The sequence below is a fragment of the Mytilus edulis genome, chromosome 10 (genome assembly GCF_963676685.1).
Source record: "Mytilus edulis chromosome 10, xbMytEdul2.2, whole genome shotgun sequence".
In the NCBI taxonomy this organism is placed as follows: Eukaryota; Metazoa; Mollusca; class Bivalvia; order Mytilida; family Mytilidae; genus Mytilus; species Mytilus edulis.
Window position 1 is genome coordinate 50,956,520 of NC_092353.1, and position 72,089 is coordinate 51,028,608.

Here is a 72,089-nt window from a genome sequence, read left to right on the forward strand (position 1 = left end):
CATCTGCACCATGAGCGCATGATACGCCCGTCAAATTTGCAAAGAATAATGTTCAATTACTTCTCAATGGCATACTTGAAATTTCTGAAAATCAAAAGGGAGTTCACATAAATAGATATAAACAATTTACAATTTCATGACAATTACTTAAATCATTTTTGTCAAGCCTTTGACTTTTGTCGAAAAAAGCGATTCTACATTCCATCGGGTGCATCAAGGGCGTCCACAAATATTCAATCAGTGGTTAAAGTTTTTAAAATTTTAATAACTTTCTTTAACTTTCCTGGATTTCTAAGGTACCAAACTTGGACAGAAGCTTATTTATGATTAATAGCTATAGTATGCAGAAGGAAATTTTGTAAAAATATATATATTTCCAGTTTTTCTATATATTCTTGCCTGACTTTCCCATGTATGTACCGGTAACCATTGTAACCTGATTCTCCATGCATGTAACCATTGTAACCTGATTTTTTCATGTATGTAACCATTGTAACCTGACTTTCCCATGTATGTAACCATTGTAACCTGATTCTCCATGCATGTAACCATTGTAACCTGATTCTCCATGCATGTAACCATTGTAACCTGATTTTTTCATATAGGTAACCATTGTAACCTGACTTTCCCATGCATGTAACCATTGTAACCTGATTCTCCATGCGTGTAACCATTGTAACCTGATTCTCCATGCGTGTAACCATTGTAACCTGATTTCCCATGTATGTAACCATTGTAACCTGATTCTCCATGCATGTTACCATTGTAACCTGACTTTCCCATGCGTGTAACCATTGTAACCTGATTCTCCATGCATGTAACCATTGTAACCTGATTCTCCATGCATGTAACCATTGTAACCTGATTCTCCATGCATGTAACCATTGTAACCTGATTCTCCATGCATGTAACCATTGTAACCTGATTCTCCATGCATGTAACCATTGTAACCTGACTTTCCCATGCATGTAACCATTGTAACCTGATTCTCCATGCATGTAACCATTGTAACCTGATTCTCCATGCGTGTAACCATTGTAACCTGATTCTCCATGCATGTAACCATTGTAACCTGATTCTCCATGCGTGTAACCATTGTAACCTGATTTTTTCATGTATGTAACCATTGTAACCTGACTTTCCCATGTATGTAACCATTGTAACCTGACTTTCCCATGTATGTAACCATTGTAACCTGACTTTCCCATGTATGTAACCATTGTAACCTGATTCTCCATGCATGTAACCATTGTACATGTAACCTGACTTTCCCATGTATGTTACCATTGTAACCTGATTCTCCATGCATGTTACCATTGTAACCTGACTTTCCCATGCATGTAACCATTGTAACCTGATTCTCCATGCGTGTAACCATTGTAACCTGATTCTCCATGCGTTTAACCATTGTAACCTGATTCTCCATGCATGTAACCATTGTAACCTGATTCTCCATGCATGTAACCATTGTAACCTGATTTCCCATGCATGTAACCATTGTAACCTGATTCTCCATGCATGTAACCATTGTAACCTGACTTTCCCATGCATGTAACCATTGTAACCTGATTCTCCATGCGTGTAACCATTGTAACCTGATTCTCCATGCATGTAACCATTGTAACCTGACTTTCCCATGTATGTAACCATTGTAACCCGACTTTCCCAGGCTTGTTACAAATTTTTACTGGATTTCCCATGGACAGCCATGCATGTACAGTTTGCAAAAGATAAAGTCACTATTGCATATCATTTACTTAAGGTCCATGTGTGTAACCAATGTAACCAATGTAACTGTTCCAGACCATACGAGTATTTGGACTGTACGCGTACGGTCCGGACCGTATACGTATACTCGTACGGTCCGACCATACGCGTACGGTCGGACCGTATGAGTATACGCGTACGGTCCAGCTGACCATACATGTTTTGGGATCATATGGGTTAAATGTTAAGAAACATTTATCAAAATCTTTACTTTTAGTTATACAAATTGTTATTATTACAATTAGATGGATAAAGTGAATAAGCGAACAATAAAAATTAAATATTAAATTTTGTTTAATTTTATATCCGTGAATCCTATTTTGTTACTCTGGCCCAAGATGACACTTGCTTCCACAAGGAACGTCATATATTTTTAACATTAACATGTTTTGTTTATGCATGTTCCTTTGCATATGCATTTTTTGTAAAGTTCCTAAATATTCTAAAAACAATTGTCCTCCCACATTATGTTTACTTCCGATAACTTCAATTTCAATGAGCATACTGGGCTGTAATTAATGAATTACTGACATGCTAAGTACAGGAGATTAACAGATTAAATAAGCCTGATTTTTTACAAATAGTTAAAATATTAAGTTTTTATTTCAATAACTATTCAACTTTTCATGTTAATTTGAGATATAAGTTATGTTGATCTGTTATATACATTTGTATCTAATAAACTTGACCAAATTCTTAATATTAGTCAGACCGTACGCGTACGGTCCGACCGTATGCGTATATTGAAAAAGTACGCATACGGTCCAGACCGTACGCGTACGGTCCAAATACTCATACGGTCTGGAACATAACCATTGCTTCAATGGGGGTAACAAAACAAGATACCTATATTCGGGTGCACATTTTGTGCCATATCTAACATTTCCATGTAACCGTAGCCAGTGCCTAATTTCAAATCCTGTTTTAATCCTTTTGTGTAGGTTATCATTATAAACGGTCCGAGTTAACTCATTATTCGGTACGAGTTGTCTACGGCAGTGGCGGATCCAGGGGGGGGGGGTTCCGGGGGTGCGCACCCCCCTTTATTTTTGCAGATCAATGCATTTGTATCGGGACATATGTTTTGCACCCCCCTTTGCCCTGGGTGCCCTGGGTTAGCACCCCCTTTCGAAAATTCCTGCATCCGCCCCTGGTCTACGGGTTTAGTTGTGTAGCATTCATATTTAGACAGTAATGGTCTTATATCTTTTTTTAAATACTGTTGGTAAAACCACATACCAAAATACCATAATCTTTAAAACTCTTTTAGAAAGTGTCACCAAGAAAACAAAATTTAAGCAAATAATTGACCCTGAGGAAATGGAAAAACCAAAAAATATCAGTTCATCTTCTGTACGTAGAAAGACATTTTAAACTGATTTGATAATTAATGGGATTGAATATGAGGCAGGTGATTCCTGTGAAAGCGCACTATGAAGTCCATAAAAATATACTGGTTTTGTCAAATTAGAATTACAGTGCTTACAAATGGCTTTATACACTTATACATCAACTTCATTTTGATTGATGATTTGTATCGAATTGGCAATCATTCAACAACTGCTTATTTTAATAGAAGACAGCAATACTCGAGGAAACTATCTTAGTCCTATCCCCTGTATTTATCCAACTGTCCAAGGCAGAGCTCCTCCTTAATCATCGATCTTATGGCCTTATGGCACAACTGTTCTCATGGGCACATTTAGCACTATGTGGATCTTCCTGCATGTAATTTCCTTCATGTACTTAATTTTGTTTTTGCTGTTACAATTGAGTCTGTGCATTGTTGAGGATATTCTGGTAAGTCATGTACATGATGTAGGTCAAAACGTCTTGTTTTTGCAATATAGTCCTTACATTCAGGAATCTCCATGGCCTGTTTAACGATGGCGCCCCGCCATCGTTCAAATGTCTTGCGCCATCGTCAAATGACTCGTGCCATCGTTAAATTGTCTTGCGCCATCGTTCAAAACTTCATCGTTTTTTGTAGCCCGACGCCATTTTTTTATCAATTATCAAATGCATGTAATTGCATAAGCGTTAGGCTTTTTATGTTATAATCCAATACAGTTCTAACACCTGAGGGATATCCGGATTAAGATCGCTAATCACTTGTACCTGAGCTTGTACAGGTAGATCAACAAACCAGACAGGAGAATACTATCTGAGGATAGACAATCCATTTGTCGAATTAACCAACTAAGTTTCAGCAAATGATTATGATAATTTAGATTAAATAAACAAATTCATAATCCAGTTACAAAGAAAACAATTTAACAAGTCGAACACGTGCTTTATTTTGACTTACGCAATCAGCATCCCCCTTTTTTAAGAAGTACAAAATAAGACGCAAAACAGTAAATATTATTTCATCGCAAATAACTCGAGTACTGCTGTAACGATAATTTAGAATTTCTTTAAAAGTTTAAAAGTAAAAACTTAAATATTTCCTGTAAAGAAATATCGTATCGTAATTCCGAATTCATTTCGTATATTACAATCAAATTGATACATCCGCGTTTCCGGTTTCTATTCAGACTCGAAAGTTGCATGTTGCACAGCATCAATTTGCCAGATAAAGTCATTAAAAACCTTTTCATTTGTCAACGTTCGATTTACAAATCTCTTTAACCTTTTACATAATGTACATAACCCGTACGAATCGTTTTGTTGTTGCTGAAAATCAGCCATACCGGTAATGGGTTCTGAATTTGACAGTGTCCATGAAAAATAAGCTCCACATCATATGATTTTTAACCCCAATAACAATTACCAAAAATACAAGAAATCTACATGGGGACCTTCATGACAGCTTTTGGTCATTCTCGACTAAGGGGGGACCATGAAGACTTGGCATTTGAATGGTTAAAAACGGCAATAAATGAAAATATTGATACTTCTAATTCTATAATGAAAATTCAAATAAATATAATTTAAATAAGCAATGAATTAGCATGTTCACCATTCCTTGTATGGAGGGATAAAATACTTCCGATCGCGCTACACTGTACAACGTAGACACGGTTTGTAATGGTGAAAGTTCTTCCATCGTTCAATTTTCATCCATGGAGATCCCTGACATTATGTACCTATTTCTAACTTCTATTTATATTCTTCTGTGCTTTCATGGAATTATCTTGCAAGTAGGGTGCCTGTGTTAATATAGTCCGAAATTGAAAATGAAAAATAAACAAATTGATACCCGATTTATATAATTCCAAGGCCATTAGTTGACACCAAAAGTGACGAAGCAGTCTATCTATCATTGTCTATTTTGGACGGGCACATATCCACTTTTTGATATGGGACGAGCTCTGACGTCCCACAGTCCAAGCTTGTCTGGAAAAACAACCGTTGGACGTCAGAGTAATCTTGGGCTAGTGTTTATATTGCATATATTTCTAGTTCTTTTGTTTTTTGGTGGTACATAACTTCTCTGTAATATTCCTAGTTGGAGCAATCTGTATGACACTTTAACAGACTGAGCTTCAGAAATACTTTCTTAGCTCAACCACTTACAGCTGATTAAGTACATGAAGTATCTACTAGTTAAAGGATGCAATCCAGTCACACCTGTTTATAAATATCTAAAGTTGATAAGTATAAATCTTCCACAAGCAATGATAGGAAAATGTGATTCCTTGTACTGACAAAAAACACAAGCAGAGCAGCAATGTGAACATGTAAGCAGTAGCTCACTATATTTACATATTTAGTGTTGCTGAAAAAACAAATATCAACATGATAAAAATGACATATTTTTGCTTGAAGAAAAATTTATGTGTCTTAGAAGCTGCTTGTGTCTCATTGTATCTACAAATGTATTTAACTGAGTCAGAATATAACATAGATTTTTACTTTTTCCAGATAATTGACCTCAAAGCTGAACTCTTTAGAAAGCAGGAAGAATTTAAACAACAGAAATTACAGAGCAGCAGTACAAGTTATGTCAAATCTAGACCTATAGAAAAGGTAAAATTATGTCAAATCTAGACATATATAGCATTGTATAGAAAACATGGAAAAGTAAAATTTAAATTATGTCAAATTTAAACAAACAGAAAAGGTAATATGATGTCAATTATAAAACTAAAGAAAAAGAAAAATCATGTCATGCCTAGAGCTTGATTCGGCTTTATGAGCTTGATTGAGACTAAAAATTATCTCCCAAGACAATTTTGAAAGAAACTTTAATTTCAGCTTAAAAACTTTGAGCATGTTCATGGTTTAAACTACAGGTATTATGAGTAGAGTTAAATATTTCTGTGTACATGGTGTACAAAGTTACTTTTATCTTTGTTTATCACATGAGTTTTGGGATATATTTTTTTCAACATGTTTAAGATAAAATTATTCATATTAAATTGTATTCAGCAGTTATGATGATTATAACCACAAATTCTAGATTGTACAAACGATAATAAAGAAATTAAAATTTCATGATTTTTTTTAGGTAATATAAGTTTTTATAGCTCACATATCAGTGAATAGGGTCTGAATAACTATACTTAGATAAATCTATCAGTAATGTTAAATTATTGTCGCCGTCAGCTGAAATTCCTATCGATTATCGGTAAAAATAATATAAACTATCAACCAACGTTCACTGGTGATATAGTTTTTCATATTCCATTCATAAATTGCCAAAATTAAAGTCACTACTGACCTACCTTTTAAGTGATTGCACTGTGATAATCCTGACCTTCACATTTTCCTAAGTAAGTGTTTCTGTGAAGTTCAATTTCATAAAATTTGCACAAAGCGCGGGAAACTTTATCACGTCAATGAAAAGAACATTACAGTTAACTTCGAAAGTGATGAATGTCATATGTAAACAAGGGATCCTCAAAGAAATGAAGATGGCGGAATTACAATGGAAAACATTCTTGAAAATGTGAAGGTCAGAATTATTACAGTGTGATTACTTAAAAGGTAGGTCAGTACTGGTTTTATTTTGACGATTTATGAATGGAAAGTGAAAACCTATATCTTGGGTGAACGCGATTAATAGTTTAAATTATTTTTACTGATAACCGCTACGAATTTCAGCGGACGGCGACTATAGATGCAATTTATGTACATGTAGAAATCAACAGTATGGAGCAAACAAAATGTAGGAGTTTTACAAAGAGCACAGAAAGATTTAGAGAGTAAAGCAGAAGATGAGAATGAATATGAAAAATCAAGGTTTGTTTGTCAGCAATGTTACTTTATCTTTACCAAGAAACCTATAATCAGTCATGATCAGGAGAATTAATTTTAAAAATTACATGAAAAAAATGTGTAGAACATAAATCATCAATACTTACACAAATCAAGTAGAAATAATTTTTGATTACTTGTTAAAAAAATACTGCATACACACAGTTTATTACCTAGTCTTCTTCAGATTAATTTACTGTGGATTCATTATAATTTGTGGGATACTAATGTTCATGGATTCTGTAGACTCAGGTAAACCATAAATTAAGAAACTTCAATGCAGTCCTATTAGTCTTTAGGCTAAACTAAGGAATTTAATATTCACAAAAATAGTTTTCCCGTAATCCATTAAAGTTGGTTTCAATGAAAGTAATTGAATCCACATTACCAGCACTTGATACACATGATACACAAATATCATACATGTGATTGAACAAATTTTAATTGAGATTGTTTAAAAACATGATCAATGCAAATGTTTAAACCTTACATTTTAAAATAAGAACAAGAGAAGTTAATTAGAAAGTGTCATACTATAAAATTTTGTCTATTACAGGAAAGCACTAGAGAAAAAGTCCAAATTATATGAACAGATATCCAAAGGACGTGGAATCCCAGGTACAGTAAATGCTTCCTTTATAAAAAATTTTGGAATATCATTCATAATTCATAGCAGCATAGTTTTTCCAACAGGATGTAATCAAAAGCTAACATACAATAATATATAGTTATATAGTCTTTGTATAAGGTCTATACTATAAGTTATGCATGTTAAATGGTTAGCTCCTGAACCCCATAGTACCCAAAGAGGGTTAGTAAAATCCATAGGGGTTGAGTCCCAATGCCAAATCTCCTACAGATTTTTATGTTTCCATGTTGTGTTGAACTTCATATATTATACAACACCTTTCAAGAAGACAATACATGTTTGCATATTGTTTGCATGAAAACAACTTATTTTGTGCCAACTCAGCAATTTGACATTTATCACATGATAATCACATTCTTGTTATAATGGACAAATTTATTTTTCATTGTAATCAGAGGAAGATGGGAGCAAAGTATTTCTGGTTGATTTTCAAAAGAAAGTAATTGACAACCTACTTGAAGAAAGGAATAAACAGAGAGATGAGGAAGGACATAGGCTCTCAGAAGATGAACAGATCTGTGATGCTGACATACCAGTCGCTAAGGACGAAGGAGAAGAATGGTACGGAAAAAAACAATTAATATATTTGTATATAAATTTCCAAACTGTTTGCCTTAATTGTCCAAAGGCAAAATATCCATTAGATATATAATAATTTACGAAAAAAACAGTCTAATAAATTTTTTTTATTTTCCTGCTGAAATCTCTTCTGTGTGTGATTAGAAAAAGCTTAATATGTACAATGTACCAAAATTAGGCATTTATTTGCTGATTTTTGAAATATTTTAAGCTATGCACTAGATAAAGGTCATTAAATTTAAAACCATTTAAGATGAGATAAAAAAAGAAAAAATGGGGTCACAATTTATTTTACTAGTTCTTTGTATATTCAATGTCTGATAAACAGATTTATTTAGTATTTCACAACAGCGCAGTGTTTTGCACAAAATCAAGAAATCTTCAATTGAATATAAATTAAATTATAACCTATAATGAGTCAAATATTTAACATATTTAATTATAATCCAAATACAGAGCTGTATCAAGCACAAATATTGTGTCCATTTCTGTCCCTACTGTTTAGGGTTGGACCTCTGGGGTGGTATCCAGCTGCGCTTTGCAAAGCAGTTGATTGAATTTGAAAGAAAAATATGAAGAAATTTATATCCCACTGATATCATTAGCCACAGAATGGAATAAGTATGAACAGCCAACATTTTCCTTTAATTTAATTGATTTAAATTTAACAAAAATATGGTTTGATACATCAATAACTTGGCTTTCATCAACACATTGTCTTTATAAAGACTTAAATCTTGTTATTTCAAGATTGGACAGCTTGACACCTGTATGGTAAAACTATGTCCAGCATATGTTATGATAATTGTATAATTTCAGGATAGATTATACTGATTCACTAGGAAGATCTAGAAGATGTATGAAGAAAGACTTGTCTATGTTAAAGGAAAGAGATAAAGACCTCCAAGGCAAACAAGACAGGTAATGAGAAAAAGCATACCATATAGTCTGCTATAAAAAGCCCCAACATGACAAATGGCCTAACTAACAATAAAACAATTAACGAATAAAGTATGAATTTTGGTGGCATCGCTTTAAAAAATTTAGAGTTATTCCCCTTTACAAATGGAAAAATTGGTAAATTTTTCGTTTCCATTCTATAACTTAAGTTTGCCTCAATCAAATGTTATGATGCTTGTACACAATGATTATCACTACAAAATATAAATAAAGTTTAAATTTTGGTGTTGTCACTTTTACTTCCTAAATGTTATGCCCCTTTCCTAATGGAAAATTGCTGAATTTTTCATTTCTGTTCTCTCAAATGTCTTAACAAAATGTTATGAAACTTATACACAATAAAATTGAGAATGGAAATGGGGAATGTGTCAAAGAGACAAAAAACCCAACCAAAGAGCAGACAACAGCCGAAGCCACCAATGGGTCTTCAATGCAACTCCAAAATATACACAAGAATCTAAAATTAAAAATCAAATAAGACTAACGAAGACCAGAGGCTCCTGACTTGGGACAGGCACAAAAATGTGGCGGGGCTATTCATGTTTTTTGAGATCTCAACCCTCCCTTTTACCTCTAGTCAATGTAGAAAAAACATGCTTATTACTTGAAAAAATGCTTATTACTACAAAACTCAAATCAAGTACGATTAGGGTGGCAGCACTTTTTCAGTTTTTGAGGCATGTCTCTTTATTACTTTGTATGCAAGAGTTGGCATCATCTGTGTCAGAAGGACACATTTCCTATTTTTCTTTAATTAAAATAAAGTGGTGAGTTATGTATATCATTCTACATGAATAACTTTTCATAGAAATACACTGTCCTTCTGTGAATCCACAGACTAAGACTGAATATGATTTATCCCTGTTTTAAATTGTATTTCTTCAGTCTCATTATATATATAATTAACAATAAATGGCAGATATTAATCTTTTGTAAAAATTTGAAGGATTGAGGACGAAGAAAAAGATAATGCCTTACCAACCCTTATGTCTGATGATATGAGAAGAGAATTGCTGAGACAGAAATGGGAGAAAGAAGAGTTAGAAGCAATGAATGGACCTATACATTACTCTAATGTCAGATTTGATGGTAAAATATAAAGTGTATTGAAAAAAGAAGTGTTGGGCATATGGTTGTTATTTTTAATAAGTCGAATATCTGAGTATAATCTGTGAAAGTCAATATAAAAACAGAGAAGATAAGGAAAATATAGGATATGCCTTATATTCGTCCACAGAATTTTGACTTATTCTATGTAATTGCGGTAAACATTTCAGTCTTTATGATTAAAACATCAATAATCTCATGATTTGTTTGAAAAACAAAACTGAAAATGGTTGACAATGATGTTCATACATCTGTTTTATTTTTTCCTGCTTTTACAGCAGTGCTTGATATTACAGTTTGGATCAAGATTGAATATTTTCAAAGTAATGTGAAAAAAATTAAATTAAATTCTGTAGATGTAATAATATTATAGTTAAATTAATTTTTTAGAAAAGAGATCTCATGGTGTGGGTTTCTTCGAGTTTGACAGAAATGAAGCAGGACGTCAGGAACAGTTAGATACTTTAAATCAATTGAGAAAACAGGTTTGAATTTTACCTCGATAAGATTTTTATTTTCTCACCCCCTTTCCTAGTCATTTTGTCATCTATTCATCTCTGTGTTGGCGAGAATTTTTTGTCTGCCAATATTGATTTTATTTTTGTCGAGCCTGCAACATAGGGATAGTTATCCGGCGGCAGCGGCTACGGCGGCGGTGTTAGCTAACTTCTTAAAAGGTTTATATTTTAGAAGGTAAAAGACCTGGTTGCTTCATACTTTGTATATAGATGCCTCATTTTACGAAGTTTCCTCAAGTCACATGTCCAATGTCCTTGACGTCATTTTCATGGTTCAATGACCACTTGAAAAAAAAGTTCAGAATTTTTGTAATGTTGAAATCTCTCTTATTATAAGTAATAGGATAACTATGTTTGGTATGTGCGTACCTTGCAAGGTCCTCATGCCCGTCAGACAGTTTTCACATGACCTTGACCTCATTTCATGGATCAGTGAACAAGGTTAAGTTTTGGTGGTCAAGTCCATATCTCAGATAATATAAGCAATAGGGCTAGTATATTTGGTGTATGGAAGGTCTGGAAGGTGTACATGTCCAACTGGCAGGTGTCATCTGACCTTGACCTCATTTTCATGGTTCAGTGGTTATAGTTAAGTTTTTGTGTTTTGGTCTTTTTTTTATCATACTTTATGCAATAGGTCTACTATATTTGTTGTATGGAATGATTGTAAGGTGTACATGTCTAGCGGGCAGATGTCATCTGACCTTGACCTCATTTTCATGGTTCAGTGGTCAAAGTTAAGTTTAAGTTTTGGTCTTTTTATCTAATATTATATGCCAAAGGTCAACTATATTTGGTGTATGGAAATATATTATGATCTATATGTCAGTCCCGCAGGTTTTATTTGACCACGACCTCAATTGCACGGTTCATTGCACAGTGTTTTTGTGTTTTGGTCTATTTTTCTTAACTATAAGTAGTAGGTCAACTATATTTGTTGTATGGAAGCTTTGTTAGCTGTACATATCTGCCTAGCATGGTTCATCTGACCTTGACCTCATTTTTATGGTTCATTGGTTTTGTTTAGCTATCTTGGTTAATGTTAAGTTTATGTGACAGTTGTAATTAAGCTTTATACTTAGGACTATCAACATAATATCAATAATTAGTAAAGAAGGCGAGACATTTCCGTGTGTGCACTCTTGTTGGTTCATTAGTGTTAATTAAAAAATTATTTATAGATAGAGTATGCACTGCTTTGGAGTGAAACAACTTGGCAGAAATATATAGCCCTTGGACATACAAAGTTTCAGAAACATATAAAACTTATTCATATTTTTTTTTAGAATTCATCAGATCTGAGCTTATCATTTTTAGAACATAAGGGTCCGGTAATGACTTGCAGATCAAGTTTGGATTTCCTTCTAGTTTACTTGACTTTTGGAATAATAAGGGTCTTCATATCTTATATCTCATCGGGACTTTTTTTCATAATAGGAAATTTACCATACCCAACTTGTTTCATTGTCCATTGAAATGTGACGAAACAGGATAGAAATGACACAGTAGAAACAAAACTGGCAAATTACTTATACATAACCTGATGTAAAAATCACAGGTTAGATATGCCAGGAAATATTTAATGAATTTTACAGTTCAAACCCCTTTTGTGCAGGTGCACTCAACTCCAATCTTAATTGACTAGGATTGTCAGTTTTCCTATTGAAGGTTGGTGGTTTTTTTAGGGCACTCCTGCTTCCACCACCTTTTCAAACTTACCGCAACAAACCAGCACAAAAATGGCACATAAAAGTGGCATTAAAACATCAACAACCAATTAAAATAATCAAAAAAGTATACAAACACATTTGATTTTGGGATTTTCATTTTAGTGCCTTTTTTGGTCTTTATGGTACATGTATACATTTGTTATCTTCTTTTCAAATTTCTTGTAGACACAAGATGAAAGGTCAAAAAAGGAAAAATTAAAAGAAAAAAGGAAAGCTATGCTAGATGCTAGATTGGCAAAGGTTAAACAGAGAAAGTTAATAAGAGAAGGAGGATCTATAGTGCCAGATGCTCTACTAAGTATGTGCACATGAAGTATTATTCAATTTGATCTTTTACAATATTTTAAGGAGGCAGACCTAGGTTAAGGGAGATAACTCATAAAATCATCAGTATGTTTGTGTCAACCACTTTCATAAATATATTCTAAGCTTCTAGGTAACATAGATTATTTCCACACTGTTTCAGGTAAATGCTTAAAAAACATTGATGAAACTTGACTTTTACAAACGCATTACTGATTTATTGAGTTATCTCCCTGAACCAAGGTCTACCTACCCCCTTAAACATGGATAAAATATAATATTAACATAAAATGAGGTTAAAGGTACCAAGGGTACAACTAAAGATTGTAAGTTGAAGAAATATGACAATACCATGAAAAAAAGAAAATTATGAAAAGACAATCAACAGTCTACACATAAAATAAATGAGCAACACAAATCCAACCATTAAAAGTGGAGATCTCAATTTATAGGTAACTAAGGCTGGTCCTGCTCCACTATGGATTTTTGGTTGCAATTGGCAATTTTTATAGTGCCATAAAATTTTGTCTGTAACACTGTTTGGTGACCATATCCTTCGAGATCTAACCTTTATTTTACAAAGAGTGTATCATTCTCTCTTTGGGAAGCATTTTTTTTTCTTGAAAGAGGGATTACTGTGGTGACATATTTGTAAAGTCAAGGTCAATTAACATTTTAGCTGAAATTAGTACTACAATTCTAGAATTTTTGAAATTTTTATCTTAAGGGTAAAGATACAGTTACAGGGGAGGTAATGACATTGCTAACGTAAATTGTTATTTTCTCGACGTCAAACTATGACTTATCAGGAAAAGATGCAGTTTTCGACTGATTTTTATCATTTGAACTTATTTAACTTGAAAACGAGTTCATGGACCCCTCTGTTTTAAAATGCCATTTTGTTTGATTACGCGAGAAGATTATGTGTGCCAATTTTCATTAAAACGTAAATAGTGCAATTTGTTTTAATTTGATAAATATACAGCAAAAATTGATGTTTTTTTTTCTACATTCATGAACATTTGATAAATATGAGTTTTTTCTGAATAAAAAATGTATATTTTTTTAGAATACTTATAAAATACAGAAATTTCAAATTGTTTAACAAAAAACAATTCGTGTTTATCTTTTAAAACAAAAAAGTTATGTCTTAAAGTTTCTTTCGAAAGGGAAAATACGGCCACAAATCTGAATTTTGATCAAATATACAAAATTTCGCCCTCTTTTTACTCAAAAAGTAGCACATGAAGGCATATTTTTTATTACATATTTGATTTAATCAGGTAAAAAATAGTCTATATGGAAATTTTTATTAAAATGTAAATACGGGATCAAAACTGTATCGTATGCCCTTAACTCTTCAAATATCTTTTCCAGAGTTTTGGATTTTTCAAATAAATTTATTCTATGAATTTATTTTACAGAGGATGATGAAGATGCTGATATTGGTCCAAAGATGGAAGAAATGGTCCCTGCTCCAAAGTTGGAAGAAATGGTCCCTGTAGGACCCATAAAACCAGAACTACTGACCAGAGATGAAAGTTTAAGGCACAACCAACCTACGAGAGAGTGGGACAAAGGCAAAGAAAGTAAGGAATATTGGAGGAAAAGTTGATAGTGAATAGCTACAGTTTATAATAGACTATTTTCATATATCAGAATTTTGACTCTGGACATGTGTTTTTTCAACAGGCTACCATTTCTGTATTAGAATCATCATGGTACTTAGTCAAGTAAGAGCAACTTAAGAAGAAAAATCAAGCTTTAAGCTTACAATCGGTGCAATAATGGGGAAAACTTAATTATTTTATGTTTTGCATACACAACAAAATCATTGGAAAAGAGTTAAATTTTCCACAAAATTGCACCTATTATGTGTTTGGTTTTTACTTCTTTTGGTTGCTCTTCCTTGACCTAGTACCAGGAGGTCCTACTATAGTGTAGGTAACCGGCTGAAAAATTATATCCTGTGCTAAAAGTTGGTTATATGAAAATTGTCTATTTGAATTGTTTGAATATCAAACATTAAAATGTAGCCATAAAGAAATGCAAATTGAGCTGATAAAAACCAAAAGGACCAAAAGTATAGTCGAACCTGGTCAAGGAATATAACTATGCATGAGAGAGATACTGTGGATTTATTATTCTTCAATTAACACTTATAGATTTATGATGGTATAGATTAATGCAAACTTTAGATATTCAATGAAAAACTAACATAAATAGGCATGTATACAGAGTCTGTCAAAACTCCCAAATTGAAAACAAATGTATTTGGACAAATACAATTTTCCTTCACCCACAAAAATGAATGAATTCACACAACATTCTTGAATTTTAAAATGATATCTTATAGTGCTCTGTCAGAAATTATTATAGATATTCTGTCATCTTTTCTTCATTTGAGATTAATAATTTGCTACTGTATGAATATCACAATAAACAATACAGTGTTTTCATTTACATGTTACACTAAAACTTAAATTTATATTTCTTTTTGTAGAATTATTTCAACCAACAAGTGAGGAAAAATACTTTGAAGACAGGAGACAAGAAAGAAATCAAGACTTTGCCCCTCCAATGTCTTTATATGCAGATGATAAGAATAAATCTGGTTTTCAAAACAAAAAACAAACAGTACACACTAGCCAAACAACTGAAACTTCTAAATTTGTAATACTAAAGAGGGATCCATTAACATCAAATAAGAAGAAAGAAAGAAACCACCCTGATACATCTTTAGGCATAGATAACCTATCAAGCATTCCTCTACCTTCTGATGTTAAAGGTGTTGGTTCCCATGAATCCGTGAATGATGCAATGGATTTCAATGTTCCATTATTTGACGTCTCAGTGCCGCCACCAAATATAGTGACATTACAAAATAATCAACAAAACTATAGTCAGCCAAATTATCAATATCCTGAATTTCCATTTCAACCTCCAGCAAATGTTAATTACCAAACTCCGGTTTCATCTGAACAATCACATGCTTATGTAGGACATGATGTAAGCAATGATACCAGTCAGCCTAATTATCAGAATCCTGAAATTTCGTTTCAACCTCCGCTAAATGTAAATTATCAAACTTCTGTTTCTAATGAACAATCACTTGCTTATGTTGGACAGAATGTAAGCAATGTTACCAAAGATTATACACAGCAGTTTTCAAATTCTGGAAATCAGCAAGCTACGGAAAATTTTAGTCAGCATCCTGACAATTTGAACAATTATAGCTCTGATCAAGTGAATTTAACATCCTCAGCTGGTTATTCAAATGAAATTGCAAATGTACAGGCAACATCCTTTACACCCGTGTCACAACCACCCAAACCAAAACTGAACATTATTGATCCACGGTATATTCAGAATAAGGATGTACTGTCACAGAACCCTGGAAATTTGTCAATTCAACAAGATAGTAAATCATGTTTGCAGAATTCTAATGACACAGACTCTCAAGCTAGTTTAGAACAGGAATCAACCTCATATTCAGGGAAACCTATTGCTTATGAATAAATTATTGATCATTTTTTGTAGTTTTGGTTTATATCTAGATGCTGTTGCCACAGAAAGTTATAATTCTGTAACTATAAGAAGGTATGATAAGGGCTCCCTTTTGTTAACCTTTAATTTGATAATCTAAAGCAACAATTGACATGTAACATAAACTAAGGAATGAACTGCCCAAAAATGTGTGTTATCATAAACAAATATCGATTTAGACGTTTTATAAGGATAATGATTATGCAGTGATATAATCATTGCAAGTTAATTTCTGCTGTGAATCCAACTTTTGTTGATCAGGAATGTCCTCTTGAACAAACTGAAGGGAAATTGTGAACTAAGTTTCCACATCCCATGTCAAAATCTTCACATGGAAGATTTTTGCAATTTTCCGTAAGCTCTGATTTATAGTTCTTCGAAAAAAGTCGGGAAATGTTGAGAATTTATATGCATATGTTCCAGGATTATAAAAAGTAACAGCAGTACACACTGTTGAAATAAGTGAAACAGCTTTACAGATCATGATTGAATTGATGTCTTTCAGATAAAGATTGTACTTCAAATGCCACTTAAACTTTACATTATCAATCATCAATCTAATGAAGTCAAGTTCAGATGAAATATGCCAGCCGCTAGAAAGACCTTATTGTTTTAGTTTTTCAAAGCTATCATTTTGTTCTCGCAACATTTAACCATAAGGTGAAGGGGAAATCTGGATTCAGAACTTTTTTTTTTCATATGCATATGCTTGGCCAGATTATTTTTTTTCCATCAAATTGGGGATCAGCATATTTTTTTCCAGAAAATAACTTTATCCCCCCCCCCCCCCCCCACTATTTGATAACAACTGCCATATTCCTGACTTGGTACAGGAACACACCTTCATGTATATTGTAGGAGTTGACCAAAAATTTCTAGCATGCTGACTCATTGATCTTGTCTTGCTGATAATTTTTGACATTTTTTTTAACGCTTTGAGTTTCTATCTATTATTTTTTATCTAATTCAATATAAAAGGTAAATTAAAGAAATTAAGAAACAATCATCAAGAAAGGTACAATTTTTGTCAAGATTATTGTATGGATGACGATGGACAACAAGTAATAAGAAAAGTTCAATTGAACCTTTGAGATTTCAGGTTTCACATACAAGACTGAACTTCATTACTGCCTATTTTTTCTGCAGACAACTGTTGACATAATATCAAGGGATACTTTTTTTTTTAGCTCACCTGGCCCACAGGGCCAAGTGAGCTTTTCTCATCACTTGGTGACTGTTGTCTGTCGTTAACTTTTACAAAAATCTTCTCCTCTGAAACTAATGGACCAAATTTAACCAAACTTGGCCACAATCATCATTAGGGTATCTAGTTTAAAAAATGTGTCCAGTGACCCGGCCAACCTGAACCAACCAAGGTGGCTGCCATGGCTAAAAATAGAACATAGGGTAAAATGTAGATTTTGGCTTATATCTCCAAAACCAAAGCATTTAGAGCAAATCTGACGTGGGGTAAAATTGTTTGTCAATTCAAGATTTATTTGCCCTGAAATTTTCAGATGAATCAGAGAACCTGTTGTGGGGTTGCTGCCCCAGAATTGGTAATTTTAAGGAAATTTTGCCGTTTTGGTTATTATCTTAAGTATTATTATAGATAGAGATTAACTGTAAACAGCAATAATGTTCAGCAAAGTAAGTTCTACAAAAAAGTCTACATGCCCAAAATGGCCAATTAACCCCTTAAGGAGTCAATTTTTAACAATTTTCCTAAGTTTTGTAAATTTTTATTCGTTTATGATATGCATATAGACAAAGGTGAGCGACACACAGGCTCTTTAGAGCCTCTAGTTTTTTACTTTATCAGATGCAAACAATTAAATTTCCTATAATTCTTTAGATTCTGAAATCGCTATTTGCTAGTGTTATATATTAAAATCTGCTTTCAAATGTTCTTTACTCCCAGATCTGTAATACTTTTTGTTGTTGGGACCCAGCCACATTCATTCTTTGCTTTTGTTAAATGCATTTCTGTTTGTATCCATCTGATAAGTTAACCTTTTTCAACTGATTTTTATAGTTCTTTTTAATGTTGTACTGTTAAACCACTGTTCAATGTTGAGGGAGTGTTGGGATCCCTTCTCGTGATCGTATAAGTTGTAGTTGCGTTGTGTTTTGAATAGAGAAAAAGACGTCTATACAAATGGATGATTTAATGCTGGTAAGATACAATGACGTTAATACATAGCAACCATGACGTTACATATAGAGAGCGGTAACGCGTATAAGTACATGTATGAATCCCGCGTAATGTGATTGTCTCTATTTGTCCTCGACATACTCGGGGCCGCGAAATTGTGCAATTAAAGTCACAATGAGCAATTTATCCAAATTAAGAAAATTATCTATAAATGAAAAGAAATGAAATATTTGAAACTTTAAAGTCTATAATCACATATAAAACTATTTCTGAATCAAGTAGCGATTGAAAATTGTTCTCAATTAATTACAGTCTCTGATTGCGGTTTTGTAAACGAACACTCCTTCTAAGTATTTGCGATTCATCATTGTCGTTTTTTTTTAAAGGGATGATGAGGTATGTAGTGTATGCGCTGTGAGTCCTCCTTCTCTTCTACCTTTTCGATGAAACCACGTTTTTTCTGCTTTGTACAGGATGAAAATTCTTTGATGTTCTGTTTTTCCGTGTTAAGTTTGTCGTTTTCTTGTATACCAAGGGACTTCAATTTCCAAAATCTCTCAATATCGTAGTCCTCTTTTGTGTGACTAGATAATATATGCATCATGTGTGAATCGCGTTGTACTCTTGTACATGTAAGTGGTCCAGATAACAAATATCCTATTTTTGAGCTCATCGCTGTCGGTCCGTCGCCTCGAACGATATCATCCTTGATTGCATCCCAGTAATGGTCTGCTCCAATGAGTAAAGAAATATCAAAGCTGTTATCCTCTGATAACGGGTGGGCTAGTTTTAGTCCTTTCAAATAATGTAGTTGCTGCGAAATGTACCTGCGGTTATTCTGAATCGGCGCTGCTATTGTAGGTACAATCAATACCTGTAAAGGTATTTTCTCTCCTGAGTCGGCTTCTAAAAACACTGTGGCTTTATTCATGTGACGAACGTTCTTGTCCGAATTTCCGAAGGCGGATATGTTGAGGGTTTCCTTTCCGTCTGGCTTGACGTTCAACTTGTCGGCTATTTCCTGCGTCATAAATGATCGTTGTGCTCCTTTGTCGAAAAGGATGTGAGCGTCGGTGCACTGATTCTGTGACCATATTGGGGCTATTGCTGTTTTCAAAAAGACGGTCGAATTTTCCTGTTTAGCAGATGTATGCATGATTGGCGTGCTGTTTTCTGTATTACTTGTAACATTCTGACTCTGTGAATTTTGAACTGAAGTTTCATTGCATAAACTAGTGTGGTGCTTACGTTGACATTTACGGCATGTGTTTTTCGACCTACATTCTGATATTCTATGGTTACCTAAACAATTGAAACATAGGTTTCTCTTCTTAACAATCTCCATTCTTGATTTGCTGTCGGTGAACTTTTCACAGTCTGCAGGGAAATGTTGATCATTGCAATAAGTGCACATTTTACTTTGAGAATAGTTTATAGATTTTGATTTATTTACGTAATACCCATTTTTCTTACTAATTCCGGCATGGAAACTTGCGGTAGGTATATCATAAGATTCACTCCTATCAGTGCTGGCTTCTTGAATAGATATTTCCCGTTGTATTGCCTTTCTTAGATTTCCAAGGGTCCAGTCGTCGTTTCCGTTTTCTCTTGTGATATTACTTTTAACACTAATAGGGAGCTTACCAAGCATAACTGGGATTAACAGGGAACCATACGTATCTTGGCACTGTCCTAAAGATTCTAGTCCACGGATATAAACCTCTGACTTATCCGAAAAATTACGGATACTATCTAATGTGTATGAGGGTGCTGGCAAATCTAAAAGAGCTTTCATATAAGCGTTCACAATCTTGTGTGATTTCCCAAAGCGATTTACTAATAACTCCACGGCTTTGTGATAGTTTGCGCTGGACAAGTTTAAACCATTTATGACATTCATAGCGTTTGCATCAAGAAGTGACTGTAGGTACGTGAATTTCTGGACATCAGTTAGTGTATGATTGCTGTGAATTGTGTTTTCAAACGACTCCCAAAAGTATTGCCACTCTAGAATATCCCCAGAAAAAGTAGGTAGGGTTAGCTTCGGCAAGCGGTGATTTTGACTAGACAGTGAACTATTAGTTGTTTGCGATGAATATCTTCGGAAGAATTCTGTGTTCATTACAGGACGGGTCTCGGAATTGACTTCATGCATGTTCATGACAGGGCGTGTGTTTGGGATGCTTTCATGAGATAATTCTGTACATGTACGTGTAACTGTTTGTGCTAATTTCTTATAACGGCGTAAATTTGTTTCAAGATCTAAATTATACTCATCTGCATCTGTAATTTCAACTTCTATATCTTCATCCGATGTATTTTCCAAAATCTGTTCATCCAGTTTAAGAATTACACTTTGTTTTTTCACTATAGCGTCAATAATTGGACCTGCAATGTCAATATCCATCTTCGAATCGGTGTTCAGCTCATCTAGTTTCTTGAAGAATTTCGTGACAGCGGCTCTATTTCCAGCTCGAATAGACTTGATTCTCGACGAATCCATCTTCTCTCCTGGTCTCGGTACCAATCTCGTGATCGTATAAGTTGTAGTTGCGTTGTGTTTTGAATAGAGAAAAAGACGTCTATACAAATGGATGATTTAATGCTGGTAAGATACAATGACGTTAATACATAGCAACCATGACGTTACATATAGAGAGCGGTAACGCATATAAGTACATGTATGAATCCCGCGTAATGTGATTGTCTCTATTTGTCCCCGACACCCTCTAACATGTTTATCCACACCACATCCTGTATGTGTGTGCCTGTCCCAAGTAAAAGAGCTTGTAATTCAGTGGTTGTCATTTGTTGCTGTATTACATATTTATTTTAGCTTTTTTTTGTTGTACATAAATCAAGCCCTTAGACTGCTTAGTTTTATCATTTGCATTGTTTTATATTTGTCATTATGCTGCCTTTTATAGCTGACCATGCTGTATGGGCTTTGCTCATTGTTGAAGGCCGTACAGTAACCTATAATTTCTGTGTCATTTGGTCTCTTGTGAAATGTTTCATTGGCTATCATACCACATCTTCTTTTTTAACAACAAGAATTTCAATTTGTGAACACAATTTAATAATTTTCTATAATATGATAAATACAGCAAGTTGACAGGCTGGTATTGATGGCTTTCTTTTTGACAATGACAGAAAGATCTGCATAAATTATCTATGAAACAAACAACCATGCAAAATGTGTTAATTGGTTTAAAAATCTACACTTTACCACACTTGTTTGTTCAAAATAAATAACTAATTCGTTAGTACTAAATGATCAAATAAGTACAAAGCATGTAAAATATCACAGAACAAAACAAATAAACAAATAATAATTTTCTTTGATAAATTAACATGTACAAATATTTGTTTTTTGTAGGAAGAGCTCATAAATATTGCAGAAATGAAAATAAAAAAAAATCTCAAGCAGATTACTTTTTAGGCTCTAATTTGTTCAAATTACACAGAGAGTATGAAAGTCAAAATGTTTCCTCAAAATTAATGAAAAGAATGTTTTAGGAAATAATCTGACGATCACATTGGAATGTTCTGCTTTGTCAGCTGGTACACCAACATCCCATGATAATATAATAAATGCTCCTCCTCCATAAATAAAATCCTTGTTTACATTATATACATAGATGTTTAACAGTCAAATTGTTCAATGTTGTCACAAGGTGATTAGATCGTCAGTCCAAATACTGATACTATACAGTACATTGTCTTGTTTTCCCATCTTACTGTACAGCTTCCTAAAAAACAAAGATGGAATTATGTTATATAATTATGTCAGAGACTAGATTTCATACACATAAAAATAATTGATATTAAGGTGGTACCCAACACTAAAATTAATTTGGCTCGTTTAATTTTCTTGAAATTTTGACAAAGTATTAACTTTGACCTTTTGACAAAAATATAAAAATTTGAACAAATTTGAACCAACCGTTATATCAGAAAAATTACACTGGTGATATAGCAGTTTGACAAACACTTATTTTGATCATTGAGAAGCTTAATATTCCCTTAACAACACAACGTAATTAAAACGTTTAGATGATTTTACAGAGTTATCTCCCTGTAGTGTTAGGTACCACCTCAATTTCACGTACATCCAATATCAATTTTAAAATTCAGTTGACTCTCTTCTACTGTGGATTCATTCATTTTCGTGGGTACCAATTTTTGTGGATTGAGCAAATTTGCATTTTCATGGATATTTGATTTCAAGGTTTTGCCACAAAACCTATAGAAAATGTGTAATTCATTGAACATTTGAATTCTTGGTTCCTCTGTAGAGGGGGGATAGGAGGGGTCTTGATCCCGAAATCCCGAACTTGAAAAAACGAAATCCCGAGGTCCCGAATTTAAATAAAGCAAATCCTGACATCCCGAAATCCGAAAAAAAGGATTCCTGGATCCTGAAAGGGTTAATCCCGAAATCCGAGCTTAAAAACACCCGATCCCAGAGTCCCGATAAAGGTCCTATCCCCCCTCTCTGTACCCACGGAATCTGTGAAAAACTGGTATTCAACAAATAAAAATGCATTCACAGTACACAATAATAATTGAAATTAATTAATTTACATTCTATATCAATTTTAAATATCCGGAAAAAATGATTTTAAATTCTGTAGACTCTGTTCTACATAATTATTAATTAAGCAGTAAATTTTCATGTCAGATGTTATAGGATATAGCATGTCACCAACATAAAATTGAGAATGGAAATGGGGAATGTGTCAAAGAGACAACAACCTGACCATAGAAAAAACAACAGCAGAAGGTCACCAACAGGTCTTCAATGTAGCGAGACACATGTACATTTTGTAATGTTTGGAAATAAACAAGATCAAGATATTTTAAGAATTTCACAAGCTTTTAGTGCTATTTAATTTAAGTCACAATTTCTTCAATAATATACAACTTTGTCATGAAAACAAAAAAGATATCTGCTGAATTTAGATTTTTTATACATGTTTTCTTTCAGGAAACATTTTACATGTGCAAAGCCAAAAAACTGAGAAAATAATTAAAGAAAAGCTTTATTATAGCTATTAAGCTATTTATATAGAATCTCACAAAATATAAACTTGTTTTAGTGTAAATGTGTGCATGTAATTTCCCAATCCAAAAAAAAGTAAGAATAAAGAAATTTTTGTCAAATATATAATTTTGGCCCTGACTGGTTGTCATCACTTGTGAAATATTTTTTTTACAGACTAAACACACCATACTTTAATTTAAGACCATGTATGGTAAATTTACACTCATGTTTTGGTAAAATAATGACTATAATAACTATTCCTTTGTTTAAGTATTTATCATGGGAAAGATCATATTTTATAAACACATCTCTTTATCTTGAACATGTAGAGTAGAGAAATATCCGATCCCACTTAATCATGCATTAATACATGTAGGTAGAATTTATAAACATAAAACAAAAACAAGATTCTCAGACTTGAGGGAATAGTAAATGACAATGATATAAAAATAAATGAATGTAAAAAATTAAACCATACCACTAAAAGTAATTAACATGCTAACACAGATTCATGATGGCACTCAATAAAATAATAATATTTTTATCTTTTTTTAACAGATTATTGTCTTATATGTTTAGCTAAACAGTATTAAACCATGCACTGTAATACAGGAATTTTCAGACCCATATTGTTAACTGCAACCACCATTACTTTTATAATTGTAATGCTTAGTTCTCTTTTTTATTTCCCACTAATCATTGCTAATTGCAAATAAAATTCATAAAAGACATAAATCTTATTATGTTAGAATGTAAATTCAATCAGCCACATATTTTTTTTGCCATCTTGAATCTGGTTCCTTTAATTTATGATAACTAACCATCTGTCGAGTTATCCCAGAAGCAGGAACTTGCAGTATGTAAACCAGCACCATTCTTCTGCATAATTACACAGGTTACTGTAAGCAAAATAACAAGCTACATGTATAAGGAATAGGGAGAAGAAAAATACCCAATACATTTGTATAGCCATCCATATATTGTACCATTGTGTTTGGTTTTGCCGAACTGGCAAACTTTGTACTGGACATAGGAATCATGTCAAAGTTATTTTTTCTCCAAAAGTCTGAAAATCAGACTAGTCATGCTAGAACAGAAATCAATTTTCTGAAACATTTTTTTCAATCTTAAAAAATTGACAATGGATTTGTTTAATATGTTTTTACAAAGACTAAAGGCTCTAATAACAACTGATAGTTGAACTGGTACAATGTATGTTAATATGTATACAAATGGATTTCATTCTATATATGTAAAAATATCAAAGGTTTATATTCCATATTATCCCAATGCAATAACAAAATAAGTCTGAACAAATGTTGAGGTATACACATCTGTATTAACTGACCATCAGCCTGGTTGTCCCACAAACAGGAAGAAGCCACATGTAGTCCACTTCCTGTCTTTTGCATGAGGACACATGTTACTAAATGAAAATCAACATATAATTATATGGCTCTAAAATTGAGCTAACAGTTACATTTTGTATGTTTACTTGACAAACTTAACTTTTGATTAAAATAAAATTTAATATAATATCTATTATATATGCAAGTAAGGAAACTTTATATCACAATTTTCAAAATTAATATTGATTTTGGTTGAAACAAAGCAAACCTGGTTTTACTATTTGTATGTTTTATTTTTATCAAATGAATAAGATTGGAAAATACATGTTCATGTATTTTGGCATAAGGATATTTATTTGTCAACTTGATCGTTACAATACACTGTACAATGTACATGTGTAGTTTGGAAAGTCTAGCTTTTTTCTTTTACAATTATTTGACTTGATGACATTAAAAAGATATTGTCAACTACAAGTTACTGTCATGATGATACCCATTATCCAGTCACATACTTACCAATATATTTAAATGGTTTGCCCAATTTGGTCAGTTGATTCAAGCACTGTTCTACAACATTTGATGTCCATTGGTTCACTTTATTATGTTGGTATGAGTTTCCTCCAATGGCACCTTCTATGGACTAAAATGAAAATTTCATTATTACTGAATCTTTCGATATGGAGCATGATATTTAATAAATAGCTGATTATATTTGTTCTCCAATTAGTCTGAAGCTTAAGCATATATTTAATAGAAAAATACCTTGTAGAAAGAAATCCTTTAAGGTAGTTAAGTTATGATATAATAGAACATATGAGGACGGGACCAAGTAAGGACTGCATCAAAGAAAAATTCATTATAAACTTTTTAGTCAAATTTGACAGTTCCTATTTTAATTTGAATATTGATACATTTAATTGAAGTAATATTTTTTTGACCTTTTTGATTTTTCAAATTAAATGGACTTTTCTTATCCTACATTATCAGATTATTAGTGGAACACTGAACTCATATGAAGAGTATGAGATGTTAGACTGTGAAGGGTTTCTTAATACATTGTGTGTAGAATGTATGATATTTACAGTTGAAGATGTGTTTACCCTACATGTATCTGCTGATGATTAACAATTTTGTGTAAAGTTATTATGTTAATCAATGACACTAAACTGACTAAAGAAACATACCTCCTTAATTATGGTTGTCACTTCATCTACAACAAAGGCGGTCTGAAAAATAAAAACAATAAATATCATATACACAGAATAAACATAATAAAAGAAATTGAAGTTTGCATAAGAGTGAGTATAGTTGATGTTGCCATGGATTCACTTTACCTAGGCTACATATACAATTCTATATTTTACTCTTTTGGTTATGATACATGTATTATAAACATGATAAAAACACTAATGTGTTGCAAGTTTGTTTGTTGATTCTTGATACTGAAGAAGAACTAGAAGTTTCGAAGCTAGAATCGAACAACAAATTGAATCAAATTTAAACAATAATATTGCAAACTTGACAAATTTTTCATTGTACTAATGAACTCAAAATCGTTCAATTTTTTTTTGTCGTGTTTTTGGATTTCCAGATCTGCGCAGAACACATAACTCTACTTCCTTCTTCCGGTCTTGTTGTCGTGAGACTTTGATTAGTCTAGTAAAATATAGGAACTCAAGGAACACAATACCAATATTTCATTTTTAATCATTCTTTGTCTTTGGTATGAATAAACGTTACCTGATGCATTGTGTTTCTTCGTTTAAATTGAAAATGACGTCACAACTTAAATAACGTCACAAGTAAAATCCATAACAACAGAACCAAAATCGGAAACGTTATGGTTTTTCCGTTTCTTTTTTTAACAAATATTTAAGTTACAAAAAAATTAATTTAAACAAACTTCGTCCCCATTCACAGGTAATGCCTGCCTCATATTATAAATAAATCAGTTATAGTCAACACAGACAATTAATCTCAACCAGCAACATTTATTCATTGAAAAGCACTCTAAATTGGTCTAAGTGGTACTGCCACTGGCAAGATTCGAGTAGATCTATATATATACAAGTAACTATACATGTATCATTGTATGACAAGTAGAGCAGCTGTTACCTTGGAAAGGAACGAATATGTGGCTAGTGCCGGTCAACGATCAACAATAAATAATTAACCCACTTCTACACTTGATAAATATGATCATAATATCACTTCTGATTTGATAGAAATTGATCCATCGACCAAAGTTCCTTGTTTAGTATATGTTTACGTGCATAATGAGTCATTGCTAATCATTTACTTTTAACCATCTTAAATGTAAATGCTTTTGTTGTTTAATTAAGTGGTAACTTACATCCTCTCCTGTTTGAAATTCATCCATTCTCGTCGTCTGTGTTGAGGTGAAATATTTATTTGACCAACTTGTCTGGGCAGTATCGTTGACAACAAACCAACGCAAATTCTCGCGAGAAGTACCGACCGAGGTACTCCTAATAACCAACGGCATAATTATATCAATAGATCACCTGCACGGCTTTACATAAAAGTCCATAATAATGTTACTAATCAGTGGACGAGAAAAGATTCTTAAAAATAACATTTACATTATTATATATGCTATACTGATTTCTGTTAAACTTGCTATTTACATAGTGATTTCATTACCCGCCTCCTTATAATAATTCATTGATTAAAAAACTTTTCGGCATAGTTAATAATTTTGACTAATTTATTTTATAATTTCTTTATTTCTAATATGATCTTAGTTTTGATTACTTTTATTAAACGAACCAGAATGAAGAATGCGGCAATCGTTTGTAAAGCGACCTGTTCATTACAATGTCACTATACCATGTATACATTTAAGTTTCATTTTCAGATTGCACTTAATTGAATAAATGTAAACACAAGGCCATGTTTTCCTGCCCGATAGACGTCTTTACTTTTTTCAAAATACATTGGATGTTATCTGAATGATGTTTTAGTCTTAAACGCATGACTGTTTCATTAGTTGTTTTGGGTTTTGAAAGGCTTCAGTGTAGTATCTACGATTACTCTCAGATCTTAGTACTATACTGTTTGTCTATTGTGTTTTTGTTAGTTGGTTTGTCTTTTTGTATCAATTTAACGAGCAAAGTCACTTTGAACTGTTTATTTCGTTGGTTCTTTTGTTGTTCTGTTACACCACTGTCCCAGGTTAGGTGGCGGATTGTTTGGCGCCAGCAAATACGTCCAACCCAGGCAACGTTTTATTTTTTTCGTTTTTAAACTCTTTCGCATTTGTTATTTTTGGGCCTTTAATAATTGACCGTATGCGGTATGGGTTTTGTTCCTTGTCGAGGACCCCAGTGGTTAGCTATAACTGGTATCTTCTACGTTAATTGGTTTCCGGCGGAGGGTTGTCTTTTAATGATTTTATTTTGTACACAAGAATAAATAAACGATTTATTGATTGTCGTTAATTGTTAATTGGAGGCGACTGTATTTATACATTATAAAAAGTCGCTGCATTGAAACTTTTTTGATCATGGCCCATGTCAAGGACTAGTTGTTGCCTTAATAAAAATTGTCGAGGAACAAATAGTCATTGCAACCTTCTTCATAAGGACTCGGATAGCAGATTTAAACACAATAAATTAAAGGTGAAATTTTGTTAATCTATTTTTTTTCATTATTTGTTTCACCGGATTCCCCGCTATTTGTATTACACTATTAACATATCAAGTGTTAGCATAATTATTATTTTTTTTTTTTAGAAATGAGCAATTAACTATCCATATCCGTATACTGACAAATTTCTTCTCCATCATCACTGGGGTAAATGTGATCTACGTAACTGCAGACTATGTTTCTGGTCAATATTTCTTTGTCAATTGTTTAATAATTCTGTATTATTCTTGGGTATTTCGTGTCTTATTTGAAGTATTGCTAAGTTTGAAACTTAAATGCAAAGCTTCTTTTCATAGTTCAACTGCTTAATGGAGAAATCATCATTTTAAAAAATCCCAAGGATATGGGTAACTGTATAGACTGATATTCGTAACTTTAATTAATACATGTTTAGAGAAGGATACCCGTAACTGTTGAATTGTGTTGTTTCTGATTCATTCATTATCCTCGATTTAATAGTTCGGACCATCATTTATTTCGGAAATAAAACTGTCATAAATTCGTCAAAATATATGAAATCATCGAGATCAAAAATAATATGCCCACAATGTTATAACAAAAAATCCACTGTTTACAGTTACGGTAGACTTCTTCACACTTAATCCTTTGGATGTTGGATATGTAATAACTGATAACTTATTATTTTTGCGCCTGTCCCAAGTCAGGAGCCTCTGGCCTTTGTTAGTCTTGTATTATTTCAATTTTAGTTTCTTGTGTACAATTTGGAAATTAGTATGGCGTTCATTATCACTGGACTAGTATATATTTGTTTAGGGGCCAGCTGAGGGACGCCTCCGGGTGCGGGAATTTCTCGCTACATTGAAGACCTGTTGGTGACCCTCTGTTGTTGTTTTTTATTTGGTCGGGTTGTTGTCTCTTTGACACATTCCCCATTTCCATTCTCAATTTTATTAGATGCATAATATTTTATTAGTTTTTTAGTTTAGCTTTGATCTTGCTTTTATTACTTGTGACTACTCCCAGATCTTTATTTAGTGTCGTTGTTTTTAGGATGTACAAGTACCCTCGCACGTTCACTTTATTTTGGTGTAAAATTTATTTTTATTTGTATCCACCTGATGAGTCTTTTCAACTGATTTTTTAGTCTGTTACTGAGTCTTTTTAAAATTGTTTGACAAAAGAAAGAAAATTTGTAGCTGTCCTTAATTGTTACATTGGATTTGTCTGTAAGCGTCTTTGTTGGTGGTTCTTGTGATGGACTGATTCTTTTGTAATAAATTTGGGAAGGATGGCAATATTTTCGTCTGTAATTTTGTGAAACATTATTAGCCTTGTTTGTAGCCGGCGTTCTTGTAATGTTTGCCAATTCATGGTGTCTAGCATCTCAGACACACTGCTGGTATTGTGATCTCTGATTCATGCATGCCTTGCCGCTCGTCTCTGTACCTTTTTCTAATGGTCGTATGTTGTCGCTTGTATAACATGTATAGGGGTCCCATACAGTACAACAGTATTCTAATTTGGGTCTTATGATGGGTTGGTATGCTATATCTTTCATTTTTTTGTGACTGGACTTTGAGATTTCTTCTGATAAAACATAAAGATTTGTTTGCTTTGACGGCTGTTTGAAAGTGGGTGTTCCATTTTAAGTATGAAGAAATTGTGATGCCTAAATATTTAGCATGTTTTACTGAGTCTTATATGTGCCCATACATGTTGTAGAAGAAGTGGATAGGAGCTCTCTTTATTGTTATGTTCATTATGTTGCATTTGTCTGGGTGGAAAGACATGAACAAGTCTTGCTACCATTGTATGGCGGCTTCTAGATCTTCTTGAAATTTGAGGTAGTCGTTTTGAGATTTAATTTGCCTGTAAATTATACTGTCATCTGCGGAGAGTCTGATTTTGCTATGTTTGATGTATTCTGGAAGGTCATTTATGTAAACAAGGAAGAGTATAGGTCCTAGCACTGTACCCTGTGGCACACCTGAAATGACTAGTATTTTTGAAGATGACATGTTTTCTAAAAGTACTGTTTGAGTTCTGTTTGAAAGAAAGGATTCGACGAAGTTCATGATTTGATCTGATATGCCAAATTATTTCATTTTATATAGTAATCTTTTGTGTGATACCTTGTCAAAAGCCTTAGCAAAATCCACGATTATGAGATCTGTTTGTATGTTTTTGTCATTGTTTTCGAAAATTTCATACATCAGTGAGATAACTTGAGACTCACATGATCGCTTTGCCCTACATCCATGTTGTAAATCATACAGTGTGTCATTGGTTTCGAGATATTGCATCATGCTACTTGCAAAGATGTGTTCAAGTAATTTTCAAGCTATGCATTTTAGTTTCTTGTGTACAATTTGGAAATTAGTATGGCGTTCATTATCACTGAACTAGTATATATTTGTTTAGGGGCCAGCTGAAGGCCGCCTCCGGGTGCGGGAATTTCTCGCTACATTGAAGACCTGTTGGTGACCTTCTGCTGTTGTTTTTTTCTATGGTCGGATTGTTGTCTCTGACACATTCCCCATTTCCATTCTCAATTTTATGTTAAGGATATAGGTCTGTAGTTACCTCGGTTGTGTTTATCCCCTTTTTTGAATACAGGTGGCGTTTGCTTGGTTCCAGTCATATGGTACTTTTCCTGTTCCTTATGATCTGGTGATTATTAATGTGAGGATGTCTGTACATATCTCAATGTTTTATTTGAGTACTTTGCCTGCGATGGTATCAGGACCAGTGGCTTTATTAGGGTTTAAATTATGTTTTTGATAAGTTTATAAACACCATCCCTAGATATTGTTATGGTTGTCATTTTGGGATGAATACTAGGACCTTTATCTAGAATGTCAGTATTTGCTTCAGATGTAAAAGTTTAGGGGCCAGCTGAAGGCCGCCTCCGGGTGCGGGAATTTCTCGCTACATTGAAGACCTGTTGGTGACCTTCTGCTGTTGTTTTTTTCTATGGTCGGATTGTTGTCTCTGACACATTCCCCATTTCCATTCTCAATTTTATGTTAAGGATATAGGTCTGTAGTTACCTCGGTTGTGTTTATCCCCTTTTTTGAATACAGGTGGCGTTTGCTTGGTTCCAGTCATATGGTACTTTTCCTGTTCCTTATGATCTGGTGATTATTAATGTGAGGATGTCTGTACATATCTCAATGTTTTATTTGAGTACTTTGCCTGCGATGGTATCAGGACCAGTGGCTTTATTAGGGTTTAAATTATGTTTTTGATAAGTTTATAAACACCATCCCTAGATATTGTTATGGTTGTCATTTTGGGATGAATACTAGGACCTTTATCTAGAATGTCAGTATTTGCTTCAGATGTAAAAGCTGACTGAAATTGTTTGTTCAGTATGTTCGCTTTCTCAGATGGATTTGAGTGCAATGTACCTTCACTTCTGAGAGGAGCTATGCCGGTATTTTTTCATTTTCTGGCTTTTGATATAGGAATATAGCTTTTTGATGTATTTTTTAAGCATGGTTGGTCTGGTTCCTTTACTTCAATATCAAAGATCATATTTTCTTTATATTGCCAGTAAGAGTTTCTCATTTCTATTTTGAGCTTGATTTTAATTTCTTGATATTGGTTTTTGTACTTGGGATTTCCTTTTTTCTTTTTGTAGAGTTTGTTTGTTCTTGTTAATCAGTTTTTTTAGTTGGTTATTTACCTAAGGTATAAGGAATATTCTTATCGATAGACTTTTGGATGTTTGTCTTGAAAGTATTCCATAGTTCATCGAGACTCATGTTATTTTGATCTTGTTGTAGCTGATTCTATGTTTCAGTGTTTTGTTATTTGGCCCAATTTGCCTTTTTGTAGTTTTATATTTTGTGAGCCTGTTGTTTATTTTGAGGCAGTGCTAAATTTATTCCACTGTAAACGATGTCATGGTCGTTCGCTCCAATTGGTGGTAATGTTTCGACTCGATTGACAAATGAATGATTGGTCATACACAGCAGGTCTAGTGTTGTGTCGTTTCTGTTGTTCTTGTTTACTACATATGTTAAGTTGTTATCATTTAATATGTCAAGGAGTTGTTGGTGTAGTGAAGCGTCAGGTTTACAAAGTATGACTGCTGGTGTCTTCCAGTCTATGTGGTCAAAATTGAAATCGCCACTTACCCAGATATTTTGGTTCGTTTTCTTGCATAAGACTCTATTTAGTGAGATATTAAGTTGGTCTAAGGATTCTTCTCTATCGAATGGTGGTCGATAGTAAGAACATAGGTATAGTGATTTGTTTCCTTCATATGCAATTTTCGCCTACACATTTTCACAATTTGTATCGAGATCTAGGTCGATACTCGTATTTGTGATTTGTGTAGATGTGAGCTGGTTTGAGATAGCCAGAAACACTCCCATATTGTCATCTTTTTTTTAGTACATAGTGTTGTATTTGGAGGCTGGGATGTATTCATATGGAGAGGTGTCATTGGAGAGCCGTGTTTCAGTTCCAAATATGATGCTTGGTTTACAAGAGTCAATGATAAGTTCTACTTCAGGTTTTTGTTCTTTATTGACTGAAAATTTAAAGTAAGTACTCTTAGTGGTTCTGAGTTTTTGGCTATACGATTGATCTTTTTTTGATTGATGATGAAGAATGTGTTGGTTATCCAATATCAATAATTTCATTGTCAGAATCAATGCTTGTTTCTAATTCTGAGTAAGTATTTGACAATTCAGGTAAAGTACTATTGAAGAATGTGGTGGAGAAGTTTGGCATACCACAGTTTATACATTCCCATGATAGATTGCTTTTGTCAAGTATTTTGTACATTTTATTGTCGAAACCTTGACAATTTATATGGTACCATTGATCACAGCTGTCACAGCATACAGCTTTATGTTTCCAAGTGCATGCTTTATTGCATGATCCACATGGGTATTTTGGTGGACCAGGGTTTGGCTCTGGTGCATACGAGTTAGTTAGGAGAATGTTACATAGATATGTCAATACCAGTCTATCATATTTGATGGTCTTAGTTTTTCTTGAAGTACAATCATAGATGTTGTGTATATATTAGACTTACATGTCTCTTGGTTTGATATTGTTATTGACCAAGATTTATCTGGTGCTTTCTTATTTGTATCAAAGATACACAAAAAGGCATATAGACAAAGTTCATTAGCAAAAATGAAAGACAAGTGTACAAAATGTTTTGCAATAGCACAATGTTGAATAACACAATGACAGGATGTGTAAGCACAGAGCCACGTCATATGTATCAAAGAATCACACAAAGGCGTATAGACAAGGCACACTAGCAAAAACGAAAGACAAGAGTGAAAAATGTTTTAGATTTACTAGTATAGTACAATTACACAATGTCGGGATGCATAAGTACAGAGCCACGTTACATGTATCAAAGAAACACAAAAAGGCTATGGATTTTTTTCCGACAATTTGTTTTTCGCCAAAAATCTATTTTTTTCGCGACATGTCGAAAACAATTTTTTCTTTCAATTTTAGCATTACATATAGTGGCAGCTGAGGGTGAAACAAAAATTATTTTTTTCTTCAAAAACTGGAAACAAACTTTTTTTCCAAAAAAACCATAGCCCCCCAGAAAATCAAATGGTTGCTGCCTTATTACGATGATAAACAACGCCAGAAACCATAGTCTATATACTAGAAGACCATCGTGTATCATTTATGAAGTTGATACGGATTATTTATGAACAAGGTCTTGTTACCTTCCGATGGACTTTTTTTTTAAAAGGACGAGACGTTCCTTGTCTTACCCCTGGTTTATCAACTTTCTGCCCAGACACTGGTGACGTCTTGCAAAGTCTGAGTAGGAGATGCAAGCTCTTGAAAACTGAATAAGTTGGAAATGTATATCCCATATGCAGGTGAAGTTGGTATATTACTACTAAGGTGGGGGAAAATGATAATTTCAAAATTAAAATCGTCTCGTTTGTCATAGATTTTTTTACTGAGATGACCGTTAAAATCTACTGACGATTTTTGCTAAATCTACGTATTTGTTGATCTTCACTTGCTGATCCTTGTTGCTATTTAAAATGTATTTAGCCTATTTTAAGTAATTTCAAGATATTGGCAAATACAGTTTTAATCAGAAGGTGAGCTACATATAAAAAGATGTGGTATGATTGCTAATAAGGTTTATGTCCCCTTCTGTAGCCATGTGAAATACGTAATTTTCAGACTGCAGTTGTATCAAAACATTAAAGATAATGAATAATAGTGATGCGTCATTTTGTACATATACCAAGTGCAAACTTCCTGCAAAGCGTTAGCATTCATTGTTTCATTCCATTTAATACAAAAATGGGATTTTGTGGCAAATAAAACCAAGATTTTTGTAGAATATCCACAGACTAAAAAACAGAGAATTTTGTTATAAAATTGAAAACAAAGATTACCATTTGTTTTTCTATGATGTGATAGCGTTTATTGTTTGCAAACAATCTAAACAATCTTTAAATTCCAAAACCTCGAAAGTTGAGCGCACCCTAGAAGGTGTACTTTAATTGGTGCATATTTATATTTGTTTTCACCTGTATCTAATTTGTAAACTTATTTAAAAGAAATCATTGCAAATAAACTCATCATAGATACATGGATTCAAATTTTATATATACTCCAGACGCGCGTTTCGTCTACAAAAGACTCGTCAGTGACGCTCTAATCAAAACATGTTTAAAAGGCCAAATAAAGTACTAAGTTGAAGAGCATTGAGGACCGAAAATTCCTAAACATTTTGCCAAATACAGCTAAAGTAATCTAATCCTGAGGTAGAAAAGCTATAGTTTTTCAAAAAATCGAAGTTTTGTTAACAGATAATTTTTAGTTATGAACATATCAATGATAACTCAAGTCAACACAGAAGTGCTGACTTCTGGGCTGGTGATCAGAACGGCATGCAATAAACCTCTATCTATCAAGCATCGAATTGCCCAACATGAGAGTACAAATTAGAAGCATATCTTCCAGATTAGAAAGAAAATATATATCTGAGGGCCAAATTAAACCCTTCGTAAACCTAATCCATTGTATTTGCCTCATAAAAAAAGTTTGCTTTCTTATTTGATATAGATAATCATTAATCAAACCAATAAACTATCTGCTATATCTTGTTATTGGATATTGTCTCAGGTTTGTCGCTACGCATTCTCCTCATTGCTATAGATATGTCTTCAGCTCTACTTCCTCTTTCAATTCATCTCTCACTTTGGTCAATGCTTTTCCAAGTAAATTTGTCCTTTCCATGTTTTTCAATCCCATGCCAGGGGATTATTTTCTTCCAGTCCAATACCTAAAATTGAGTCATATGGACTTGCTTGTACAATAGTTTTGGGATAGGTTTCCAGAATTGTTTCCTTAAGGCTTTCATCTTGAGAAAACTAAAAATGAAAATAGAATGGAATATAAAATGTAATTTTAGTAAGTCACTGATATACTTGTTAATTGTATAAACCATCTCTTGCGGCTAAAATATTGAATAAAATGGCACATTACATTTGTGCGGATTGTCATTACTTTTTCGCCTAAAAATCAAATATGTTTTGCTTTTGATTCGTTTTGCGCGTATCAATTTTACAGGTAAACACATGTAAAACTAGATAAATCATAGATAATTATTCTTATTTATTTTTATTTACAAGAACCCCTTATCGTGCTCACCAACAAGGAGATGGACGTTGAGCTTAGCTATAATTATTCAGTAAAATAAAAAAACAGAATGCTCTATTCACTCTTTAATATTTGCAAGTTACATTTATGACTTTAAACGCTTACAGTTCTCATAAGTTAATGATTTGTTTTATAGATTTTACCAGTGTGACCTGTAAAATGAATGCGTGCGAATGCAGTGAAAAAAGCTACACGAAAACGTACTAAATTAATCCCCAAATGCGCATACAAATAATGCATAATAAATGTACCAATAAACAACAACAACATATAAAAAAAACCATATTGCGATGGGTCGTAATAAATCGTTTTATGTTTTTTGAAAATAGAAAAGACAATCAATTCAAATGAGTAATGCGTTAACCAGAGAAACTGGACTGAAATATCCATTCTTTAACTTCCAATAGATATCACATTAAGTTACCTTTGCTTTAATTCCACGTTCAACAATTGGTAAAAGAGTTACTTTCCATAACCCTTGATCGAAGTTTCGCACAAGCCGCCCGAATTTCTTTTGTTCGAGAGGATCCGCTTCACGTAATACGTCATACGCAATATCTTCATCTTCGAATAGCACTACAAAAAGGAAAGGCAACATTATCTCTATCATTTATATCCGATTAGTACATGTTATTTTTACTTATTGTTTTAACTATAGTTGACTTAATGATAAAGAGGGTGTATGTTGTACCTGTCATTTCAAGTTGATACTATGCAGATCCTTCACATATTTATGTGAGTATAATGTATACGATTCCAATGTATTCATACATACTCATAACTATATCATTCTATGACTGCATCTTACGATCCTTTACGACAGAAAGTTAGCTAATCTGCAATCAATTCCATATTTATGCTTAATATATAAGATTCTATTGACGAGGAAAGATATTAACACCAGCTGCCCACCGAAAGCTGAAATATTAGTTGAACCTAGTTGGCCGAGTGATCAAGGGCGCTGGACACAGTGCAGGCGGTGTCGTCTCGATATCTCAATATCATGAGTTCGAATCCCGACGAGCGAGAAATAAAATTGCAGATTTAACATTGTTGTGATGATAATTATACTTATTCATATGATATATAGAGAATAAAACATAGTAAAGTCTGTATCAGCATGATACAGGGAATGCAATATGGGTCTTGATTTTCCACCTTTAACCATGATAAGTACTCAATATATAATATATGATATATATTGACTTACTTGCTTTGCTGTGCATGGTGAACTGTTCTGCGCAATTAAATGTGATCCCATCGACAGTGAATTCACTTAAAAATAACTGACTGTAAGGAGAATCTGATTTCCAAAAGAATACAAACTGCTCTAAAGCCTTTTGCTTTAATTCTTGACAATTTTTTTCTGATAAAAAATTGTTGTCATCCATCTGTAAGAAGTCATTATTCGAGACCGTATCTTCAAATGTATTTCTTTTATCTATTATAGGTTTCTGTTTTTTGTCATCTTCTTTTTGTTTCACTGGCACTTCTTTGGGATTTTTTTCTGATAAACTTTTATTATCCATGAATGAGAAGTTCTCTTCGTTTTTAAATCTATTTTTTTCTATGTTCTATGTATGCTTCTGTTCCACTATTGTTATGTAATAAAGATAACGTTTAATCAATGTTTAAACACTAAGGAAGTATATATTATGAACTGGATATAATATATAAATAAGTAATTCTGTCCTTAGTGAAGAACCTGATTTCAGTCGTTGTCGTTTGTTGATGTGATTCATAAGTGTTTCTCGTTTTTTATATATATATATAAGGCCGTTGGTTTTCCTGTATGAATGGTTTTATTTGGTCATTTTTGGGGTCCTGTATAGCTTGCTGTTTAGGGTGTGACCCAATGCTCCGTGTGGAAGACCATTCTTTGACCTATAATGGTTTACTTTTATAATTTGTGACTTGGATAGAGAGTTGTCTCATTGAAACCCATACCACATCCCCTAATATCTATATGCATAATTTTGGTAACTATCATTCGATTATACAAGAGGTCCATGACTGGACATCCGATTATATTTATAATCCCTATGGTAGAATATTAGAGACAAAAGGGTGACTATCCATGATACGAATAGCCATCAAAATGTATATTTTTATGATACCTATCGAATTTATTATACAAAATTTGTACAAATAGTTCTATTTAAAAAAACCGAAACGACAAACCAAATATTTGTTTTCAGATAAAGTTAACTTACAATTTGTATGTATGTGCTTAGCATCAAGGAAGAAAATCTACAAATATGAAAACTTATCTAACAAACAAAAACTGGGTACCTGTAAACTGCGAAACATCACAAAAATGGACCGGAACGAAACGAAACGAAACTAAACGAAATTTGCCAAAACCACGAAAACTGGATATAACGAAAGAAACGAAATGATTTTTTTTTTATAAAAACTGAACATAATAGCAAATTAATCAAGAGGCTAAATGGTTAGTTCTGCAGGGGGAAATAATAAACATTTCTTTTAATCTGAAAATTGATTATGACACACTATGATCATCTAAATAAATCATATGCGTCAACAACGAAAATACGGATACTGGATATTCGCTTTTAGTTTTAGGGGATAGTTCAGTTTTAGTTATTTGACTTTAAATTTGCGGCTCATGACACGAAAATCATCCATGAGGAAAAGGCAAATCATAAATACGATAACTAGACATGATAAAAAGAGAAATCAAGTAAATATAACATGCCACCTCATTGAAAGGGTACACAACGCACTCGACACAAGCGTTATTATTACTCAAAGCTACACATCTTTGGTCCTTTTTTCTTATGCTGCATTGCTATCAGTTGGTCAATGTAAACCAGATTCCAATATCAAGTGATTTGATTTGATCTCACTGGAATCGAATCCCATAACTCCAACATTCGAGGCGAACATAACATTGCGACGCCATTGCTCCAGTATTTCACATACCCACGTATGCTTACACTTGCAACTAACAACGAAAGGCAATAAATGATCGTCATACAATCGATAAAAGACTAAATTGATTGTTAAAAATGGACGGTTAAAAAATTCTATTTGCCGACATGATTCAGATATTGTTATTTTTTTAACCTGTTCAGACAGGTTTTAAATGCTTATATGCACGAAAAGACAATAGTTATTGAGTGTACATGTGACATGAGAGAAGACCGGTGTGTTCGATAACATAGGTGTGAAAAAATAAGCATACGTTGGGAAATTGTAACATGATTAGCACTTTTTTAAACACCCAGAAAATTAATGACTCGAAGGAGCTTTCGACTTTGTATGTTCATGATTTTTTCATTTTTGTATAACTAATCTCGATAAATACTGAAAAACACATTGTATTTTTTCATGTTTATTTCTAATAACACATTTTAACAAAACAAAAGTACAATCATTATTTTTAGAAACAGTTTTTGATCAGTATCGTCACCGGTATTGTTTTATTATTGACTTTCTCGACTCTATCATAAGAAGAGTGATTTTTTTTTTAGTTCCTTCACTGGATATCCCACTGATATAATGTTCCGCAATTACACCATTCTCTGTTTCCCTGGCAGTGTTTTTCCTCTATTTGCATCGCAATGTTTTCTGTCAAGTCTGTAAAAGCAAGAATATTAGATTTGACAAACAAGAAACTATAATTAATATTTTACGCTTAAAAGGCCTAATTCGTCATTCATTTCTAAATTTGTGATATCTATTACTGTAAATTATAGGGTAGTTTAGTTATTCATGTTTTTTTGCAATAAAAGAAGTTCATATCATACGCGTGAGAAACATGCATGAAAATAAAATTTAAAGAATTTATCATAAATTAGTTACAAATTCGAATTCAAATTTACTTTCTCATCTGGCAGCTAATCACTAGCTGAGCATCAAGACATGCGCTGCATGGTATTGATTCACGATTCGTTTATATTATCAACTGAAAACTTAAAAGTTGAAAGGACATTGCTGTTATATTTGTTTTGGATTTTCCATAATTTGAATTGAAAATAACTTTCGGTCACCAATTATTTTACATGTTTATGCCTATTGTGTCTGTTTGTTGTATTCACACATCGTTGTCAGTACAATGAAATTTTTATGCGACCGTCTTACAAGTGAGTGCTTTAGCTAGCTATAAAATCAAGTTTACACTGTTATTATCTACATAAGAAAATATTGTCAAAAGTCAGGAATATGACAGTTGCTATGCATTCGTTTGATGTGTCTGACCTTTGATTTTGCTATTTGATAACGGACTTCTCGTTTTGAATTTTCCTCGTAGTCCGGAATTGTTGATATTTTACTTTTCATAGAAACATAATAGTGATCGTCCTGACGCGTATTATCAATATAAACCAAAAGTTATCATACCTGCTCTTGGTATATCTTCGAAGAAAGAAGCCAACGATGACAATTAAAAATGTCAGGGAACTAGTTAGTGCTACAACTATAACTGCAGGATTTATCGGTCGATCTGTAAATTAAATCATACCCATAGTTAATACAAGAACTGAAAATGCAATTTCAAAACTACTATTTACTTTTCTAGGAAAAAAAAAATACCATGACAGTCTTTTGAAACCAATGTGTTAAAAATTGGACAAACTTACATCTGACAAAGAAAAGATACGTTGCATAACGGTTCAAACAAGACACATACAATCTGGGTACTAGTAATTAACGTAGGTAAAATACTGAGGTACCAAAAACAAGGATTTCAAATTTAAAGGTTTTTTTATGCCCAGTCTTTAATTTTTTATGTTGTGGTTTTTAATACTCTTGGTCAATTTTTCTTTTTTGACATGGCGTTGTCGGTTTATTTTTGACTGGTGAGTTTGAATGTCCTTTTGGTATCTTTCACTTCTCGTCTACTACTAAATACCATATGGCAAAACGTACCGTTTCAATGACGATTAAACTGACAGCTAATATTGGAAATACCACTATACTATATCTAGGGTTATAAATAATATTAAGAACTATTTGAAAATCTATGTACGAAATTCAATCGGGTTGTTATTACATAGGTTTAAAGTCTTTACAATACCGGGTTAGTAACAAAACTTATAAAAACACCGATTTGACATTCATAGACAACATATAGACGTAACACTTGGTGTCTACTCTCAATTTAGAAATTTCGCAAGAAAGCCCCACCAAAAAATTCCTCCGTTAATTTCTTCTCTTTGTTTATGTAAACATGTTCAGCAGTATTTCCTATATAAAAAGTTGTCTATTGCAAGAAGTTTAACCTGGTTAACTCGTTTAATTTGGTAACAGTATTTGTTAATACTAAAATATAACCAAACATTAAAAGAGTTACTATCTTCGTTATTGGAGTTTTTCCAAAAAATAAAAACTCAAACCAGATACCAGGGTCAAACATTTGTACACAAGAAACGCGTTATGTCTACGCTTAAATAAAAAGTAGTCAAAAAGACACAATAAGGAATGAAGAAGAATATCAATAAGCACTCAAAATACTGGAAATTTTCAAAATGCTGTTTATGCCTTATATCAATATCCAGACAGAAAATTTTCATTAAAGTATGCAAACTTAGTAACCAATAAAAAAAATAAAAATTAGCTTCTGAATTCCACTCTAGAGAATCATATGATTGTGATTAATAAAATAACCATCTAGAATTCGCCTTTAAAGCATTTCGCTGCATATTTGTTATCACAGATACCACCAATTAGTTTGCATTAACAATAACAGACAGCTGAGTCCTGGCTCAACTATTTTTGACGGAATGAAGTCGTTATTACCTTTTGTTTTTTTCGTTGGCAGCGTCGTTTGAGAAATATTTTGATGAACTGAAATAGTTGATAAATTTTTTGTTGAGATCAAATTTGTCTCTTTCGTTGTAGCCGGAACAAGCAAGGATGTTTTTATCTCTTTTGTTGTCCTCTTTACATCAGTTGTTTGGGGTGCTTTCTTTGTGTTGTCTGGGTTCATTGACGTTTCTACAGATGTAAATGTCACTGCATCAAATGTGTTTGTTTCAGTTGAAATGATTGATTCAGTAGAAAAGAACTCTGTTGGTGAAATATTTTCGCTCGAAACTTTGAACTTTATTCCTGTTGTAGCTAAAGAGATAAAAAAAGAAGAACATAAAAGAACAATTTCAATAAGTTTGAGTGCAATTTCATAAGATTAAATATCTATGACAATACACACAAATGGAATTTTACGAAAGCGAAGATGCATCGGTTGCATTAAAGTGGTCTTAGTATTTTATCTAAAGTAGCAAATAGCCTATTACTCTAAGTTCGAACCGTATTCTGTTTGTGTCTTTTTTTGTATAGGATAGAAAGAACATGATTTGTTAAAAAGGTGACCTACCTGTAATTTTCCTAAAAATACAATTTAATTTTTATGATAAATACAAAAACTGGTTTCCTTTTTTCAATGTACTGAAAAGTTTAAAAGAAAGTACATATACAACATGTAAAATAAAAAAAGTTATCGCCTTGATGTATGCAAATATTTACCTGAATGTATGCTGAAAGGACACAAAAACAGCACAAAAAGTGCTAAGTTTGTACTGCCACATTTAAAAAAAGTTCCCATCTCACGTTAAGCCTTTGAAGTCGCAATTGGTAAATAAGATGTATAACAAACACAGGATCCCTTAAAGGATGATATAGATATTTTATATTCACTAACATATTTATTTTCTTTTTATTTAAGGTTATCTTGGGACAGAGTCTCCTGACCTAATATCTACTATGACTCTATAGTTATAATCGATTTTTTTTGCAGATGTATCACACACACACGTGATTTAAAAAGGCGTGGTATATGTTTTGTTACATCGTTTGATCAATTCAAAGATCTACGTACTGACAGTAGCTGACCCTTCCCTTATTCAAAAACTTTAATTAACAGTAAAATGCTTCGAAAGGAGAAATTTTCACAGAAATGTTTGAAGACATATAATGATCTTTTGTATCAACAACATTTAGCCATGTCCTGAATGTTCACAACTGACAAAATGAATTTCTGATTAAAACGTTAATATGTTTGAAGTAGACATAATCAATTTCACAAAGACACAATGAAATAAAAATTGCATTATTATTTGCTACTCTTCGCGACCGAGTAGTCAAATTAAAGAACATACTTTTGTTTTATAAATTGACAGATAATCATTTACATATGATACATGTATTTTATACCAGTATTTTGTTTTGTGTTGTAACACCATTGTCTCACATTATAGTAGGGTTAATCGCTCGCTAATAGTTTTAACACAGCCCTATTTTAAGTGTCTGCTATAAGTGAGGACCATGTATTACAACTCAGTAGTTATTGTTAGTGTTTGTCTATATTTTTTGGTTTTCGTACATTGTACTGCTGTGAATTAGGACCTAAGAATTTAAATAATACAAATTATGCCACCAAAAGCACGGAGGGTCGAAAAAATATATGAAATTTGAAATCTATAGACGGAAAAACATGCTTTAAGTTTGTTCTTCAATAAAATGTTGAATACCATAGAACAGCTCTATGGTTATTCAGGATTCTTCTTCTTGAAAAAAAAGACTTTTATTAGAAAAACAAAATGCAAAGTCTTGCTAAGAGTTCATAATGTTTAATGTTCGTACAGGCTATACACATTTTTCAGTTTATTAACCACTATCTATGACTGACTTCTATGTTGTTACAACTGAAGTTTGAAATTTCAATATGTAATACGATAAGTATTTCGTCACTACTATGTGTGGTGAAACGGTCACAGATAATGAAAATAGTGTTTCTAATAGATAATGAACTAAACAAGATTACCAGATTATAAATACACATGTGATACAATCAGGAGTTCCGTCACAATTGTGGTAAAAACTGTCATATGACAGATAATGAGAATTGCAAATGTTAATTATGATTCTAATATTACAATATTACATATATGGTATTAAACTGCATGCATTATCAGTTTATCTGCAACACATATTGTTAATACGGAGTGAAATGAACATCTCTCTTCTTATCATACAACAATACAACCTTTAGTTTTTTTGTTCAGCCTAAAAAAAATCATTTTCACTCCAAGCTGTCATCATTTTGTTTGACAGTTAGAAGCTACAGTATACTGATTATGATATAAAAGACCTTTTTCAATTATTGTGTTCACAATTTGACGAAATTGACAAAGGACGAAATACATGTTAAGCAACAGTTGAAATCAGAAAGCGGGAAAAAGTTGTGCATCTGTAACTATATCTTAGATTATATATGTTTGCTTTGGTATGTGAAAAAAATATTAAATTTAGAAAATTTTGACGGCGTAAACACTATCTGGTTTTCGCACTTTGATAGGAGTATCTGACATTGACAAAATAAACAGAACACAATCTGCATTATATTATCATTCATCTGGAGATATTTAGACCGTGATGATAAATATTTCGTATCAACTCCAATATTACATAATAGTCTTGAAATAAAGATTATATGTACTGACATGGTTATAATCTTATTGACCTGTGTAAGTGCCCCTTTTTTGTCTTTGTTTATTATCAGCCTTTATTAATCAGTCCATGTTTTGTAATATCCTTGGGATGTGGCCTTGTACTTATGCATTTCGCCAAATGTATTGTTGTGCTGTGGTATTTTTGTGTATTTCTGATTTGAATTTATGCTTAATGCTTTGTCTATATATAGTTATCAAAGGTACCAGGATTATAATTTAGTACGCCAGACGCGCGTTTCGTCTACACAAGACTCATCAGTGACGCTCTTATCAAAATATTTATAAAGCCAAACAAGTAAAAAGTTGAAGAGCATTAAGGATCAAAAATTCCAAAAAATTGTGCCAAATACGGCTAAGGTAATCTATGCCTGGGATAAGAAAATTCTTAGTTTTTCGAAAATGCAAAGTTTTTATATGCCATTGTTCTTTGTTGACATATTTGTTTGTTTTTATAGTGATATAGAATATAGCAAAATGTTGCCTGCTGTTCCCCTATTTTTTACACTTTTACCTTTTATGTATGCTTGTTATGTTGTTGTCAATATAATAGAATTTTATGCGACTGACATACAAGTGAGAGGTTAATTAATCTATCTATAACACCATGTTTAATCCTCTTTTTATACAGAAGGAAATGCATGTACCAAGTTAGGAATATGATAGTTGTTTTGATGTGTTTGAGCGTCTGATATTACCATTTGCATGTAGGGACCTTCCGTTTCGAATTTTCCTCAGAGCTCGTTTTTTTTTGTTATTTTTACTTTTTTACTGCAATACAATTTAAATAGACTCATTGATCTTTTAAACTAGGTTTCAATATGATTATTACAAAAACAGAAAGCATCCTCTGTTTCACATTTCTCCGTATGTCCATGATTGACTCTGTCGGGGATATCGTGAGCGGTATCACTTGTAGAATAGTAAAAGACGTCTACTTAAAGTCGAAAAACGTATCAGCTAGTTAGGGACTTTCTGATTTGAATTTTCCAAGAAGATCAGTTTTTTTTTTATGATTTTACTCTTTTAGAGTGCCAGTGAAACAACTTTCCACCAAATGACGAAGCAGATTGCAACCAAAAGTCACTTTAAGGCCTCTATCTGTAGCAATATGTCAATTATTATTTTTACGCGTTAACATTAGGGATTATAACCAACTTTTAGCGAATACGCTTTGAGGGTCTTGAAAGGCATGTTACAAGATATGGTTATTGGGCAGTTTTTCAATTATATATCTAGGCGCAATAAACAATAGGTAAGTAATCTGCATGAATCTGTAAAATGCACAGAATGATCCCTTATATCAGATATACATTTACTGGAAATAATTGAATGAAAGAGTGGCAAAGCAATCCATAAAATAATCAAACCAGTTCAGCATATCAACAATTGACTAGCATAATTGACATCTCCAAAAACAATGTAGTTAAGTGGATGTCGTTTGTCTCAAAGTATCATATTTGTTTTTCGTTAACTGTAATCAATAAATTCGGCCGCTGCTTTCTAGTTTGGATTGTTCTACAAATGGCATATTGAAAGTCTATATAGCTGACAATGCGGTATGGGATTTACTGATTGTTGAAGGTGGTACGTTAACCTGTTAATTTCTGTGTCATTTGGTATCTTATTAAGAGTTATATAATAGAAAATCATATCACATCTTCTTAGTTTGTATATTAAAACATTTTAATACTATATCAGTCATAGCAAGGCACAAGTGTATATATAAGACATTTTGGAATTTTGAAAATGCCAGATAATATATATACACATAAGAACTTATATCCTTAATATTGTTAAAATGATTCTCTATGTCGTTTATATTTTCCTACGAAAAATAGTTTCCAATATCAATGAGTATGTTTTAATCAATCCTAGAATGTTCGTGTTGATTTGATATCAAATTAATTACTCTTAACCTTTATGCTCAATGACAGTCAAATGAAGCTTATCCTATTGCCACAATATTATTAATTTACAATGGATGAAATATTGTCTAACATAAAAACATTCATAGACCCTTCACAACGTTAAGGGGAGGGCATACATATGTGTTCTGTTCAAAAGATCAAATCCCTGATAACTATGATAAGGAATTCAAAAGATAATAGTATATTCATTACACATATAAAAAACAATTGGATATAATTATTTGCCGGTTTTTTTTATTTGCATGGTACGGTATCTTCATAAGATATTAGTTTTCGAGGATATTTAATTTCGTGATTTTGCTTTAGTCTGCATACATTCATATTGTAATTTGAAGAACATTTAAATCATGGTTCCCCGCGACCCACGCAAATTGGAATCCAACGAATAATTTTGATACCACATTACAAACAATGCTTATTAAAATTTATGTGTAATCATGTAGGATATTGCCGTTCTAGTTTGTCTGAGTATTACATTAAGCTAAATACCTCTATTTCATCAGGAGTAATTGAATCACAATTTCTATTTTTTAATGTATGCATAATGTAACTATGTATGAAATATAAAAAAGCAAAAATACACAAACTGATAGAATGTACAAAAACATAAAATGCAAAGGTTAAGCTTCTGTCTGATAACTGTTAAAGTGTATCTTCTTCAGCCCAACTTGTAGCATGTGTCATCATATCTCGTATACTTTCATCAACGTCATTAGTAGAGGACAATGATCTGAGTCTATAAGCGCTTGCCATTCCGTTAATAACAGCTTCATCTACGTACGGATTGATATTTTGTTCATCAAAGTTTTCTCCACTCTCTTGTTTTGGAGGGGTATCAATTCGCGGATAAAGCAATATGTTTCCTTGTTGCGAGTTAGGACTAGCTTCCGAGTTATTGACTTCCATTTTATCATAATTACAATCTGAAGAATGTACGATTGGTCGACAATGATCATAGATACCAGTTTTGTTATGGGTATAATTATTTTCTTCTGGTGTGGAAAATCTTGCATTGTTTAAGTGATCATAGTTATCTGAAATCTGATCACTTCTTCTTTTCTTTTGGACTTTGCTATAAAAAATTTGGTCTTCTTTGATTGTTGAAGATGTGCTGTCTTCACTTTGACTCGTTGGACTTTGTGACTTTTCAAGTTCTTGATTTATGTAGGTATTTGCTTTTGCTATTGTTTTTCTCTCTTTACTATAATCGGACTGTATTGTGTCTAGTCTAAAACATAAAATATCTAAATTCTAAATAGGAGAATAAGTACAGCAATATATCATTAGCATATAGACACGCGTCAAGAGGGAAAGGCAAACTTCTAATTTACATTCTGCGTAGGATATGCCTAAAGAACTAAAGACTATATTATTTTCATACTTTGAACGAAACAATTATTATATATCTTACCTGTGTGACGTTTACATTCTGACGTCGACGGCACGATTCTACGTAAGTGTCAATGTTGGTCTAGACATTTGGTCCCAGTTCTTAAAGACTTTCAGTCGTATATGGGTGAATTTGGCAAACATAGATATTATTCAAAAATGGGAAAGCGATGGGTATAGTTGTTAGGTTTTATATATACCTATATATTGCATATTGTGCTCGTTTGTTAAATATTTGTTTGTTTTTGTTGTGATTAAGATGCTTGTGGTACTTGTACGTCCTGTTATTTTTGTTTGTGATTTTCACGTAGTCATATGGCGGAGCTCTATGATTTTACATCCAGTCATTGTGCTATTATAAAACTTGTTTGTTGCTTATCTTTCATTTTTTGCTGTTCTGTGTCTGTAGGCCTTTTTATATTTCTTCGTTACATATATGACATGGCTCTGAACTTATACATCCGGTCATTGTGTTATTGTACTAAGGCAAATCTTTGCCATTTTGTGCTTCTTTTGTACATATTTGTTTGATGTTTTAGTTATTAAGATTATAAAATAATGTTGACTGCTCTATATTTGACATTTTTATCTATTTTGTCTGTTTCTACATAAGAAAATGTCTATACCAAGTCAGAATTTGACAGTTGTTATTCATTCGTATGATGTGTTTGAGATTTTGATTTTGCTATTCGATTAGAGAACTTCCGATGCGCATTTTTTTCGGATTTCAGTATTTTTGTGATTTGACTTTTTATTCATATTCATATTCCTGACTTAATACAGGCATTTCAATAGTTTTTTTCTGACTAAGGAAGCAGACGTTCAAATTCAAAGACAAAAAAAAAACAACTGCAAATTTAATCATTTCAACATATTTAAAACTTATTTTATTTAGATGATATTTATTTGTTGCGAAACTGATCATAACGTATTCAGACTGCCTATTTTTCTATTATAATACCTTTTGTTGGTGTACTTTACTTTTCCAATGACAATACCGATAATGATTAGGACCAGTGTCAAGAAACCAGTGAGTACCAAGACGATTATTGCAGGATCTATGTCTTCATCTAAAAAAAGGTTAACAAACATAAAAAATGTTAAAACAAATGACCATAACAAGGCAATATTACACACTATTCACTTTTACTGATGCACAAATATATATATATGCATTTTCTAAACATGTCATTTTTTTATAAATAAATAAATAGGATAACATAGATATATTTCTTAAGCATCACGAAGTTGTCAAAATATATAAGAAATCTACTTTTTTTACTCATAGTTTATTTAAAGATCAAATACGAGCATAAGCTTAAGCAGTTTCCCTACAGAACTCGTTTGTTTTAATCAAATCATCATAGAAACGCCTTTGTAGAAGACCATGTCTTAAAGTGTAGGACTGTTATATCATATTCAAATTACGGGAGTGTTGCATGGTCTTGCCGACAAATAAGTGTCACGCACGGTCGGTCATACTTAATGTTAGAAACTTTCAGATTTTCTAGTAGTGTTTTCATTCACCAGGAAGTCAAAAAGATAGAAGCAAATATGAAAGACAAAATTTTGTAAAAAAGTATGTACACTGATATATTTGAGACCAAAGTGTTATAGATATATGACAGATATTTTAACTTATTGTTTTCGAATTCCAAATTTGTCTCGTTTGATCGGAGATGATTAAGACATCAATTTTCGATCAAACTATAGACGTATTTTAATGCCAGTACCAAAACATCTATACAATACGTTGGGCTGCGAGTCCACCAGTAATGGAGGAATTTTAACATACAATCGTAATCGATTTTAATGCATTACATTTTCCCAAGTAATCGACAGTTATCTGTAATTGCCGAAGGAGTAGGTTCAAAAAGGCCCTTAAATTGAATATATTTCTTGCTTTTAGGATTCACTGCTAAACATCACCATGAAACATAGTTGATATAAAGACTTTTTGTTAAAATCTTACTTACATCCGTTCTATCCATGACGTCAAAAAGTATACTCATTTTGGTTTCCACGAAAATAAAAAAAAAAACAACGTGCAAATGTTCATTACTTACAAAAAGAGAAACATAGAGCGCAAGCATCAACAAAAAAATTCTCTAAACATAATTTTTGTTATGACATTAGACATAAATAACGGAACTTTCTTGAACGTTTAGTTTGTCGACGTTTGCGCTCTATGTTTCCTTTGGGGATATAAAATCGACGCTTTGGAATAAAACGTTGACTTTTCACATATATATTCATCATGATATAGCAAATTGAACTTTCATATTAACAGTAAATAAAAAGTAAAATAACGAAGATACCGGTACCGAACTCCGAAGAAAATTCTACAAAATGACAAAAGCTCAATGTCATATTCTTGACTTCGAAGAGGCTTTTTCTTATGTAGAAAATGACGGTTGAACAATTTTTATTCGAACGGCTTTGAAAGAAAATAACAATCCATGAACTCGGTGTGAACTGTAGGAAGGGAAAATACATTTTCGATGACCTTGACCCTTTTGCATCGAAGAGAAATGAAAAGTGATTCTAATTTGTTGATGTCTATACACCTGGGACTCGACAACATATAAAAATAATATATCTATTTTTCCAAACATATGAGTTGTTGACTCCAACTATTGAAACTAGAAATAATCTTTTTGTATGCGATATGGTGAACTCAAAATAGGATCATTTGTTGAATGGTATATTTCCACTACAATATAATGGTTAGACTGGTTCAAGTGTTTAAAGGCAATCTGCATATACCGTGCATTCCTATCTACTACTTGTTCACAGAAGTAGACAGTACTTGCATTTTAAAATTTCAATATGTCATCATAAGAAAGAATAAATCAGAGAAAAAAGTTGGGTTTCCAAGGCCTACCCCTTTATACCAACCGTTTTTTTTACAGTAAGGATCATTAGCTCGATTGTTATTCTTTTATCATGTGTTCTTTTTGTTGTGTTTGTATATTTACATAATAAACTGATGATATGATATTTTTCGCCTTTCATTTTAAACTAAAAATATACTTATCATTTATCTATTGAAATACAATTATTTGGAAAGGATCGATTTTGTATTTAACGATGATTTCATAAAAAAAACCACCGGCCAACAAAACTTGACAATCCTGGTTAAGCAAGATTTGAATCGAACGCGTAGTTACTGAAAGAATTGTAGAACTAAACATATATGTACAGCCAATATAGCTTATACACGATGATAAATACAAATTATCATAAACATAGCAGTAGTTGCTCCGTAAAGGAATGCGTGTGGAGTCATACAAGCATTCTTCAATAACAATTTTCCTTTTCGATTATATATTACCTTTCATTCTGGATACCGATTCTTCTATCTTATGGTACTTTGTTACATCTGTTGGATGAATGTTTTGATTGTTAATCGCTTGTTCTGAGTGTGGTGCTGTCGTCGTCAGATTGATCACTTCTGCATATGTTGATGTTTCCAGGTCGACCTTTTCTGGATTTGTAAATGTTGATAACAAGTTGGAAATTCGGCAGTTTTTATGAGTTTACATAGGATCTTTACACTAACATACACAGTCAAACAAGAAGTTTTAGGAGAACACTTTTTTGCTTGGAACACGAAAATCTAAAGATATCACCAATCTACCAAATGATAGCCTTCAGATGCTCACAAGACTGTGTGTGCCATAGATCAGCATTTATATTTTGACTTTTACATTATTGAATTGTGTCTTATTTTTATGTCGTAGAACTTTAATTTTTAGCGTTTCATGTAAAACTGCAAAATATATCAAAATAAAACTGCGTTTTTTGGGAAGACATGAGAAATACATACATTTCTTAAAGGGGCTGCATATCGTAAAATAAAAAATAAATAAATTGGAAACTCAAATTGAACTAGAATTGCCATTGCAAGCAATAGCGGATGTCACCCTTCCCCTATTGCCACTAAGCGGCAGCCATTTCAAAATAGTTTAACAGTGTATGCACATATATGCACGGCAATACATCTTTCTGTAAATTTTCAGTACCTTCAGAGCATTTTAAAAAACTTCACATTTCTGCTGTTTCCATGGCAACGGCAGCCATTTTGAAAATTTCAAAGTCAAAAGTCTAATCTGTACTTGCCAGTTAACAATAATATTAAGTTTCATTTAGTTCAAAGCATTTTGAGAAATTTTGACTTTTTTGCAGTTTCCATGGCAACGGTGGCCATTTTGGAAATTCCAAAGTCAAAAGTATGATGCAGTCTTCACAGTCAACAATCATATTAAGTTTCATTAATTTTGGAGCATTTTGAAATTTTTGGTCCTGTATCCATGGTAACATAGTAGTTCCAATGATTGTCAAAATCATTCAAAACCTGGATATAGTGGACAACTATATTGCATTAAAATTTTATGATTTTAAGTTCAAGCATACCAAAGTTATTCACCAAAGCCGAAAGTTTTTGGAGCATTTTGACCTTTTTGCGTTGTTTCCATGGAAACGGCAGACATTTTGGAAATTCCAACGCCAAATTCCACATCTACCAAAGTTGCTCATCGTTATGCGAAAGTTTCAAAAAATTTGGACCATTTTCATAATTTTTAAATTTTTGGTGTAGTTTCCATGGCAACATAGTAGTTCCAATGATTGCCAAAATCATCCAAAACCAGTATATGGGTGGCACCTTCATTGTATCCAAATATAATGATTCTGAGTTTAAGCATGTCCAAATAATTCACAAAAACCAAAAAGTGGAATTTTTCACAATTGTTCCGTTTCCATGGAATTGGCAGCCATTTTTTATGGTCTTAGACCCTACTGCAACCCGGAATTTTGTGTTCCCTATTATACTTAACTATCATTAAGATTGGTTCCATTGGCTCCGAGAAAAGTGGCGGACAAAATAGTTGGAAGAATAATAATAATAACTAGATTTGTAATTGCTAGCAATAACAGATGGCACCCTCGTCCTCCCATTGCCAGGCGAGCGGCAGCCATTTTGAAAATTTCAAAGTCAAAGAGTGCAGCTACACATGCAAGACATCATTTTTGTAAAATTTCATTAAGTTTGGAGCATTTTGAAATTTTGGACAATTTTGCTGTTTCCATGGTAACGGCAGCCATTTTGGAAATTCCAACTTCAAAATGCAACGCCGCACATGTCAGTCACTGTTCCTGTAAAGTTTCATCCAGTTTGCAGCATTTTGATTTTTTTTTGAAATTTTGAACATTTGTCCTGCAACCATGGTTACAGTAGATAATTCCAAAATTCTAAAAGCAGACATCTTATTGCCACATGTCATGTTATATAGCAATGCAGTTTCATTTACTTTGTTGCAATACTCTCTGAGAAAATGCAGATTTTATGCATTTTTCCATAGGCTCAATGTTAAACTTGTCCCCAGTTTCCATGACAACGGCAGCCATTTTGGAGTTTCCAAATATCGTCTTGGCATCTTGGCAAACTGGGTAATATTTTCATTAAGTTTCATCCAGTTGGGTCTTATAACGACAGAGTTAGAATTTTTGATATTTTAGCTGTTTCCATGGTAATGGTAGCCATTTTGAAAATTCCAAGATCAAAATGCAGCTCAGGTGATGCCTGTTACTATTTAAGTGAAGTTTCGTGCTGTTTGGAACACTTTGAATATTTTTGGATTTTTGCTGTTTCCATGGAAACGGCAGCCATTTTGACCATTCCAAAGTCAGGTGCACAACTTCACATGCTGGTGCACATTGTGGTATAGTTCCATCAACATTGGTCAACTCAATTCCAAGAAACTGTGTGGACAAAATGTGTGGAAGAAGAATAAGGAAAACTAGATTTGTAATTGCCAGCAATAACGGATGGCACCCTTCCCCAATTGCCAGGACAACGGCAGCCATTTTTGAAATTCCAAAGTCAAAGAGCACATCAGCACATGCCATTTACCATTTTTGTAAAGTTTTAGAAAGATTGGAGCATTTTGAAAATTTTGAAAATTTTCACATTTTACCCGTTTCTATGGCAACGGCAGCCATCTTGACCATTCCAAAGTCAGAGGGACAACTTCACATGGTGGTCAACATTATACCATAGTTCCATCAACTTTGGTCCATTCTATTCCAAGAACTGCTCCGGACAAAAATAGTGGAAGAAAAATAATAATAAACTAGATTTGCTATTGCAAGCAATAGCGGACGATGGCACCCCGTACTGCACATTGTCACAGTAGCATCAACAATTATGAGTGTACAAAAGTCAAATGGCATATCTATTATACATGTCGGAATCAGCATTTCTAAATCCACCCCCCCCCCAAACCCCCCCCCCCTTTTTTTTTCTCTTCCGTAGAATACGTTTCAGTTCTATACATAGTTTGGGAATCCTTTTTAAATCTAAAATTAGACACGTGCGCAAGTAGGAAGGTGGTGTCACGTGATACTGAAGTATATTATCGTGGACTTAGCATATTAATATTCTTTTTAGAGGGGACGTAGGACAGACAACATGTGTATATATTGACGGAGCGGCGTATTAACTGTTCAATTTATTCTTCAATAGCTCGCGTATCATACAATACATGTAACTTATCGTGTACAATTTAATTACATGTTTATCGATTGATTTCAGCTAATGTGTATATTTTAGCAGGTGTGTCATTCACGGATATGTACTTTAACGCAAGTGCAGAAATGTCAGTAATTTGTACTCTGAGTGTTTCTCGTTCTCTCGGTGGCGATTTTCTCTTTAAAGCACATTAAATAAAATACATATTTTTATTCTAGAATATTCTAGTACATGTTAGCAGTACAGCAATTGCATGTGACCATTTGCACACACTCCTAATTACGATTTCCGTGGAATTGTTGTTATATTTTTCAAGAAAATGCAGCTAAAACGCATTTTCCCATAGGGTCAATGTTAAACTTTTGTCTAGTTTCCATGGCAATGGCAGCCATTTTGAAAATTCCAAGTACTGTTGGTACCTCGGGGCACCACTGCCAACATTTACATAAACTTTCAAGACTTTGCCTCTTATAACGAAAGATTTAAAATTTTGATTTTTTTTTACATTTGTTTTGTTTCCATGGTAACGGCGGCCATTTTTTACCATTCCAATGTCTCTTGCACAACTTCACATGGCGGTTCATATTATGGTATAGTTCCATCAACATGGGTCTGACCAATTACGAGAAATAGCGTGGACAAAATGTGTGGAAGAATAAAAATAAAAAGAAACTAGAATTGCCATTGCAAGCAATAGCGGATGTCACCCTTCCCCCAATTGCCACTAAGTTGCAGCCATTTCAGAATCGTTTAACAGTGAATGCACATATATACATGGCAATACATCTTTCTGTAAATTTTCAGTACATTCACAGAATTTTAAAAATTTCACATTTCTGCCGTTTCCATGGCAACGGCAGCCATTTTGAAAATTTCAAAGTCAAAAGCCTCTTCATTACTTGTCAGTTAACAATGATATCAAGTTTTATTAAGTTTAAAGCATTTTGAAATTTTTGACTTTTTTGCAGTTTCCATGGCAACGGTGGCCATTTTGGAAATTCCAAAGTCAAAAGTCTCATCCAGACTTGGCAGTCAACAATAATATTAAGTTTCATCAATTTTGGAGCATTTTGAAATTTTTGAAATATTTGATCCTGTATCCATGGTAACAGAGTAGTTCCAATGATTGTCATAATCATTCAAAACCTCTATATAGTGGACAACTATATTGTATACAAATTTGATGATTTTAAGTTCAAGCATACCAAAGTTATTCACCAAACCCTGAAGTTTTTGGAGCATTTTGACCTTTTTGCATTGTTTCCATGGAAACGGCAGACATTTTGAAAATTCCAAAGCCAAATTCCACATCAACCAAAGTTGCTCATCGTTATGCTAGAATTTCAAAAAATTTGGAGCATTTTCATTTTTTTGAAATTTTTGGTGTAGTATCCATGGCAACATAGCAGTTCCCATGATTGCCAAAATCATACCAAAGCAGTATATAGTGGGCACCAACATTGTATTAAAATCTAAAGATTTTAAGGTTAAGCATTCTCAAACAATTCACCTAACTCCAAAATTATATTTTTCCACCATTTTTCCGTTTCCATGGTGATGGCAGCCATTTATTTAGTGCCAATATTAAAAAGCAACAGGAAAGTCAGGGTTCCTTGTTATAGTGCACCATCATTCAGATTGGTTCCTTTGGCTCTGAGAAAGCGAGCGGACAAAATTAGGTGGAAGAAAAATATTTGTAATTGCTAGCAATAACAGATGGCACCCTTCCCCCATTGCCAGGGTAACGGCAGCCATTTTTAAAATTCTTCAGTCAAAGAGTGCATCTTCACTTGCAACTTAACATTTTTTTAAAGTTTCATAAATTTTGGAGCTTTTTGAAATTTTTGACATTTTTGCAGTTTCCATGGTAACGGCGGCCATTTTGAAAATTCCTAGGTCAAACTGTAAATGAGCACATCCCAGTTACCATTCCTGTGAAGTTTCTTCTACTTTGGAACACTTTGATTTTTTTCGCATTTTTGCTGTTTCCATGGTAACGGTGGCCATCTTGACCATTCCAAAGTCAGAGGGACAACTTCGCATGGTGGTCAACATTATACCATAGTTCCATCGACTTTGGTCCATTCTATTCTGAGAACGGCTCCGGACAAAAATAGTGGAAGAAAAATAATAATAAAAAAAAGAAACGTAGAATAACAATATGTCACCCCAACTCCGTTGAGGGTGCCATAAAAAAAGAAACGTAGAATAACAAGATGTCACCCCAACTCCGTTGAGGGTGCCATAATGATACGCGAAGCGAATTAAAGGTTTTTTCTTTCATGAATTCAACGGAGAAGATACGTGTATTGGTTGATTGAAGGTTTGTGATCATGATTGATCAATCAATCAATTGATCGATCGTTTGATTGATTGATTGATCGAATGATTGACAGTTCGTAAAAATAGCGATGGGACGTTTATTTCGGATTCTGCACTTGATTGATATCAACACTTGATTGATTGATCGATCTCTAATCATGATTTGATCAATGTGATCATGATTTGATCACTCTGATCATGATTTGATTGATTGATTGATCGATTGATCAATACGTTGTATTGCCTAAAATGACACATTTTGCATAGGTTTATTTATTGTCTATACGTTTCATACTGTTCAGTGACAAATATCTGACGCACAATTTTGCATGTAGTATTGAGAAAAATACTCTATTTGCTTTTCTTACATCCGAAAAAAAAAGAATTGCGAATGAGTTATTATAACACTAGATTTGCTATTGCAAGCAATAGCGGACGATGGCACCCCGTACTGCACATTGTCACAGTAGCATCAACAATTATGAGTGTACAAAAGTCAAATGGCATATCTATTATACATGTCGGAATCAGCATTTCTAAATCCACCCCCCCCCCAAACCCCCCCCCCTTTTTTTTTCTCTTCCGTAGAATACGTTTCAGTTCTATACATAGTTTGGGAATCCTTTTTAAATCTAAAATTAGACACGTGCGCAAGTAGGAAGGTGGTGTCACGTGATACTGAAGTATATTATCGTGGACTTAGCATATTAATATTCTTTTTAGAGGGGACGTAGGACAGACAACATGTGTATATATTGACGGAGCGGCGTATTAACTGTTCAATTTATTCTTCAATAGCTCGCGTATCATACAATACATGTAACTTATCGTGTACAATTTAATTACATGTTTATCGATTGATTTCAGCTAATGTGTATATTTTAGCAGGTGTGTCATTCACGGATATGTACTTTAACGCAAGTGCAGAAATGTCAGTAATTTGTACTCTGAGTGTTTCTCGTTCTCTCGGTGGCGATTTTCTCTTTAAAGCACATTAAATAAAATACATATTTTTATTCTAGAATATTCTAGTACATGTTAGCAGTACAGCAATTGCATGTGACCATTTGCACACACTCCTAATTACGATTTCCGTGGAATTGTTGTTATATTTTTCAAGAAAATGCAGCTAAAACGCATTTTCCCATAGGGTCAATGTTAAACTTTTGTCTAGTTTCCATGGCAATGGCAGCCATTTTGAAAATTCCAAGTACTGTTGGTACCTCGGGGCACCACTGCCAACATTTACATAAACTTTCAAGACTTTGCCTCTTATAACGAAAGATTTAAAATTTTGATTTTTTTTTACATTTGTTTTGTTTCCATGGTAACGGCGGCCATTTTTTACCATTCCAATGTCTCTTGCACAACTTCACATGGCGGTTCATATTATGGTATAGTTCCATCAACATGGGTCTGACCAATTACGAGAAATAGCGTGGACAAAATGTGTGGAAGAATAAAAATAAAAAGAAACTAGAATTGCCATTGCAAGCAATAGCGGATGTCACCCTTCCCCCAATTGCCACTAAGTTGCAGCCATTTCAGAATCGTTTAACAGTGAATGCACATATATACATGGCAATACATCTTTCTGTAAATTTTCAGTACATTCACAGAATTTTAAAAATTTCACATTTCTGCCGTTTCCATGGCAACGGCAGCCATTTTGAAAATTTCAAAGTCAAAAGCCTCTTCATTACTTGTCAGTTAACAATGATATCAAGTTTTATTAAGTTTAAAGCATTTTGAAATTTTTGACTTTTTTGCAGTTTCCATGGCAACGGTGGCCATTTTGGAAATTCCAAAGTCAAAAGTCTCATCCAGACTTGGCAGTCAACAATAATATTAAGTTTCATCAATTTTGGAGCATTTTGAAATTTTTGAAATATTTGATCCTGTATCCATGGTAACAGAGTAGTTCCAATGATTGTCATAATCATTCAAAACCTCTATATAGTGGACAACTATATTGTATACAAATTTGATGATTTTAAGTTCAAGCATACCAAAGTTATTCACCAAACCCTGAAGTTTTTGGAGCATTTTGACCTTTTTGCATTGTTTCCATGGAAACGGCAGACATTTTGAAAATTCCAAAGCCAAATTCCACATCAACCAAAGTTGCTCATCGTTATGCTAGAATTTCAAAAAATTTGGAGCATTTTCATTTTTTTGAAATTTTTGGTGTAGTATCCATGGCAACATAGCAGTTCCCATGATTGCCAAAATCATACCAAAGCAGTATATAGTGGGCACCAACATTGTATTAAAATCTAAAGATTTTAAGGTTAAGCATTCTCAAACAATTCACCTAACTCCAAAATTATATTTTTCCACCATTTTTCCGTTTCCATGGTGATGGCAGCCATTTATTTAGTGCCAATATTAAAAAGCAACAGGAAAGTCAGGGTTCCTTGTTATAGTGCACCATCATTCAGATTGGTTCCTTTGGCTCTGAGAAAGCGAGCGGACAAAATTAGGTGGAAGAAAAATATTTGTAATTGCTAGCAATAACAGATGGCACCCTTCCCCCATTGCCAGGGTAACGGCAGCCATTTTTAAAATTCTTCAGTCAAAGAGTGCATCTTCACTTGCAACTTAACATTTTTTTAAAGTTTCATAAATTTTGGAGCTTTTTGAAATTTTTGACATTTTTGCAGTTTCCATGGTAACGGCGGCCATTTTGAAAATTCCTAGGTCAAACTGTAAATGAGCACATCCCAGTTACCATTCCTGTGAAGTTTCTTCTACTTTGGAACACTTTGATTTTTTTCGCATTTTTGCTGTTTCCATGGTAACGGTGGCCATCTTGACCATTCCAAAGTCAGAGGGACAACTTCGCATGGTGGTCAACATTATACCATAGTTCCATCGACTTTGGTCCATTCTATTCTGAGAACGGCTCCGGACAAAAATAGTGGAAGAAAAATAATAATAAAAAAAAGAAACGTAGAATAACAATATGTCACCCCAACTCCGTTGAGGGTGCCATAAAAAAAGAAACGTAGAATAACAAGATGTCACCCCAACTCCGTTGAGGGTGCCATAATGATACGCGAAGCGAATTAAAGGTTTTTTCTTTCATGAATTCAACGGAGAAGATACGTGTATTGGTTGATTGAAGGTTTGTGATCATGATTGATCAATCAATCAATTGATCGATCGTTTGATTGATTGATTGATCGAATGATTGACAGTTCGTAAAAATAGCGATGGGACGTTTATTTCGGATTCTGCACTTGATTGATATCAACACTTGATTGATTGATCGATCTCTAATCATGATTTGATCAATGTGATCATGATTTGATCACTCTGATCATGATTTGATTGATTGATTGATCGATTGATCAATACGTTGTATTGCCTAAAATGACACATTTTGCATAGGTTTATTTATTGTCTATACGTTTCATACTGTTCAGTGACAAATATCTGACGCACAATTTTGCATGTAGTATTGAGAAAAATACTCTATTTGCTTTTCTTACATCCGAAAAAAAAAGAATTGCGAATGAGTTATTATAACACTAGATTTGCTATTGCAAGCAATAGCGGACGATGGCACCCCGTACTGCACATTGTCACAGTAGCATCAACAATTATGAGTGTACAAAAGTCAAATGGCATATCTATTATACATGTCGGAATCAGCATTTCTAAATCCACCCCCCCCCCCAAACCCCCCCCCCCTTTTTTTTTCTCTTCCGTAGAATACGTTTCAGTTCTATACATAGTTTGGGAATCCTTTTTAAATCTAAAATTAGACACGTGCGCAAGTAGGAAGGTGGTGTCACGTGATACTGAAGTATATTATCGTGGACTTAGCATATTAATATTCTTTTTAGAGGGGACGTAGGACAGACAACATGTGTATATATTGACGGAGCGGCGTATTAACTGTTCAATTTATTCTTCAATAGCTCGCGTATCATACAATACATGTAACTTATCGTGTACAATTTAATTACATGTTTATCGATTGATTTCAGCTAATGTGTATATTTTAGCAGGTGTGTCATTCACGGATATGTACTTTAACGCAAGTGCAGAAATGTCAGTAATTTGTACTCTGAGTGTTTCTCGTTCTCTCGGTGGCGATTTTCTCTTTAAAGCACATTAAATAAAATACATATTTTTATTCTAGAATATTCTAGTACATGTAAGCAGTACAGCAATTGCATGTGACCATTTGCACACACTCCTAATTACGATTTCCGTGGAATTGTTGTTATATTTTTCAAGAAAATGCAGCTAAAACGCATTTTCCCATAGGGTCAATGTTAAACTTTTGTCTAGTTTCCATGGCAATGGCAGCCATTTTGAAAATTCCAAGTACTGTTGGTACCTCGGGGCACCACTGCCAACATTTACATAAACTTTCAAGACTTTGCCTCTTATAACGAAAGATTTAAAATTTTGATTTTTTTTTACATTTGTTTTGTTTCCATGGTAACGGCGGCCATTTTTTACCATTCCAATGTCTCTTGCACAACTTCACATGGCGGTTCATATTATGGTATAGTTCCATCAACATGGGTCTGACCAATTACGAGAAATAGCGTGGACAAAATGTGTGGAAGAATAAAAATAAAAAGAAACTAGAATTGCCATTGCAAGCAATAGCGGATGTCACCCTTCCCCCAATTGCCACTAAGTTGCAGCCATTTCAGAATCGTTTAACAGTGAATGCACATATATACATGGCAATACATCTTTCTGTAAATTTTCAGTACATTCACAGAATTTTAAAAATTTCACATTTCTGCCGTTTCCATGGCAACGGCAGCCATTTTGAAAATTTCAAAGTCAAAAGCCTCTTCATTACTTGTCAGTTAACAATGATATCAAGTTTTATTAAGTTTAAAGCATTTTGAAATTTTTGACTTTTTTGCAGTTTCCATGGCAACGGTGGCCATTTTGGAAATTCCAAAGTCAAAAGTCTCATCCAGACTTGGCAGTCAACAATAATATTAAGTTTCATCAATTTTGGAGCATTTTGAAATTTTTGAAATATTTGATCCTGTATCCATGGTAACAGAGTAGTTCCAATGATTGTCATAATCATTCAAAACCTCTATATAGTGGACAACTATATTGTATACAAATTTGATGATTTTAAGTTCAAGCATACCAAAGTTATTCACCAAACCCTGAAGTTTTTGGAGCATTTTGACCTTTTTGCATTGTTTCCATGGAAACGGCAGACATTTTGAAAATTCCAAAGCCAAATTCCACATCAACCAAAGTTGCTCATCGTTATGCTAGAATTTCAAAAAATTTGGAGCATTTTCATTTTTTTGAAATTTTTGGTGTAGTATCCATGGCAACATAGCAGTTCCCATGATTGCCAAAATCATACCAAAGCAGTATATAGTGGGCACCAACATTGTATTAAAATCTAAAGATTTTAAGGTTAAGCATTCTCAAACAATTCACCTAACTCCAAAATTATATTTTTCCACCATTTTTCCGTTTCCATGGTGATGGCAGCCATTTATTTAGTGCCAATATTAAAAAGCAACAGGAAAGTCAGGGTTCCTTGTTATAGTGCACCATCATTCAGATTGGTTCCTTTGGCTCTGAGAAAGCGAGCGGACAAAATTAGGTGGAAGAAAAATATTTGTAATTGCTAGCAATAACAGATGGCACCCTTCCCCCATTGCCAGGGTAACGGCAGCCATTTTTAAAATTCTTCAGTCAAAGAGTGCATCTTCACTTGCAACTTAACATTTTTTTAAAGTTTCATAAATTTTGGAGCTTTTTGAAATTTTTGACATTTTTGCAGTTTCCATGGTAACGGCGGCCATTTTGAAAATTCCTAGGTCAAACTGTAAATGAGCACATCCCAGTTACCATTCCTGTGAAGTTTCTTCTACTTTGGAACACTTTGATTTTTTTCGCATTTTTGCTGTTTCCATGGTAACGGTGGCCATCTTGACCATTCCAAAGTCAGAGGGACAACTTCGCATGGTGGTCAACATTATACCATAGTTCCATCGACTTTGGTCCATTCTATTCTGAGAACGGCTCCGGACAAAAATAGTGGAAGAAAAATAATAATAAAAAAAAGAAACGTAGAATAACAATATGTCACCCCAACTCCGTTGAGGGTGCCATAAAAAAAGAAACGTAGAATAACAAGATGTCACCCCAACTCCGTTGAGGGTGCCATAATGATACGCGAAGCGAATTAAAGGTTTTTTCTTTCATGAATTCAACGGAGAAGATACGTGTATTGGTTGATTGAAGGTTTGTGATCATGATTGATCAATCAATCAATTGATCGATCGTTTGATTGATTGATTGATCGAATGATTGACAGTTCGTAAAAATAGCGATGGGACGTTTATTTCGGATTCTGCACTTGATTGATATCAACACTTGATTGATTGATCGATCTCTAATCATGATTTGATCAATGTGATCATGATTTGATCACTCTGATCATGATTTGATTGATTGATTGATCGATTGATCAATACGTTGTATTGCCTAAAATGACACATTTTGCATAGGTTTATTTATTGTCTATACGTTTCATACTGTTCAGTGACAAATATCTGACGCACAATTTTGCATGTAGTATTGAGAAAAATACTCTATTTGCTTTTCTTACATCCGAAAAAAAAAGAATTGCGAATGAGTTATTATAACACTAGATTTGCTATTGCAAGCAATAGCGGACGATGGCACCCCGTACTGCACATTGTCACAGTAGCATCAACAATTATGAGTGTACAAAAGTCAAATGGCATATCTATTATACATGTCGGAATCAGCATTTCTAAATCCACCCCCCCCCCAAACCCCCCCCCCCCTTTTTTTTTCTCTTCCGTAGAATACGTTTCAGTTCTATACATAGTTTGGGAATCCTTTTTAAATCTAAAATTAGACACGTGCGCAAGTAGGAAGGTGGTGTCACGTGATACTGAAGTATATTATCGTGGACTTAGCATATTAATATTCTTTTTAGAGGGGACGTAGGACAGACAACATGTGTATATATTGACGGAGCGGCGTATTAACTGTTCAATTTATTCTTCAATAGCTCGCGTATCATACAATACATGTAACTTATCGTGTACAATTTAATTACATGTTTATCGATTGATTTCAGCTAATGTGTATATTTTAGCAGGTGTGTCATTCACGGATATGTACTTTAACGCAAGTGCAGAAATGTCAGTAATTTGTACTCTGAGTGTTTCTCGTTCTCTCGGTGGCGATTTTCTCTTTAAAGCACATTAAATAAAATACATATTTTTATTCTAGAATATTCTAGTACATGTTAGCAGTACAGCAATTGCATGTGACCATTTGCACACACTCCTAATTACGATTTCCGTGGAATTGTTGTTATATTTTTCAAGAAAATGCAGCTAAAACGCATTTTCCCATAGGGTCAATGTTAAACTTTTGTCTAGTTTCCATGGCAATGGCAGCCATTTTGAAAATTCCAAGTACTGTTGGTACCTCGGGGCACCACTGCCAACATTTACATAAACTTTCAAGACTTTGCCTCTTATAACGAAAGATTTAAAATTTTGATTTTTTTTTACATTTGTTTTGTTTCCATGGTAACGGCGGCCATTTTTTACCATTCCAATGTCTCTTGCACAACTTCACATGGCGGTTCATATTATGGTATAGTTCCATCAACATGGGTCTGACCAATTACGAGAAATAGCGTGGACAAAATGTGTGGAAGAATAAAAATAAAAAGAAAAAAAAGAAACGTAGAATAACAAGATGTCACCCCAACTCCGTTGAGGGTGCCATAAAAAAAGAAACGTAGAATAACAATATGTCACCCCAACTCCGTTGAGGGTGCCATAAAAAGAATCGATGAATAACAATACGTCACCCCAACTCCGTTGAGGGTGCCATAACTAGAATTGCCATTGCAAGCAATAGCGGATGTCACCCTTCCCCCCATTGCCTCTAAGCGGCAGCCATTTCAAAATGGTTTAATAGTGAATGCACATACATTCATGGCAATACATCTTTCTGTAAATTTTCAGTACATTCAGAGCATTTTAAAAAAATCACATTTCTGCTGTTTCCATGGCAACGGCAGCCATTTTGAAAATTTCAAAGTCAAAAGTCTCATCTGTACTTGTCAGTTAACAATAATATCAAGTTTTATTAAGTTCAAAGCATTTTGAGAATTTTTGACTTTTTTGCAGTTTCCATGGCAACGGTGGCCATTTTGGAAATTCCAAAGTCAAAAGTATCATCCAGACTTGCCAGTCAACAATCATATTAAGTTTGATCAATTTAGGAGCATTTTGAAATTTTTGAAATATTTGGTCCTGTATCCATGGTAACAGAAGAGTTCCAATGATTGTCAAAATCATTCAAAAGCTGTATATAGTGGACAACTATATTGTGTAAAAATTTGATGATTTCAAGTTCTAGCATACCAAAATTATTTACCAAACCCTGAGGTTTTTAGAGCATTTTGACACTTATGCACTGTTTCCATGGTAACGGCAGACATTTTGGAAATTCCAACGCCAAATTAGGCATCTACCAAAGTTGCTCATCGTTACTATGAAGTTTCAAAAAATTTGGAGCATTTTGAAATTTTTGAAATTTTTGGGGTAGTTTCCATGGCAACATAGTGGTTCCAATGATTGCCAATATCATCCAAAACCAATATATGGCTGGCACCTACATTGTGATAAAATATGATGATTCTGAGTTTAAGCATCTCTAAATTATTCACAAAACCAAAAACTGGAATTTTTCAAAATTGTTCCGTTTCCATGGAAACGGCAGCCATTTTTTATGGTCTTAGACCCTACTGCAACCCGAAATTTTGTGTTCCTCCTTATAGTGAATTATCATTAAGATTGGTTCCATTTTACTCCAAAAAACCTGTCGGACAAAAAAAGGTGGAAGAATAATAATAATAACTAGATTTGTAATTGCTAGCAATAACGGATGGCACCCTTCCCAATTGCCAGGTGAGCGGCAGCCATTTTGAAAAATCCAAAGTCAAAGAGCGCTTTTACACATGTTTATTAACATTGTTGTAAAATTTCATCTCGTTTGGAGCATTTTGAAATTTTTGAAATTTTTGCTGTTTCCATGGTAACAGTTACCATTTCCAAAATTCCAAAGACAGGTTCAACATTGGAACATGCCATGTTACATATCTATAAAGTTTCATTGGGATTGATGCTATATTCTTCAAGAAAATGTAGCTTTTATGTGTTTTCCCATAGTGTCAATGTTAAACTTTCGCCCTGTTTCCATGACAATGGCGGCCATTTTGGAACCTCTTGATATTGCATGCACATCTAGGCATATCAGGTAACACTTCCACAAAGTTTCATTCACTTGGGTCTTATAATGAAGAATTTTGAATTTTGAAAATTTTTCACATTTTTGCAGTTTCCATGGAAACGGCAGCCATCTTGAACCATTCCATGGAGCTTGCAACTCTTCCCCTAAGGGTCCTTAATATAAAAGAGTTCCATCAACTTTGGTGCAATGGATTTCCATAAAACTCCTGGACAAAATGTGTGGAAGAAAAATAAGAAAAACTAGATTTGTAATTGCTAGCAATAACGGATGGCACCCTCGTCCCCCCATTGCCAGGCGAGCGGCAGCCATTTTGAAAATTTCAAAGTCAAAGAGTGCATCTACACATGCAAGTCATCATTTTTGTAAAATTTCATTAAGTTTGGAGCATTTTAAAATTTTGGACAATTTTGCTGTTTCCATGGTTACGGCAGCCATTTTGGAAATTCCAACTTCAAAACGCAACTCCGCACATGTCAGTTACTATTTCTGTAAAGTTTCATCCAGTTTGCAGCATTTTGATTTTTTTGGAAATTTTGAACATTTGTGCTGCAACCATGGTTACAGTAGATAATTCAAAAATTCTAAAAGCGTACATCTCTTTGCCACATGTCATGTTATATATCAATAGAGTTTCATTTACTTTGGTGCACTACTCTCTGAAAAAATGCTGATTTTATGCATTTTTCCATAGGGTCAATGCAAAACCTGGCCCCAGTTTCCATGACAACGGCGGCCATTTTGAACTATCCAAATATTGTCTTGACATCTTGACATACTGGAGAACATTTTCATAAAGTTTCATCCAGTTGGGTCTTATAATGAAAGAGTTAGAATTTTTGATATTTTAGCTGTTTCCATGGTAACGGCAGCCATTTTGAAAATTCCAAAGTCAAACTGGAAATCAGCACATGCCAGTTAACATTCCTGTGGAGTTTCTTCCAGTTTGGACCACTTTGATTTTTTTCGCATTTGTGCTGTTTCCATGGAAACGGCGGCCATGTTTTACCATTCCATAGCAAGGTGCACAACTTCAAATGGGGGTCCTCATTATGTTATGGTTCCAACAATATTGGATCACTCAATTCTTAGAAACACGATGGACAAAATGTGTGGAAGAATAATAAAAATAATAAGAAAAAAAAGAAACGTAGAATAACAATATGTCACCCCAACTCCGTTGAGGGTGCCATAACAAAGAAACATAAGAAAAGCAATATGTCACCCGACATTGTCGATCGGGTGACATAACAAAGAAACAGAGGAAAAGCAATATGTCACCCGACATTGTCGATCGGGTGACATAATTAACAATAAACTTATTCAAATGTATCTATATATAATGTGTAAACTTTATCATAAAAAAATGTCTGTAAGACAAATAAACTCATCATAGATACCAGGACTTAATTTTAAATATAAGCCAGACGAGCGTTTTGTCTACAAAAGACTAAACAGTGACGCTCGAATCCAAAAAGAAAAAGAGCCAAATAAAGTACGAAGTTAAAAGCATTGAGATCCAAAATTCCTAAAAGTGTAAAAATACAGCTAAGGTAATCTATGCCTGAGCATATAGTATATACTGTATGATAAATACAAATGATCATAAACATATCTGTAGTTTCCACGTAAAAGAATGCATGTGTATTCATGCAACCCTACTTCATACATAGTTTCTCTTTATATATATTTAATGTAATGTTATATTACCTGTCATTCTAGATACCGATTCTGCTATCTTATTGTATTGTGTTACGTCGGTAAGCTGAATATTGTGATAAGTACTTGTTTGTTCCGAATGTGATGCTGTCTTCCGATTGTTCATTTCTAAATTTGTAAATATCGTCGGATTAACAATCTTCGAATGAGTGAATTTGGTTGATTTCGTCTCTTTTAAATTTACTGATGTCGTCAAATTGATACCTTCTGAATTTGAAGAGGTCAATCCATATGAAAGTGTAGTGTCGACGTCAATGTTACCACATACGACACTCACATTCCTTCCTGAAGTTGCTGAAGAGAAAACATACACTTTTGATTTCATGAAAATACTAAAAAATAGGAGAAAACCAAAAATGACTTTTGAAGCTATTTCGCACAACAAAGGTTTGTTAATTGAAAAACTACTTTGCATTGAAGTGTGTCACAGAAAATGTCTTAATTTAAAAGAAAAAATAAAATAAAACCCATAATAAAACCGAATAACCTTAGAATAATTAGTGTTTTAAAATATGTGGAAATAAATTTCAGTTACAACCTTTGTAAAATCTAACCATTCCTTGTAACATAAATCACATATTGTGCAATTAGGTTATAGGATACAGAATGTCGATTTACAAAATTCTGAACTTAAAATGCAGCTGTTCAAAGAAATGAATTACAAATGAAACAGCTTGTGTAGGCATGTTTAATATGACAACTACGTTTCCAATTTTTTCTTGAAGAAAGAACTTGAAGAATCAAATAAAGTTGCATTTTTGGGATTTCCAGAAAAGCACAGTAAACCATTGACATGTTTATTGGTCAAAATATTTGATCCCATGAAAATATTGATACTATTAATGTTCTAGAAGATCTCGTGTAAATAAAGTGAGCTTACCATATCTGGTAAGGTACGCACAGTAACTTGCTATCAGTAAAACAAGTCAATATACATGTATAACTTTGAAGGATAACTGAAGCAGTTAAATTGGATGAAAATTTATAATTGTTGGAATATCATCGTGGTCATCTATGCGCAGTTATTTATTATACGGTAGAGTGGAAGAAAACTTGTCGGTATGAAATAATACTACCTTGAACAATTTCATCGACAATATTCGCATGATGTTTGCCGGAAAATTACAGTTAGAAAGACCAGAAATGCTGAGTTTCAGTCTTTTGTATTATTAAGATGGGGAAAACATAAAAATGTGCTTGAAAAGTGTGAAAACTTTTTATCAAAACTTTGCAGAATGCGTCCTAATAATTATTCCATGCAAAGTGGTTACTTGCTCTGACAGTTTTATAACAACCAAACGATGTCATCGTACATCGAAATTTGTATAAGTTATTTCTCCGGTGGCGTTCAAGAATACAGAAAACTGAATCAACCTGTCTGAAACCTTTCTAAAATTGATTTATAAGTTTTAAACAGAAACTTACTACAAATAACGAATCGAAATATACTATAAAGTAGATCTTTAAATTTTTTTTTTTTAGCAAAAACCAAAAACAAATAAAAACAAATTATGGTGTTACCTTGTATAGCAATCCAGACAATTGGACGATCTCCGTCCAGATGAAGTAGCAACTCTATACTTGAGTTAGAAGAGTTGTAAATTGTTTCATAACCACCAATTAACTGTTGATGTTGACACTTTATCACATTGTTTATCGAATCAAATTCTAAGTAAGAATTTTGGTCTTTGTCACATATTCCAGACGAAACATTTTGGAGTCGTATATCAACAGCTTGAATTTGCAAAGTTCCTGATGTTGTTAAAGCTTTACATTTACAGTTTCGTTTGGATGTTAACAATGAAGAAAAACCATACTTCAAGTGCACACTTGGTCCTTCTGTCTTCTTAAAATTGGTACAAAAATTTATTGCAGAATTGTCTGAAAATTAGCAAACATAATTATTATCTTTTTATTCTGTAAGTAATCACAATAGCCGAAGAAACGAAAGAAGTTTACGATGGGCATTTATAATGAAAGTAATCTGTCGAAAGAAATATTTATATGCACATGTAATGGGCTGATTCAGGATTCATTTTGTTAAATAAGTTAAGGCAGTTGTATAACAGTATTCTTTCATAACAAATATGTCCTTTACTCCTCTTAACTAAAATAGAAATTTTTAAATCAGACGTGGTTTCTTAAAAATCAAAGATCTATCACAATCGTTATAATTATAGTTCTTTACAGAACTTTTTATGCGTCTTCACTGTAAACTACATTTCACAATGTTTAAAATTATTTTCCAATACAGAGAACTTATTCTACGAGAATCGGGAATATAGATAAGTCACTCCCGTTAAATATTACGTTCGTTTTTGAGAATAAAACCCACTGAAGTGAAAAAAATAAATGCAGCTCAAACGACATTTTAAAATGATAGACATAAAATTATTTCAACAACATTCGATACTATTGGTTCAGAACTACTACTTAGGACCCGGTCACAAAATTCAAGAACAAGACGGAACAAATGTTTTAATAAAACATTTCATATGAACAGTTTTTACTTTGTAAAAAAATACAACAGTTGGGTAATGTTGGTATTGGAATTTCTGTAGAACCATTGTTAATTTTTTTTCGTGAGAAAACCCCAAGTAATTGAAATTAAAATAGGAAGCAAATTTTCTCTGTTGCTCAGATCAGAAGTAACTTTTTGTATTACTTTAAAACATTCGATAACCGTTGCACTCTTGTATGCAATTAGGATAATGATGAATCAGGAAACGTTTTTTATTTGAACTTTATTCAAGCTAGCTATAAAAATGAGTTTTATGGGACATAAGCTGTCAAATTTATGTTCATCGATTTGACCCAAATTCCCATATTTGATTTATAACATGCCAAAAACGTAACTCTGAAATAAGAAATTCGCGATGCATGGGCCCCAATTGTATACATATATCATCATTTTGTGTGTTCCATCTAATTTATAATTAAGATGACCTCTGAGGACTGCCATCTGTCACATTACAAGATATAAACATAGATATTACTATATAAATACGTTCACACAACTAGGTACAAGAATAAACATAAACATAACTATAAATAGATGGCGACCTTGCGCTATTTGACTTTTTTGGTCTGTTTGATTCCATGTTTTGGGTTCCAAAAATTCGTTTTACCTATATAATTATGATTTTAGTGAATCTTATCAGTCAACGAAATGGTTTACTTTTGTTTTCACTTTCAACATGTTCAATATTGTCATTCTTTTTCTTTCAATGGCTAAATATCAATATCTAGCATATGGATTTAATTGAAGGTCACATTAATACGGAATCAATCAGGACGAATTATACACTTGCAATTGAATAATTTATCAGCGAGTTTTTTTTTTTTTTAGCTTATTTTGACAAATTGAACAAAACTGGCTTCTAAAAGCGAATTATTATTTAACTTTTTCACTTTAATTTATGATTGTACCTAAGAAATTCATACCTTCATTTTTTATAACACGTAACCTATGCCCCTTCAACATTAAAAGTTAGTTGTTTTATCCTATCCATATAGGCAGCGTTCGTACAAAACCATCTCAAAGACAAAAGACAACATATTTTGCATGGTGATTAATTTTATTTTTATATGTTTTGATTATTTTCTCTCACTCAGACTTATCGTTTAATACTACATCCTCATCCCAATCCTCTTTCTCATCATCAATCACTCATTTCTCAGCACGTACATACCACCTGTCACCTTCGTATTTTACAAACTTCTCGAATGTTACTTTTATTAATTACGGACTTCTTTTAAATGTATGTGGTTCTACCGCAAAACCTGCTCCTGCAGCAAGCGATCTGAAATACCAGAATAGTCGTCTTATTTGTACATTTACAGATTGTTTTCCTTTCCCTATCGATCTTTCTAACTTTGCAAGGTTATGATATGTCATGCATCTATTTTGCTATCTATCTTAATTTGTTTATTGAGGATATGTTTGAGTGTTGTGGACATCGAAATATATGTGTTTTCCCTTATTCAGTACTAGCTTTGAATTTTTTGAAGAATTAAATAGCACCAGTTTATTTTTTTTCAATAAACTCACCATTTATGCATTCATATTTTAAATGCGCTTGATTTGAGAATATCTGTGCGTTGTTTGGACATGACACTCTCTCACCCTTAATTTGCTTTTGTTTAAATCCAGATAAACCTTCGTAATAATAATTGTTTTTCCATGAACCT

The 72,089-nt window shown here is 33.2% G+C and overlaps 5 protein-coding genes across 6 annotated transcripts in view; 1 reads left to right on the forward strand and 4 right to left on the reverse strand.

Moving 5' to 3' along the window:
• Nucleotides 1–2,993: 2,993 nt before the first annotated feature.
• Nucleotides 2,994–16,347, forward strand: LOC139491436 (coiled-coil domain-containing protein 174-like). The gene is made up of 11 exons (XM_071279132.1): nt 2,994–3,120; nt 5,635–5,739; nt 6,854–6,954; nt 7,526–7,587; nt 8,014–8,179; nt 9,017–9,118; nt 10,104–10,246; nt 10,655–10,749; nt 12,678–12,810; nt 14,240–14,404; nt 15,319–16,347. The coding sequence occupies exons 1-11, from the start codon at nt 3,088–3,090 to the stop codon at nt 16,332–16,334; spliced, it is 2,121 nt and encodes a 706-aa protein (XP_071135233.1). The 5' UTR covers nt 2,994–3,087; the 3' UTR covers nt 16,335–16,347.
• Nucleotides 16,348–18,880: 2,533 nt separating this feature from the next.
• On the reverse strand, nt 18,881–21,019 carry LOC139492814 (uncharacterized). Its single transcript, XM_071280968.1, has one exon. The coding sequence runs from the start codon at nt 21,017–21,019 to the stop codon at nt 18,881–18,883; it is 2,139 nt and encodes a 712-aa protein (XP_071137069.1).
• A 553-nt stretch (nt 21,020–21,572) lies between these two features.
• Nucleotides 21,573–27,424, reverse strand: LOC139491437 (dynein light chain Tctex-type 1-like). Of its 2 annotated transcripts, none has more exons than XM_071279134.1 (5): nt 27,266–27,424; nt 26,097–26,138; nt 25,429–25,552; nt 24,912–24,989; nt 21,573–22,268 (listed from the first exon to the last, which is right to left on the reverse strand). In XM_071279134.1, exons 1-5 carry the CDS (start codon nt 27,416–27,418, stop codon nt 22,198–22,200), a joined length of 468 nt encoding a protein of 155 aa, XP_071135235.1. In that variant the 5' UTR covers nt 27,419–27,424; the 3' UTR covers nt 21,573–22,197. The 2 variants fall into 2 exon arrangements, with proteins under 2 accessions (XP_071135235.1, XP_071135234.1); XM_071279133.1 differs by lacking the exon at nt 24,912–24,989 and adding an exon at nt 24,385–24,462 and having other exon boundaries at nt 27,266–27,423.
• A 6,682-nt stretch (nt 27,425–34,106) lies between these two features.
• On the reverse strand, nt 34,107–38,496 carry LOC139491438 (uncharacterized). The gene is made up of 4 exons (XM_071279135.1): nt 38,433–38,496; nt 37,430–37,813; nt 36,644–36,795; nt 34,107–35,930 (listed from the first exon to the last, which is right to left on the reverse strand). The coding sequence occupies exons 2-4, from the start codon at nt 37,746–37,748 to the stop codon at nt 35,802–35,804; spliced, it is 600 nt and encodes a 199-aa protein (XP_071135236.1). The 5' UTR covers nt 37,749–37,813; nt 38,433–38,496; the 3' UTR covers nt 34,107–35,801.
• An 8,641-nt stretch (nt 38,497–47,137) lies between these two features.
• Nucleotides 47,138–72,089, reverse strand: part of LOC139491439 (uncharacterized) — a 29,691-nt gene continuing 4,739 nt past the window's right edge. The window contains exons 2-7 of the mRNA XM_071279136.1: nt 71,950–72,089; nt 69,420–69,779; nt 67,890–68,192; nt 51,345–51,497; nt 48,972–49,080; nt 47,138–47,849 (exon numbers count right to left, since the gene is read on the reverse strand). The exon at nt 71,950–72,089 is cut by the window's right edge and continues 160 nt beyond it. Of these exons, the coding sequence (XP_071135237.1) occupies nt 47,264–47,849; nt 48,972–49,080; nt 51,345–51,497; nt 67,890–68,192; nt 69,420–69,779; nt 71,950–72,089 (1,651 nt within the window). The 3' untranslated portion in view covers nt 47,138–47,263. The remainder of the gene's footprint in view (nt 47,850–48,971; nt 49,081–51,344; nt 51,498–67,889; nt 68,193–69,419; nt 69,780–71,949) is intronic.

What these genes read in the sequence shown, in the direction of transcription:
- LOC139491436 (XM_071279132.1), top strand. Translation starts at nt 3,088, where the DNA reads ATGGAAAAACCAAAAAATATCAGTTCATCTTCT. An exon ending in CAAAGGACGTGGAATCCCAG is followed by an intron (nt 7,588 to 8,013) that starts GTACAGTAAATG and finishes CATTGTAATCAG; the next exon opens with AGGAAGATGGGAGCAAAGTA. An exon ending in AAGGACGAAGGAGAAGAATG is followed by an intron (nt 8,180 to 9,016) that starts GTACGGAAAAAA and finishes GTATAATTTCAG; the next exon opens with GATAGATTATACTGATTCAC.
- LOC139492814 (XM_071280968.1), bottom strand. Translation starts at nt 21,019, where the DNA reads ATGGATTCGTCGAGAATCAAGTCTATTCGAGCTGGAAATAGAGCCGCT.
- LOC139491437 (XM_071279134.1), bottom strand. Translation starts at nt 27,418, where the DNA reads ATGCCGTTGGTTATTAGGAGTACCTCGGTCGGTACTTCTCGCGAGAAT. An exon ending in AATTTCAAACAGGAGAGGAT is followed by an intron (nt 26,139 to 27,265) that starts GTAAGTTACCAC and finishes TTTATTTTTCAG; the next exon opens with ACCGCCTTTGTTGTAGATGA. An exon ending in CAAACCATTTAAATATATTG is followed by an intron (nt 24,990 to 25,428) that starts GTAAGTATGTGA and finishes ATTTTCATTTAG; the next exon opens with TAACATGTGTCCTCATGCAA.
- LOC139491438 (XM_071279135.1), bottom strand. Translation starts at nt 37,748, where the DNA reads ATGGATAATAAAAGTTTATCAGAAAAAAATCCCAAAGAAGTGCCAGTG. An exon ending in CACCATGCACAGCAAAGCAA is followed by an intron (nt 36,796 to 37,429) that starts GTAAGTCAATAT and finishes TCCTTTTTGTAG; the next exon opens with TGCTATTCGAAGATGAAGAT. An exon ending in AACGTGGAATTAAAGCAAAG is followed by an intron (nt 35,931 to 36,643) that starts GTAACTTAATGT and finishes TTTCATTTTTAG; the next exon opens with TTTTCTCAAGATGAAAGCCT.